Source organism: Gymnogyps californianus, chromosome 3 (genome assembly GCF_018139145.2).
Source record: "Gymnogyps californianus isolate 813 chromosome 3, ASM1813914v2, whole genome shotgun sequence".
NCBI lineage: Eukaryota > Metazoa > Chordata > Aves > Accipitriformes > Cathartidae > Gymnogyps > Gymnogyps californianus.
This window is the reverse complement of record NC_059473.1, coordinates 111,351,179-111,423,267: the sequence shown is the minus strand read 5'-3', so window position 1 is coordinate 111,423,267 and position 72,089 is coordinate 111,351,179. Positions and strand designations below refer to the sequence as shown.

The 72,089-nt window shown below is 45.0% G+C and overlaps 1 protein-coding gene across 4 annotated transcripts; it reads right to left on the bottom strand.

The window, feature by feature from the left end:
* Positions 1–61,061: 61,061 nt before the first annotated feature.
* Positions 61,062–67,721, bottom strand: RRM2 (ribonucleotide reductase regulatory subunit M2). Of its 4 annotated transcripts, none has more exons than XM_050894912.1 (10): positions 67,611–67,721; positions 67,434–67,535; positions 67,011–67,127; positions 66,710–66,826; positions 66,049–66,182; positions 64,833–64,927; positions 63,893–64,026; positions 63,338–63,442; positions 63,089–63,202; positions 61,062–62,692 (listed from the first exon to the last, which is right to left on the bottom strand). In XM_050894912.1, the coding sequence occupies exons 1-10, from the start codon at positions 67,719–67,721 to the stop codon at positions 62,540–62,542; spliced, it is 1,182 nt and encodes a 393-aa protein (XP_050750869.1). In that variant the 3' UTR covers positions 61,062–62,539. The 4 variants fall into 4 exon arrangements, with proteins under 4 accessions (XP_050750869.1, XP_050750867.1, XP_050750868.1 ...); XM_050894910.1 differs by having other exon boundaries at positions 67,011–67,180; positions 67,454–67,535; XM_050894911.1 differs by having other exon boundaries at positions 67,011–67,145; positions 67,458–67,535.
* Between the last annotated feature and the right edge of the window lie 4,368 nt (positions 67,722–72,089).

The following is a 72,089-nucleotide window of genomic DNA, read 5'->3' as shown; positions in this document are numbered from 1 at the left end:
CATGGTTGTTTTATGTGAGAGAAAGAAGTTGCTGTCACTTTCAAGAGGAAACACGAGCAACAAATTAAGCAAGCTTCTGTCTGGCTATCTAACTGTCACCTGGCATTTATTAATAAAGGACAAGTTTGTCATCTTACATGATTTTTCCCAGGGGTCTGGCCAGCTGGTTGGTAGCAGTTCCAGTTGCAGAATTGCCTTGCACTTGCCAGCTAGATTAGTTCCTTCCCAGCATTTCTGGGCAACCACACAAGTTTATCTGAGTGAGACCTTGACTACGTCAATGCAGATATTAACATTAGTTGGTGACGTGGTCAGGCAGCTCCACCAAGCACCCAGGCCCTGGGCGGCTGGCAGGACCTTGCTGGGGCCAGTGAAGGTCCTCACCTGCCAGCCATGGGGCAAGAGGGTGTTTCATAACCGTTCTTCTCCAGAAGATGCCACCCAAAGTGGAGCAGTGATGTGTCCATGCAGCGTGGTGGAAAGAGTCAGGCAGCACCGTCACATGAAACCTCGCCAAGAGGAGGTGTGTCTACAGGGGTAGGCAGTTTTGGGCTGTGGGGCACTCCAAGTGGTTGCTAAGGTGCTGGTTTTCCAAACTAACAAATTGCAGAGCTTTCTGCAGTGAGAGACAGAAGCCACTTCATCATGAGGATCAGTGTCCTGGAAACCGCGCTGTCCCAACCAGGCCATGAGAAATTCACTACTGAGATTCTCCCCTTGTGATACAGACCTGTCGACAGTAATATTCAGTTTTATCAAGTGGTGAAAGGCCTGAAATGCACAACAATACAACCCAGCTATTTCTGACTCCTTTGGCATCACCAAGATGTAAAACTGAGGATCTCTATGGAAACAGTGGGATTCATCATAGGAAATTCATTGGATGGGTCAGTCCTTTCAGGTAACTTGGTGTTAGAGAGATACCAGGTATTTGCTTGTCCACTTTTATTCAGAACGGAGGGGCAAGCTGCCCGAGGAGGAGCGGCCACCTCGCTGTACAACCTGCTGCTCCCTGGTGCCCCACAAGCTCCCAAAGAGCAGGTGAAGACAGTCGTTGTCATCAGCCACTCCAGGTCAGAGCCCTCGCCCTGTCTTGCATTCACATTCTGTTCTGCTGCAAGGACAAAGTAGCAGGGTCTGCCCCATACAGACCAAGGGCTTCTCCTCTTCTGGCCACCGGCAGGCCATTCCTGGAGTGAGATGCCCCACAGCATGGAGCAGGGGGACAGACCTGAACCCTACATGAGTATTGGATGGAGGCACAAGTGGGTTTACCCGTCAGACATTTGCTGATGCAACCTGTTTGCCGCCAGAGAGGCAAACAGACGTAATACCCACAAGACCACGTGGAGGAACTCAGCTGCCCAGACAGCAACACCTGAGAAGTTAGGGACGCAGGTTGCACCATGTCTCACCAAATAGCCTTCTGAGGATATTCACATGAGCAAGGTCCAACGGAGCCAGGACAGCTTTCGACACAGGGAGCTGTGACTGGAGGGTGTGCAGAGAATGTCAGCCCTCAACTCTCATTGACTTTCAACCTGATTTAGACACGTGAATGTCCTTCACACTGTCTGAAAGTCTCCCTTTTCCAGTATACTTAACAAATAATAGTTACTTAGTTTTGCTGAACTGTTCGGATCTGATTATGCCTTCTTATCAATAACAGAGAAATGAGTTGTGCATATTTTTATGTATACGCAGTAGAAAATATCATCAAACAGATGTAGGTGTATAGATGCTATTTGCGAGATGCACCAGCTGGCTCTGCTGCCCCTTAAATGCAAGGTACCTTGCAGTCTTCATAAAGGTTATGTATGTAACAGTCTGAAAGCAGAAATGTGATGTTTAAAGGTGAAAGTAGGCATGAAATAGTGGGATGGATTTTGAAACAGCATCTGAGTTAGGTTTTTTTGGACATGAGAAGGAAGATTAATTGGCTTAAAATATAGTTTAGTTTTTTAAAAGAAGAAACCTATTGAGAGACTTTTCATACTATGATGAGTTGGGACAAATTTTCAAAACCAGAGATGCCTGAGTTTCATCTTCAGAACATATCTATGGTTACAATTAAGAAAATTCATTTGCGTTGGAGCAGTAGGAACAACAGTACTAAATCTGCTTTCCTGTAAAGGCATTTCTGTGTGCGCTGACTTGGTTGACATGCATATTTTGCAGATAAATATAGGGGGCCTCTTCTTTAAACACTAAAGGCAGTATTTTCAACAACATATCTGTTATTTCAGCGCCTAAGGTCTGTTTTCAAAGGTGATCTAAACATCTCCAAGGCTAACTGAGGCTGAGTGATAATGAGTTGAACGCTGAACAGTCTGTTTCACCTTTCAAAGCAGGACTTGGGCACTTCCAAATATCCTGCTCTTAACCTCCATTGACTTGCATTGTTTCTGCTGCTCCATTCTGGGCAATGCGAGGCTTTTGTAGATACATGAGTCAGTCCCACAGAACTGAAAATGTGAGGCTTGTCTTCTGCAAGCTAGTAAACACAAAGGTTGTCTTATGCCCACACATCACACCCTAGATTTCAATGGAAACAACAGGAGGGTGCCAATGTTCCTCCAATAAATACTCTAGCAAGAGTAGGGCTTAAGATTCAGTGCCTTGGTTGTCACTATAGTTGGTGCATAATCCTTACACCCTTTGTATGGCTATGTAAATAACTACAGGGAAAAAAAACCAAGCAAACGAAGAACTACTGCTTCAGTGCCTCCCTGGCTGAGTGATAGAACAACTGATACTGAGAAATAAAAGATGTGACTGCTGATGATCAAAGGCATATTATAAATGTAGACTGCAATGGCGGGGGGGAGAATGAAAAGACCACCTCTTGTATAGGTGGAAATTATATAGTCAATCTATAAAGTAACAACTACTGTGTTTGTATAATTGTACATCTCTCATATGCAAGCTAGAGTGAGAGAAAAAACGTGGCATCCGACTCTGAGCTGAACGCTGCAGTACACAGAGGAGCCATCCAGGATGGACCTGAGCACTGCACACCACAGACGAACAAGAAAACTTTAACAAGGGTGGGTCAGATCTGTGAAGCAAGGGTTGCCAGTAATAAGTTCCCAGGAACTTCAAGCAATTTATCTCAGTTCAGTGACAGGTTTATTCATTTATAATGTGTTAGAAACAAGGTGGTGCTTGACAAATAACCAGAAAAATTCCTTTGTCTCTTAAGCTTTGCATATACATATCTCTCCTGTGCTGCTTTCAGAAAATAACCAAGACAGACATTTTATCTGGAGAATAACACATTTTCTTGCATGTGGAGGTATGTCAGGCTTCCATCTATCATAGTGTAAACAACACAGAAAACCCATTTGAAAGCCACTGCTTTCAGATGAGGATCTCTGCTATCTGCCAGATGGCAATTTAAAAAACATTAAAAACTGGCAGGTCTTATCACTGGTGAATATTGGACCAATATATTGGGGCTACTTTAAGGGTTTCTTTCTTATTTGTATTTCAAGTTTTGCACTTAAAGTAATCATTTCCCTGAAAGCATTTTTTATTTATCAGATGCAAGCAAATGCTCACAACTAAAATATCACAGAATCACTGAACAGTTGAGGTTGGCAGGGACCTCTTGAGATCATCTAGTCAAACTCCCCAGCTCAAGCAGGGTCAGCTAGAGCAGGTTTCCCAGGACTGTGTCCAGTTGGGTTTTGGGTATCTCCAAGGATGGAGACTCCACAACCTCTCTGCCCAGTGCCTCTTGTCCTGTCAGTGGGCACTGCTAAGAAGAGTCTGGCTCCGTCTTCTTCACTCCCTCCCATCAGGTATTTATGACCTCCTTGAGCCTTCTCTTCTCTAGGCTGAACAGTCCCAGCTCTCTCAGCCGTTCCTCATAGAAGAGATGCTCCAGTCTCTTTGTCATCTTCATGGCCCTGTGCTGGACTCGCTCCAGTATGTCCATGTCTCCTTTGTACTGGGGAGCCCAGAACTGGAACCAGCACTCCTGATGTGTCCTCACCGGTGCTAAGCAGAGGGGAAGGGTCCCCTCCCTCAACCTGCTGGCAACGCTCCTCCTAATGCAGCCCAGGAGGCTGTTGGCCTTTGCCACAATGGTGCATTGCTGGGTCATGGACAGCTTGTTGTCTACCAGGACCCCCAGGTCCTTCTCTGCAGAGCTGCTTTCCAGCTGGTCAACCCCCAGCATGTACTGGTGCACGGGGTTGTTCCTCCCCAGGTGCAAGACTTGGTGTTTCCCCTTGTTGAACTTCACAAGGTTCCTCTCTATGCAGTTCTTCAGCCTGTTGAGGTCCCTCTGGATGGCACCACAACAATCTGGTGTATCCTGCTAGTTTTGTACCATCTGTAAAGTTGCTGAGGGTGGACTCTGTCCCATTTGCCAGGTCATTAATAAAGATGTTATGCAGTACTTGCCCCAGTATTGAGCCTTGGGGTCCACCACTAGCAACTGGCCTCCAATTGAACTTTATGCAGCTGATCACTACTCTCTGGGCACAGTCTTTCAGCCAGATTTCAATCCGCCTCACTGCCCACTTGTCTAATCTGCACTTTGTCTGCTTGTCAGATGGGATGAGGATGTTACGGGAGACACAGTCAAAAGCCTTACCAAAGTCAAGATAAAGAGTATCCACTGCTCTCTCCTCATCCACCAGGCTAGTCATCTCATCGTAGAAGGCCGTCGGGTTGGTCACGCATGATTTCCCCTTTGTAAACTCATGCTCACTACTCCTGATAACCTTCTTGTCCTTCATGTGTTTGGAAATGGCTTCCAGGAGCATTTTCTCCTTCATCTTTACAAGGATTGAGGTGAGGCTGACTGTAGTTCCCTGGACCTTTCTTCTTGCCCTTCTTGAAGGTAGGAGTGACATTTGCTCTCTTCCAGTCTTCAGGGACCTCTCCCAATCACCATGGTGGCACTGCTGTGCCATATGGAAGTTAAAATCTGGACCTGTTGCCATCCTGATACCCCTGGATACACTGCACATCTCCCCAGGAAAGGAAGAGAAAGGGCTGCCTTTTCAGAAAATGGTGTCTATCCCATTCCTTAGACAGGGACTGAAGTTTATCGCCCTGGCTTGTTAGTTGTGGAAACGTACCATTTTGATTTGAAATATTTCAGGTTTTGATATTTCTCCCAGAAGTTGCAATTTTCTGTAGCAACAAAATCTTTTTTTGAAACCAACTGTATCACAAAAGCTAATCTGATAACAGAGAGATTCTACACTGTAGGGATGCTCTGATATCAGGAGAAAAATACATCAACACCAGTGGGACCACCAGCAATGACTAAAGTGCATTCATTGTTTTACTATTCACTCCTTCAATACCAACAGCCTGCTGGTAGCAGCAAGGTCCAGTGGAAGGCTAGCCTGCTGGCTCCATAAGATGTTTTCTTCTTCTGTGCTGTGTACAGTCAAAATACTGAAATCCTGTCCATTCCCTCTGATACTCTCACCTGTCCCGCACAAGGGTTGAGTGACCCTTTGAGACTGGTGGCAGCCAAGAAGGCACCCGACCTCCCCACGTCCATCAGGCTCTGGGGGCAGGGAAAGGCATGGGAAGCATGGGCAATTCTCTGCCATGGGACAAAGAGCAAGATCTACAAAAGCAGGCATAAATTATGTTTGTCACCGCTTTTCTACTGTGTGGAAAAGGCATGCAGACCTTAGAAAAAGCACTTTTAATATATACATTATTAATAGAAAGCCATCACACAGTAATAGCACTTTCTGCTACAACTGTTGTCTGCAGACAGATGAAAGAAGGCCACCAGAGAAGCACTAGCTCTAGATGAGAAGCATGAGTGATTATTATAAACTCATGAATAATTCTGGTTTTCATTTGAAAATTGCACTTGTACACACTCCTCTCCCAACACAGGCATTTTCAAAATGCACAAACTCACTGAGAATCCATGTCCGGATGCTTTTCCCATTGCTTTTATTTAAAAGACGTGTAGATGGGGCGCTTAGGGACATAGTTTATCGGTGGAGTCGGCAGTGTTAGGTTTATGGTTGGACTCAATGATCTTAAGGGTCTTTTCCAACCTAAATTATTCTATGATTCTAAAACCAAAGTGGAAATGGTAACTTTTCCATATACCAGCCCACCTAAACCTTCTGCCTATACAAACCTGCAACAACAGTATCACAAGAAAGTTTCTCTCCTGAATTTTAGTGCTTCCAGATGAGCCCAAGAAGAGCAGAGCACAGATGAACTAAAAGGATAAGGGAATTTCTTTTACATTATTTCTACTTGTTATGTCAATGACAGTTTAATCGATGGGGACTTAAAGAACAATTCTTATCCTACCCTAGCAAATTCCCAGATCCCAACATGAGCACTCAAGTGAAATAGCAGTTTTACTTAAGCAGTGTGCTTCACAGAGGAGAAGCTGGTCAAAAGCAGGTACAACAGTAGTAAGTGAAGAGCTACACGAGCTGATCAGCCATCTCAGCAAGCACTGTCCATGCTGGGAAGCTGCGGCACAGAGAGGGGTTGAGACCTGCCCCATACAAAGCTGGGAATAGGTCCTGCTTCAGGTTCCTACACTGACATACCAGTTACTGCCACTTCTTCCAGGCCAGGCTTTTTCTGTACAGACTCACCTGGCAATACAGCTTTCAGCTCTTTTGTTTGCTCTGCATCACCTGTTGTTTCTGCAGGTAGGGAACCACAAAGGCTGTTGTAACATGCAGCCGTGTCGCTGGTTTTGGGTGTGATTCACCAGAAACCAGTACGTTCCCTCTCCCTCTTGCACCACCTAATTCATGGTTCCACCATCTAGCTGCAAGGGCAAGGTGCTGCAGGATGAAACCTGGATTTAAGCTGTGAATGACACTTCTTGGAAGTATCCCCCAGAGAAACTCTGGCTAAATCAGGCTGTAGAAGAGCGAAGATTTTTTCTCACCAAGATCAAGGCTGTCCAAGGGAGCTCGTGGCTTGAGTCATTTGACTCAAATAGCCATTTGACTATTTTTGGTTTTGGTCATTAACTAAAAGAGCTGAAAAATCACCCAGTTCCCAAATCAACAGCTGTGCATCAGCCTTGCAGTCAAAGTGAATAGGCAAAAAACTATTTTGATTTGAATTTTTAGGTCAGGCTGTACCAGGACTTCATAAACTGCTCGCAGGTGCTGAATTTTTTATAGTGGTATTTTCAAGAGAATGGTCATTAGGTTGCACAGTGTTTGTTCTGGCAGATACTACTGTTTCCATGGCATGCAAGAGAGGAGAAGCTCATTGGAAACTTTTTTTTTTAAGTATAAGGGAGATAAGGCCATTGTAATAACAATCCCCCATCTGCTCATCACATGGCCTCTTCCTCCCCTTCTTGCACGTATTCAGAGCATCCCTTGCTGTATTAGCAATTCTTGATGTCTGGGAGGTATTTTCTTTGCAGAGGAATATTTATTTATTTATGGACCTATTCAAAGCTTTAGGCATGTACACAGCTTAATCTCTTAACATCTTGTCAAATGCAAGCGGAGGAAAGAATTCCAGGAGTTAGTTATAATGATGCCAAACTCTGCCCTCGTCGGATGCACTTTGCCACTCATGACGGCAATGGGAAGCGCTCCCACTCGTCTGATGGCAGAACGAGCCTCTCCCAGGCTTAGCTGCTCTGTTAACAAGGAAGGCAGCTGGCAACCTGCATGCCTTTCTGAGGCAAGAAAGAGCAAACGTCCCTCCTCGAGCCCGTCTCGTGGAGGGGCACATAGTGCAACAATGTGCTGCGCTTCCTTTGTTTGTTTTCTAGTTTCCATTTGCACATTGAGTCCCAATTTGTGTAACAACTGTTCAGGCTCAGATCTGTTTTGCAAATCGTTGTGAAGTGAGCAGCAGTGGCAGATTTGTCTCAGCTGTTTTTGTTGAGCGTAGCTGAATGCAAAACAGAGGGCTTTGGAAAGAAAACACAAAATGGGAGGGCCGTTTTGAGCTGCAAGTCCCTCGGCAGCGCTGCCAAACCCTGTACAAAGAGTAACTCTCACGGAAGTGCCTGGTTTATGGCTGCACCTATCTAAAAACGTTAGGAAACCAATTGTCGTGGTGGTATAAAATATTTCCTGCAAACATGGTCATTACAAATCAAACGCACTGACAGCCCACTATTAGCATCCAGAGCAGGAGCTGCTCCCAGCACCTGAAGCCAGGGCTCCTGTGGGACCTGAGCATCACTCAGGACCAAGTAACACCATGCAGCCTGCAAATGAGCAGCCCTCACCCCGGGACAGGGGGACAGGCCAGTTCCCCTCATCCCTCCTGGACACAATATCATGAAGTTCATGGAGCACAACACAAAAATGTGTTCCTCTTTCCTTTTTGTTTCTTAACACTTTTTTTGAGGCTTCCTGCTTGTAAAATCATGACCAAGTCCAATGCCTTCCCCTAGATATAACAGTGATTCTTTCATGATACCACAGCTGCAGGATACAAGGACCGGCAGACACAGCCCCTCTGAAGCAATGATCTCAGGACAAATAACAAAGACTTGCTCTCCAAAGTCTTCTGGCCGGAGCTAGGATTTCTTTGGGTTCAATTCCCAGAACAGCGAGAATCCCTCTCCCAAAATACAGCCAACAGAAACTGAGAGAGGCCACCTTTCCAATAAAAACACTTTCAAGGTCCCGCAATTAGTGAGCAGATAGTTATTCAAATGCCCCTGCGCTAATTTGGGCGCTGAATTGTGGTGCCTGAATGTGCCCTTACTCCTCCAAGGTTAGTAGATGAGGGCTGCTATAAAAAAGTCAGGAAATAAAGGGCCTTTCCAAGGACAGCAGGCATACAACGCCATTACAGCCCTCGCAATAACAGAGGTCTTGCATCCTTTCCCTTGCATTTCATTCACTGCTTGCAAGCACTGGTAAATGCCATCAAAACAAAATGATGAGAACAGCCTCGTATCCTCCCGCTTCTGTGGGGAGGGCACCCTCTTTGAAGCCACAGCTTCTGCGGTCACTGCTTGACTTGCATTATTGAACAACCTCGCAAATGACTGCCAGCCAATGCACGACCCTGCTGTGGTATCAAGCTGTTTCATCTGCATGGAGCGTATGCGTATTTACATAATAAATGAGACATACCAAAGCATAATATATTTATGCTATATCTCAAGCCACCTGCGTATTATCATTCCAGTAACATCTCCAGCAGGAAATGAATTCTACATCTCCACAGAGCGGAAATATGAAAATTAATTGATAAACTACAAATGGATCATTGGGAACCCAAATGCGTGGAGAATTTTTCAGCCAAAATTAAGCCTCATACCTCTGGAGAAAAGAGATTTATCATTTTAGGATCTTTCAGCCAGGTTTAGGGGTTTGTTAGTGATTGCTCCTTGATCAAGTAACTGAAAGAAAGACGTATTCCTCTGTGTGTGAGTGTAGAACTGCAAGTCAACCAAGATACTGTCCTGAGCTGTAGCTGTACATATGCATATATATGTATATTTGTGTGTATATGTGTGTGTTTGTAGAGATACATAGAGCAATGCCTAGAAATCACCCAGAGTGATAAAAAGGTTAAGTCAGAAATAGCCTTATGGAAATGTTGAACTCACAGAAGAGAGCTATTCTGTCTTCATCTCGTGTTCTCTTTGAAATGGCAGAACTGGCCTACCTTGACCTCTGTATATTATACATTCACTTTTTTGAATGTCAAGAACACAAGAGAAATAAATGCTGCATTAATATTAATATTAGTATCCTCCTTCTCGAGCCAGCCCAGGCAGCAAAGGAGCACCGTGCTAGTGCAGGGAGCATACTAACCCACCAGCTTGTTAATTCGGGAGCTCACGTTCAAAGCCAAAGCCAAAGGCTACGCTGCACCATGCACTGCTCTCTGGCTGATCCTCTCCAGAGATGACCCAGCTCCTGCAGTGCCCTGAGCCCATCCCCGGGGAGGGGGGCACACATCCGACAGCTGCGTGTGACCTGGCCAAGGCTGTCTGTGTCCAGGTCGGCAGCTGGGCAGCATCGCAGCAGCATCACCAGCACCTCTCCATCTCTGCCCTATGATCCCGCCACGTCGCTCAGCTGGAGGGCTGTTGAAAAGCCAGGGAAGATGAGACGGTTCGCCACACTTTTGATCAGAGTTTTTAAGTCATGTGTCAATGGAGTCCATCCCCTGCCCAGCAAACAGCTCTTGAAAGAATAAAAAATAGATCTTCACCCTCAGTGCAGAAAAATTATCCCCTTTATTACTTCTGAATTTGAGATTAAAACATAGCGATATCATAACAGCCAAGCAAGCCACTGACACTGCAGTATCTCCTGCTGATCAGGTGGTCCCTTATTTTTTAAATGATCACATTTGCTCAGCTAATCCCTTGTATAGCCAAAATGTTTTTCCCTTACCATCACCAGCGTCTGGGCTTTCAGGAATATTGATAAACAGCTGTTATGTACAGTCAAATCAATGAAATCCAATTATTTTCTCCAATGCCTGTCACTAACAAGTGTCCCGCCCTGCCACAGCCCTGTAAACCCCTCACGGAGAGGAAAGCTGCACCGGAGTTGACAAGAGCAAGGATTGCAGCCATCCAGCCCCCATCCAGCCCTTGTGTTTTCCATTTATTCCCCCACCACCACCACTAAAGCACAAGATGGAGGCTTAGGGTGTGTGGAGCCTGGGACCCAAATACTTGATAAATATCACAGTACGAGTGAGAACAGGGTGATTTCTGCTCCTTCCCCCAAAACAACTATGTCAGAAGTCCCAGGTGCCCTACTATCCCACTAAGAGGATCCCTACCTCAACCACATTTAAATGTTCAGCTAACTAGAATTGACCAAGTCTACAAAAACCTCTCTTTGTCCTTGTCTTGTCTATGGAGTAAAGCTTCAATTCCCATCTGCAGCCTTCATCCCCAGCCTGCTTTTGGGTGGCCACTGCTCCCGGCGTGGCCTTTGCCTCGGTAGATATCCATGCAAGCTCTGTACTGCACAGCACCAAGCACACTCTTGGTGCTTAACGAATGCTAATTAATGGGACGTGTAGAATGGCACAGCGATTAAAATGAGGTATTTTCTCTCACTGAAGAATGATTAATATCTTGGACAGATGTGAGTGTTGTGCTTTGTTAGCAGTATGTTGCGTGGCAGATAGGCACACACACAAACAGCATGCTGTCGGAATACTAATAAGTCCTTTTGAATGCAATTCATTAAAAAGACAATGTTCCAAATTCCACATGACTAATGTTACAATTAAAACACTTGAATAGCTCTCATTGTAAATTCCGTAGCCAAGTGCTCATCCATGCCTACACACTCAGAGAAAACAGAGCTGGAGATAAATCTACTTAAGATCTTTTAGATCTTTAGCTGAGAACCAAAGTGGGAGAACGAATGGAGGATCCACCTCCAAAGCAAGGAACATGCTGTGCCCAGTGGGACTGTGTGTTGATTGCATTGACTGTGTTTTCACCACTTTCATATTTGGTTCCCGAAGATGCAGGGCAGCAGCTGGTAGGATTTTCCAGTATCACATTGAGGTTAACTCCCATTAATGTCCAAGTCAGGCACTGAAGCACATACAGGAATCCCACCAGGTCCTGTTTGCTCTCTGTATAACTTTAAAATCCAGTTCTCAGTAAAAAACTGACTGCCTTCCCCCCCTGTAGTTGTGTTGGCTGACAAGACTACCACAAGTTGATGCTGGTCACCACTGCCACTAGAGCCTTTTCACTTGCTAGACCTACTGCTCAAATGACCGTCTTATTTTGTTGGCCACAGGCTGCAGGACAACCCCATGAGCTGCTCTGGCAGCCTGTCCAAAGCTGCAGAAATCTCCAGGAGAAGAGATGTGACGCCTCCAGGCTGCCCAGCCGCAGTCCAAAGAGGCCACAGACATAGCTACCACCTCCATGAGAGAGAGAGAGAGAGACGTCCCTCCCGAAACAGCCCACTCCCAAAGTGGGCACGCAGCAGAAAGCAACAACCCCAGGCCACATGGCTCTCCCTTTTCAAAGACATATCATCCAGCCGTATTTAACCAGGTTCATGAGATGGGTTAGCACAGAGTCCTTGGCTCTATTTAGGCTGTGAACACTTTGGGTAGAAAAATCCCCCTTTTGTTTAAAGGTAGATCTGGCTGCCTAGCACAGCAGTGCCACGTCCTGGTGGGGCCATCCTAGCAAAGCCCCAACACAGCGCCAGCAACCGATTCCAGGAGCAGCTGTGGACCTCGGCCGCAGGACAAGCCAATGTCACGGGGCAGAAGGAGAGACAAGGACGAGAAAAGTGCTGGCAGGGATGAGCAGCCGGGGAAGACACGACGTATTTTATCTGCTGCTGTTAAACTACGTGGGGGATGGCACTGTATAAAAAAGCGCTGTTTCCCAGGAAGAGCTCCCATTTGATATTTTCCATGGAAAAAAGTTTCTGAATAATTCAAAATCAAAATTCATTGCCTTGTTTCATCTCCAGCCACCCTTTTCTCTTCCCATTGCACTGATAATACTACAGAGCAGAACAGGACAAGGTAGAATATATTTTTCTCCTTATTAGATGAAAGTGCCTGACGTTCATGGCACAGTTTGACACCACTGAAATGCTGCATTTCAAGAAATCTGTCTGATGTTTCCCACCAGAAATATTTCAGCTTTTCTGTTCCACAAAACATTTCAAAATTCCAACTTTTCACCCCAATTAAGGACAGAGACAAATTTCACGATGCTGGAATGTCTCACAATACTTACCATTTCAGTGGGCTGCAGTTAAGCTGATGGGTTTGTGTAATACCGCGCCCAACTTCTAACTCCATTATTCTTATAATTGGAGAATTTCAATGAGAGGTTTAAATAAAAAAATCAAAACTGACTGCTGGCAAGTCTGAGCAGGGTTTTCTCTGGGGTTGTGAATTTCATGTGATGCTTCTAGAAATCAAAGACATATTGTATATCAAATTTATAAAACAAAAAAAACCAAACCGACAAAAGAAAGGCTATGCATTCAATACTCACCTTGCTCTAGTCATCACAAACTATTTCCAAACACACCAGTCATATGCCTTTCTCTACCCTGTTTAAAGGCATACTGCTTTGTCAATGCTAGTTTTACATTAATAGATATTAACGGCTTTTTCTCTCATTTTCAAATTGACCCAAGAACTTCAATATCTTGACAGGTTACTTGAAATGACTGTTCAAGTCAGCTCACATTTGTCACACATTTAAGTCGCAGGTATTGGACTTGTCAGCTGAATTTTTCAATTCGGTATCAGAGAAAACCAAATTGCTATTGACACACCACAGGAAACATCCTGCTCCAAGGACACAGAATGCCAAAGGTTACCGTAGGGGGCACCTGGGGGACTGGGGGGATAAAAAAGGGAGAAATGGGTTGTCATGAAGTTTGCAGGCAGTCCTGAGAAAAAAGAAAACAATCTGCTGCTGCTTTTTGATGTTCACACCAAGTATTTCCTTGGCTGAACCTTTGTTAGTCAAACACAATAGTGCTGCAGGTTTTCTTTAGTCCCACCACGTTTTGTATTACACTTAGAAGACTTAATTCTGGGCCTCAAGTCTGTGCTCCTTAGACATACCTAGTTTTGCATCTGTTTGGTCTATTTGTTGGCGAGTTAAGATGGTTGACAGTGGTCATTTAATTATAGTCAAAGTCTTAAAAAGAGAGAATAAATATTTAACCATTAGTCTAATAAGTAAAGTACACATGATAGTGGTTACTGTACATTTAAAAAACGACAGAACCTCCAGGGGGAAAAATGGTAAGAAGAGAGCTGAGCTTCATGCACAGCTTTTTAAATAAAATTGTTGGGTGTAAGACTTGTATATGCTTTTGTGTTCAGCTGCGCATTCATTTATTGAGCTGCCTCTTTGATGGATGGATGGCCACACAGAAGATGTGCAAAGCAATGTCAGAGTCTGTGCAATAATTTTTAAATCACATGGTGCCACAGGGAATGATCTCTAATAACAAAGGCTCCGTGCAAGATGATGACAGTCCTGAAGAGGATACTGTAATACTGAGCCTGTCATGAGCAACGCAGCTTCAGGTTTCTTCCTATCCTTTTTTCCTGCCAGTCACTTAACTGAAAGCACCAGCCGATGAAAACTGGCAGCAGTGTCCTAGGGAGAGCAGGATGATGACATAAATTCAATAACCAGGGATTGTCTCCAGAGATTAAATGAAAGTCCAGAAGACTTTCACACACACTGTTGGTCAGGTCAAGATTAGTCATTAGGCTTTCCTGTTGTCTTGGACTTTGAAGATCATATCCTTGCTGCTCTCCCAGCACAGTCAGTCAAAAGAAAATAGCTACCACACTGTGGCAGATCTTTAGGTTGCTCCAGGTATAGTCCCCCTCTATGTGACCTTCACCAAGACCCTTACAGAGCTCTGTTCCAGCCCCATCAGTGGGGAACAGGAGTAGTAACTCCACACAAGTCAGTAAATTAAACCTGGAATACAATGGCTGAGTCAGATGTGTACATTTCTTCATTGATATTGACTGCAGAAAACCTAAAGATAATGAGTAATAAATTCCAGGATCCCCTGGCAGCAATGGCTCGAGCGGCTGCCAGCCCCTGCCCTCCACGAGGCCTCTCCATGCCGAGCCAGCGCTCAACTGCTCCTGCTCAGCCTGAGCACCTCAGGACCGATTTGAAGCTGCACCGCTACATACATGGTTCTCTCCTGTTCTCTCCTGCTGCCTGACAGTGGGGACAGGGGAAAACCAGCTTGGGGGTAATCTCTGCTGCTCCCCAGGTTTCAGAGGCAACTTGGACATGAGAGCTAATGGTCACTGTTAAAAGGCAGAGAGTGAGGGGTAAGTGCTTCAGCTGCCACCGAAAACCCAGCCCTCGCTCCTCCACTTCTGAGCAGCAGTTTATTATTGTAAATACTTTTCCAAAAGATTTAGTTTCATGGTACCCCAAAGCGTAGCAGTATGGCGGGATGCCGTGGAGGGAGCCCGTGGGTGTGTGGCTGGATTGAATTCTCTCAAGGAGGGATTACGGCCAGCGTCTTTGATGAGGAGATTTATTCATGCACGGGATGCAGCCGGTTTCCTCAGCTTCCATCTATTTTCTTGCAATTACAGGGACATATGGTTGTGTTTCATAATTAATTTCCACAAATTAGGGGCATTCAGAGTTGGCTGCTTAGAACAAAACAATCAGGGTCTTATGTGAGTTTGCATTTCCATTCATTTATTTACAAATATTTGTAAGTTGGTTGTTCCAATAGCGACAAGAAGACTTTATACCTTCAAAACCCATTGTCACTGGGGACCCCAGGGCCCTCGGTGAATCTAAACAAAATGAATTTCCCAACACTGTTCCATGGCCAGAATATAATTTTTCTGCAGTTGGGGAGACTGAGACACAAAAAGTGAGTGTTTTCATTCAGCCTTGTAATAAGAACTCCAGCAGGGAAAATTTAGGTCAAAATGTTTTTGCCAAAAGAGGAGAAGAATCCACAAAAATTATAAAAATAAGATCAATACTTCAATTCATATGTTTAGAATTTCCCTTCTTAAATGGCAAAAATACTTTTCCTGCTAACATATTACTTAAACATAATAACATTGGGCTTTTTACTACAAAGAAGTACTGTATGCATAGTTATAACTACTTGGATTTATGGAGGATCAGTGATTAGAACTTCCCAAGTAACAGAAATCCTGGAAAAGCTTACAGATGTCTTAGGCCATGAAGATTTGCTTTGGTTTTGTTTTGGTTTTTCTTCAAGTATATGCCATTTAGGGGTATTAATGATTTAGTATGTGATACGTAGAAATAAATCTGGAAATAACAGGAAGGAATTAAAAGGTCCTGAAATTTCCCTGAATACCCAGAAGAATTCCTGGAGAATGAAGCAGTGGAATAATTTTCCAGGTAAGCAGTCTCCCATTACCTTCCAAATTTAATTACTGCCTTGGGTGTAGCACTGGAAAAACAAACAGTAGTGAAAAAACCCTGCCCTATCAATAAATTGTTTCTATTTCTGACTTGCAGGATTATTAGATAAGTTTTTCTTTTTGATATAGAGACTGAGTAAAAGAGCTCTACACATTGCTACTTTTCAGCGGCTCCCCACAGATCTCTTCAGTTTCAAACGGAATATTCTGCTTTCATGGCTCAGCATTCAAATATATTCTCAAATGACATTAAATGAAATAGTCCTGGGGGGGGGGGGGGGGGAAGATCTGCTCCAGGAAACCAACAAAACCTTATTTTAATTACTGTAGAATCCAAAGAAAATTCCAGATTTTTTAAAGATGTGGGGTTTTCCCCTCTCCATACAGCCAATCATTCAATACAATTAGCAGCCAAAAGAATTATTCAGGAAAAACAAAACAAAACAACACAACAATACTCTAGGAAGGTATTTAAATAAATATGTAAAGCAGATTGTCTTATTCTATTCATTTATTTAGAGGAAAAATCCAGTGGAATTTGTTTGGCATTTCCTGATGATTGTCCTTGCTAATACAAATATTAAACGGATAATTGCACTTAATATTCTCTGTCTGCAGAATCATGGAAAAATTCAAGCTGGAAGGGACTCCTAGAGGTCCCCAGTCCAACCTTCTGCTCAAAGCAGGACTAGCTTCAAAGTCCTTCATATTTAAGGTTTTATTGCCTTACGTATCAGCTCTGGACCAGTAACAGATGACTACATGGTGCTTAGCCTATAACATTTTGAGCAGAACCAGAGTGGCCAAAGATGCTTTTTTGGGGCAGTCTCCTCCATTACAGTCTGAAGGTAGATTGAATAAATCCATCCTAAGCATGAATTTTGCTCTTCCCTGGGCCCCGATCCTCCTCCAGTGGGACCCCCAGGCGATGCTTTCAGTGGGTGCAGTCTGAGCCTGCCCGTAGGCTCTGGAGACCCACCTTGACACTGTTGGATGGCTACGGGGCACATGAAGGCCACAAAGGGCCCATAGCTGCCCAAGCCACCACCAGCCCAAGCCACTGCCAGCTACCCTGAACCCAACTAACCCAAGGATGTGTCGAGCCCAACATACAGCCAAGATAACAGGCAGCAGCGAGCCAGGGGACCCAGCGTGCATGTGCCTGCTCCCAGACCGGCTCTTCACCCCTCTGTGGGAGCACAGCCATGGAACATGGGCCAGTGCTCCTCAAGGCAGAACTTCACCCTCACTGGCTGCCTGAATTACATCCAGGCCTATTAAATCCAAATTATTGTTCTTAATACTTCGGCGGAGTGAAACGATACAGGCAGTACTAGAGACGAGACTAACAGTGTTAGATATCCCAGTCTCCAGTGGGATTTATTACGGCCATTTACTCCAGTCTTTTTGAGCCCAGCTCTAATTCTCTCCTTTCTGCAGCTGAACAAACTGCACTCCCCCAGCACACGCAGAAACACATTTTCACAAGCAGTGAGTACCATGTAAGCCAAGCAATTCCAGCACTAACAGCAGAAAGGGATTATGCAGCTACACAGAAAACAGTGTAATAGAAATTTAATTCTGCTGGTTTAAGGATTTGCAAAGATCATTTGTCCGTGGAGAAAAAAAACATCAGAGAGTAAAAGCATGAGTGACTGAGTGCGATGGCTTATGCACGTCCCTCTCTTTTTCTCTAACAGATGTGACTTGGAAATTTCACACAGCTCTCCCCATGCGGCAGCTTTCTCCTGACTCCCAACAACGTTGTGCAGGTAAGCAAACACGGAGGAAATAATGACAAGGTGGAAAAGTAAATGAGGGAGAGAGGATCCCATGTTATGTAACATTGCATTTAGAGGATTAATTGGGACAGGCTGATAAGGATGAATTGAATGTGTGAGAGCTACAGTTGTTTTAATTGAGCAGCTTTTCTCCAGGGAAGAGAGATAAGTTTAAACCATCTGTCCAATTTCAGTGTCATTTGCCAAGGAAATGATTAAATATTTTAAGATTAAATCAAAACTCTGGGAATCAACACAGAAGCCCAGAAATAAATGATTTGGGGGCTTGCTTTACATGCAGTAATACGAAGTTGAAGGTTGGCAAATTTTAAATACCATTTCTCTCTCCTGCGTGAGTGTACACACACGCACACTTCTCCACAGCAGGTAAGTGAAAAATTGAGACACAGTGCACTTTGCAGCATCTGAGTCAGCCAAAGGCCAGTGTGCTACAAGGGACCAGAAAAAAACCCAGTGAGAAAGGCTGGGACAGCATCTGCCACGCAGGGAGAACCCAAAAAGGCACCTGGGGTGAGGGGTCCTCTCACGGGTGCTTTAATGACAGCCTCAGCAGGATAGTGAACATGACAGCACTGACTCCACAAAGTCATTTTCCAGGAGGATAAGAGCATTTCTGAAGTCTAATAAAGCATCTGAGTTACAGCTACTAATCACAAAGCTAGTTTGTGGGAAAACACAAGATTTCTTGCCCCAAGGCCACTGAGGAAATAAGGGATTTCAGATGATGGCTCGTACACAAAGCAACTGTTTCGCTGCCCCCACATGTTGTGCTTGCCCCGTGGTGTCCATCCACCCCTCGTGTCAAGGTGTGAGGTGTTGACCAAGGCAAGGGGGAGGTGAGGGCACAGCAGAACAGAGCTACGGTGCCTGCAAGTCCCCTAGCATCTGCTGGGGTAAGCAAGGTGGCCAGAGTTCATGCTTCCCTGCCTGTTCGGGCATAGTAGAAAGATTTTCCCTTTGCCACCTTACATCTGAAAAGCATCCAGCAGCCAGGACTGGAAGTAGGCTGGTTGAAAGGATTGCCTGCTCAGAGTGGAGAAAGATTTGTCTAGAAAGTCACTTAGCTACCCTGACAAATACAGCACATTTCATTTAAACACAGTAGTCGTACGTGCCCATCGCTGAACGATGCTGGTGAGAGCTTGGTTATGATTCAATTTCAGATTAAGAAGCCTAAATTTTAGATGGCTACATTTATGCTGAGTGTATAAACTACCATCATAGTCAGTGGAGTTTTAGGGATCGTTTTGGTTCTCTAATCAGAGTTGCTGAATGCCATTTGAGGGACCTCAGAGTGTCTGCAGAGGACTGGTGTGTACACCACGATGTCTGCAGAGAGACACCTGTGTTCTCCTAGAGACCCCCTGGGACCTCCTAGGACCTCTGAAATGGTGAAAGGCACCTGTGTTTAGGACACTGCATCCCACCCCTAGCCAATGTAGTCTACGTGGCCTAAGGAGTGATTCAGCCAAGTAGCCAGCTTACCCTGCTTTAGGGTGAGCAACATCATTCTCCAGGCTCCATTGACCTGATCTCTGTTGACTATAACGCAAGTTCAGATACCAAGTGCACATGTAGGCACCTAAATTCAGGGGTCTTACTCTTGACCTGAATCCCACACCTTAGATCTACTTTCTAGAGATCTTCCTTTTCAGTTTCAAAATACCTGTTGTATGACCCAAAAATCACTCCCAGCCCTCTGGTCCTAAATGCAGCTCCCTAACGATGGCCATGAGGAAAGCAGCTTGTCTCCCTGTATACTTGTCTTTGATGTTCTGGCCAGTTTTAGAGAAGGGAAAGGAGCAGACACTTCTTCACAACGGCACAGACTTCCCTGCTACACCTCTGAGCAATGGAGCAGGGCTCACAGAGCGCTGTTGCTCGGCTCAGCAGATGATGCAGCCAGGGTCCCAGCACCCTAACACCATTGCTGGCAGTAGAATGCCAGCCCACAGTGTCACCTTTTCCGTAGAGGACTTCATCCTGCTCCTGAACCGCTCCACCTTCAATACGTAAAGCCCTGTGCTCTCCCTTGTCGCACCAGGGTTGTACCAGCATAGACATTACAGCTAATAGAGACAGACTTTGTCTGTACCTCGGGCACCCTTAGGACACACTCACTGTGGGTGAACAGAGAGGCATTATGGTTGCATTGCAATGTAATCAGGGGCCACGTGACAGCAGAGATTTTTCCATAAAGCCTCAACTTGGAGCTCCAAGTGTTGAAGGGAGAATCCTTGCTTTTATTTCCTGTTATTATAAAGGATATTTCTATCCTTTCTCCCTATGGAAGAAACCTGGACAACATGAGCAAAGCAAAACAAAACAACGAACCCAAGGTGAACATCATTATTTTCCCCTAAAATCTGATGGCTTTTAACCCAAACTCACAACGGACCAAGAATTCTTGCTCCTGGCAAAGTTGTAGGAGGAGGATTAATCTCAGCTTTATCCAGCATTTGTCTAGCCTGTCACTGAGAGCTCCTTTCACCAGCAATGAGGAGAAACAGGCACCTTCAGAGGGAGACTCATCTCAGACAGGCGTCTAAGACATCATGTTCATGGATATAAAACTTGACTAACCCTGGGCCAAGAACAAATCATACGTTTGCCAACCACTGCTGCAAACTGATAATAGAAATTTTTTGGATGTGTCATTTAACCAGGTTTTAAGACATAAATGTTATTTGGGTAGGGCAGCCAACTCTTTAACCTCATTAGTTACAGATTTTTTTAATTTCTGTTTTTATCTTCCCTCAACAACTGGCTGCATTTCCTAATGTCCAGCTAATTACTTCCATCAGCTTCCCTTTCACCCTTATTAAATATTGATTCGTTTACAGAAGTTTTCACACCACCTCTTGATCAGAACTACTTTGTTATCAAACTCGTTTTTATCAATGAGCAAAATACTGTTTAACCACCCAAATAATCTTTTCACATTATTATTATTATTACTTCTTTGAAAAACAGCCACTTACCAAGTACCCAGAATATGCAACCACTTGTTGGACTTTCCTCCTGCTTGCACAAAATGTGTCTAACTGGGGCATGATCACTTGCACCCAGGAAAAAACTCAGTATCTGTTCAGTGGCGAGTTTCTCTACCCTTAAAACAACTCTGCTATTGACCTTCTCCATAGAACAAATAAAAGGCTGACTTTCCTCTATGGAAGGAGTATTTTTAACTTATCAAGGTATACTGTAAAATTTATAACGTATTGTAATTTTCAGGACTCCCAAGGCTATTTTATTACTAGCAGCATGAGTTCTTGAACATCTTGACTGGAATAATGAGGCATGAGAGAGTCCAGCCAAGATGATAACCAAATTCTTAGCATAACCAATTTGGTGAAAAAAATACATTTGCAAAAATACATTTGCAAATATAGGCATTTTTAATGTAAGAGTATCTAATATTTTTCCTTTCCTATAAAAAAAGGAGGTATTATTTTGTATGCTGGAAAACATTCTTCCTGATAGAGAAGTCCTTTAACCATTGAATTTTTCTTTACTTCTGACAATATTATTTATTTCTAGCCTGGACTTTCAATTTAATGACAGAAACAAAGGCTGTATTTCTTCCTGGTAAATTGATGAAAACAGTCTTCATAGAATTATAGATCATCTTTTCTTCTGCCATTGCAAAATGTGTTGAAAAATACAGTCTAAAATAACCCAGGCACAAACAGTCTGTGTGTCTGTTTTAAAACAGGATTATTGGATATTTTTTCCTCTTTGTTGGGTTATACTTTCTACTCAAAACAGTAGCTTGCGCAGGCTAAGATTAAATTTTTGCTAGCGCTATTTCAGGGGAAAACTATAGAAAAAGGAAGAAAGATACAACCGAACTAGATTTTGCACTTTTTTTTCCAGTAATTTCTATTTTATCTTTAGAGAACTTTGTTGTTGGAAGACAACCAAACAAGAGAAACTCTATGGCTGTGGGCAGACCACTCCAAACTGTTAGTCACTGGGAGCACTGACATGGAAACACAAACCCTGGTGCAGTCAATGAGGACCGAGAAGATGTCTGCAAGCTTTCCATCAGAGCGAGGGACAGGAACGTGTTCTTGATGGTGCGGTCTAGGGGGAACAGGAACCTCTTCCCAGCGCTTCCTCATTAGCCACAACCTTCACTTTTTGTACCAGTTCTGCTTAAATAATTACAGCCTGTTCCAGGCTGGACTGCTGCTGATGTGGGACTGGGGTAAGAGCATGTAGGAAGGCTACAGCAAGGGAAAATAAAAAGGAACTGAGAGCCCAGGACTCACTCACATCACAAAACCACCTTGCCAACCACTAAAAAGCTCCGTTTTACATACTTGGCTTGATTGATTGTTTTAATTCACTTTTCCAGCTCCAACTGCAAATAGCTTCAGGGCATAGTTGGTGGAAAACTTCTCAACCCCGCCAGACCTCCCTGGGACGTTGTGCTGGGCAGCCACACAAAGAAAACGGGGCTGTAGCTAGGGTTTGACAACACACCACCCATTGGCTGCTACATGAGATGCTGCCAAGAAAAAAACAAGGCCCTTTCATTTCTCCATGGTAGAAGAGATGCTGCCGGTCAGCAGAAACGAGACTGGGAAGCACGGGCTCAGGGCCCCAGCACAACAGCCCTGCACTATAAGCTGAGTTCACTAGTCCCGCGACACAGGGATTTTATTGAAATAGCCTTTTTGGATAGCCTTTAACAGCACTAAGAAGGTGAAGGAGTAACATTATCTCCTAGCAGCTCAACCAGAGAGCAGCTTCCCTTGCTCCTGCTGCAGCAGCTGGAGACCACGTGGCTGGAGGGACCTTCTGTGCGGCCACAGGCTGCAGACCCTGGGCCAGGCTTCACCAGCATCTCCAAGAAGGGTTTTGTCCAAGAGGCTCTGGCTGCAGCTTTCTGCTAAGCTCCATCTCCTTGGACTAACCCTCTGTCAACCAAAAGCCCGTATGTATCCTACAACATCCTCTCATTGCTTGTCAAGTTATACCACACAAGACCACAGACAAATCAGTCCTGGCATGGAAGGATCACAGATCACACAGGCCACCTAAATAAAGCTGATGCGCTGCCTGCTTTCACTTGCTAAAGTAGGTCAAGCATCTCTTCTCCCAAGGCGAGAGGGGATTCATGACTATGAAATCGGTGGTGTTGCTGGTGTTACAGTCTCTTGTCATATGCATGTGTGTCAAATAGGCAAAACTCCTCAGATCTTATTCTTCTGTAGTGCAAATATGTGGTTTTGTCATTTGTATGCATCGTTGTAGAACCGCAGGTTAAACAACTGAAGCAAACTCAAACTGAGGAGCTCTGAAACCGTGCTGCAGAAACATCTGCACCAGATGAGACACCTCACTGCACTCTGCGAGCTCACACCTCCGCTGGCACAAGCGTGCAGGGATCGCACTGTGGCTCGCCAAAATACCTACCCACCTTCCCCCTGCTGGTATGTGCCTCTGCATCACTGAACCAAGATCACTTTTGACCTGAGAATGCCATGGTCTATCCATTTCTATAAAACCCCCATTCACTTCAGCAGCTTTCAGGCAGGACATGTATTCTTCCAGCTTTTTAAGTCCCAACTGAAAATCATGAAAAGCTTTGCTAACCCGAGAAGCGGCAGGGAAAGGGATATGGAGAAGGGAAATGAATTTTAGTACAGAGAAGTTTAAGACAAAAAATGGCCAGGGAGATACATAAGACTGAAAAAGAGACACAACCAATGCAACAGTCTTGAAAGAAAAGCAGAAATGGAAGCAAAAACTTAGCATGAGTTGGGGAAGTTGTAAGTCTGGGAATTAGCAACTATGGCTGAATCTCAACACTGAGAGACACTTTTGCTGAAGAAACTGAGACAGAAATAAGTACTGTAACTTAATTTCAGTGTCCCAGAAAGCCAGTGGCAGAATCAGGACTAAATCTCCCTAGTCCCAACCCACTGCCTTTACAGTGAGCCTGCTACATTTGAAAGGGGAACCCTACCTCCTCATACTCCTGCCCAAAACAGAGAAGGATAAAACTACCTTCATTGAAATCAGGGAATATTTTATCACTAACTTCAGCAGGGACCCAACTCCATCCCTAGCACCTGCCTTGATGACAATAGATCCTTACTTGATCAGCTCATCATATCAAATTGTTGTGCCTGAGTTGAACATGCCATCAGAGGAGGACCTTCAAAATCTACATGGTGCAAGAACAGGTGTCTGCTGCCTCCCTCAAGTAGCTAACACATCTGCTATGGGGGATGTTTGAAAGGAAGGAGGTCTTCCCCCTCCAGGAAAGAAGTGGTATGACTGAGGTGCCTTGCTAAAGGTACAAAACACCCCCAAGGTTGTACCACAATGACGTTCTCATCCATGTATTCCAAAGACCTGCAAATGAAATGGCTTTCAAAGGGATCTGAAAATGATCCCCTCTTCCCCCAGTATTAGGAAGGAACATTGCTGCTGAGAACAACCTTTAGCAATACTACTTTCAATAAAAGGGATCAGGCAAATGGAAATTATAATGAAAAAATAATCAGTATATAATGCTCCCTTTTATGTACTTTTTTTTTTTTTTTTGAGTAAAGTGTTACGTGATGGATTTGAAACTAAATCTAGAGTGTCTCTCATGCATTAGACAGGCTAACTATAAGATACCAAGACACTTGAAAGTCAGAAATGTAGGTGATGTTGATGACATCTTCGTATAGTGCAATAATAGCGTTCAGTCACTCAAGGTCTTTCATTTTTGGAACTGCCCCATATGAGCGTGACATTCATTGGTTCAAACCTGTATCGTGCTACAGCAGTTTGAAAAAAGTCACTAGCAAAAGTATTAAAAATTGCATGAAGGAGTCTTTCCCTCGGGCATTTCTTTTCAAGGTCAGAAAGCCTCGCTCTTGTTTTTTCTGCTGACATGAAAACATTCGGAGAGATGACGTGACACGAAGACCCACACCTAATCCAGCTCTAATTTTGAAAAACCTTCATCTTCGCACAGTGTTTCAAATGTGACTTTGATCTCCGTGAAATTAAAAAAAAGTGCCATGTTCCCTGACATGCCTGCTGTAGGATGTACACAGAAAACTGCACAGGGATCAGTAGAGCCTCATGAATAAAAACTGCTCCAAACCTTCCTTCACCCAAACCAGAAGAAAATATTTATGACAGTTGAAAGGCATGATGAGGGTTGCGTCTCTCAGCTTTTCTCTTATTGTCCTCTTTGCTTGCAGCAAAGCAAGCAAAGCAAAATTCACTCGGTCTGCAGTGACTTTGTCCCCTCGGAGGTTCCCACACAGGACAGGATCCCAGGGAATGCGTGCTGCCTGGAGCAGGCGCGCCGCTCTCAACCCCAAATCCCCAGCCCCTGCTTCCCCCATCACCCAGCCCTTGGAGGCCCCAAACCAGCATTTCACAGCTTCCATTCTCAAAGATCATTGGCAACATCAAGAGGAGAAACACATCCATTTAGGTTCCTCTGTCGGATAAAGCATGGCTATTCCCAATGTGCCACAAGACTTTCAAAAGTCAAAACTTTCAAAATTCTGTGAAAATACGGTTTATAGAACTGTGCTGGGGCAATTGTATCAACATTAAAAACAGAGCTCATCAATATTTTGGCTTTCCCTTTCTCTCACCTCCAGTCTTTTTTGCAGAAAAAAAGGGCCTTTCTTATAGCTCAGATGTATTTTCTCATAAAAAGTTCAGTTTTCCAATGACTGAGTTTATCAAAATCACACAGCAACAAGGAATAAGATTTTGAAAATATCAGTGTGATTTAGGTACTTAAATCCTCTTCTGTAATTATCAGTGTGATTTAGGTACTTAAATCCTCTTCTGTAATAGTGATGAAGACCCTGCTCTGCCAATTCAGTAAATCTGGCTTTAGGGCTCCTATATGAACACAGAAGTCCCAGGAGCAAAATAACCCCATGAGTTTGGCACAAATTCACTCTACAAGTTTTAAGTTCCACAAAAAATTTTTGAGCGCTTTATACCTGCAGTTGTTAGACTGGAGTTGGGTACCACTTGCCCAAACCACCCTAAGTTTAGACCAGGAGTGATCTTTCCTGAAGCCAGCATAAAAGCCTGAAGCTGGTGTAGCCTCTGTGCCATGTGCTCTGGTTAGTTTGAGAGCACGACTGCATTCCCGGCATGCTCTGCTGGGTGACCTGCAATGCCCAGTGCCCTCTGCCATCCCCAGCTTCTCGTGTTTGCAGTTTCATATCCCCCTGGGTTGTGCAGATGCAAGTCTTCACAGGGCTACGATGGAGTCAGGATCACGGAAATTATCTTGGCTTCGCAAAAGAGAAAAGCTAAGGTTCTCCAAGAAGAAAAAGGGATATTTATTCTGGCTCATTAGAGTTGATGGCATAGCCCTACAAACAACAAGAGCAGCAAGGAGAGAGAAGCAAGTGACAGGAGTCTTTTCTGGGGGAAAAAAAATGGTACATGCCAATCCAACCTGAGCTTACTGAAAATCAGGAGGACGCAGGCTCCCCTCTAAGACTTCTGGCACCTCCATCAGGTGCACACCCTTCATTACCCCTGCTGCTGCCTGTGCCCAGAGCTCCAGCCCCACCACCCCTCCAAGGCAGGGCCAGCTCTTGCCTGCAGACTGCCCCCAGCACAGGCAGCCTGAGCTCAACCAGCGTTCAGCACACACTGTCACTGGCATTTTGACTTTTCTCATGTAGGGAAAAAAATACCACCAAAGCAAAGCCCCAAAACCAGTGGAGTTTTGTTTCTATGCTATGGCAGGATTCCCTCATGACTTAGCAACATGCAAGTTCAAACTGAAGCTTTCTGCAAGGTTGGGAAATTGATAACCACGTCCTTGTGCATGGACTCTTGGGTATCTAATAGGGCTGAGCTCTCAATGCAATCTTACCCTCATGGGAGCATATCAGAGTCACTCTCCCATGCCTACCCCTGCCAGGACATTACATCTTTGAGACCATTGCCCCTCTGTAAAATTTTGCTGGAACTGGCTTTTGCATGCATGCAGGGCTGCTTCTCTCCAAGCAGGAAGACAGATGCCCCCACACGACTGCAACTCTAAGCTTCATTTCCATAGGAAGCCAGCCTAAAATCTTGTGTAGAACCATCCAACCATGCACAGAAAGGAGATATACAGCCACAGTTATTGCAGTGGACAGCTGGGCAGCCAGGATCAGCCCAAGGAGCTCCTCCCCATCTTCCCATAAAGTTCATCCAGGAGGGTCCTGACACTTCAGAGCCAAGGCAAATCATAGCTGCATCCAGGCTCAGCAGTCCCCAAGGATCATGAGCAAGACCAAAAGGAGCCTCCTCTAAAGTGAGATCAATTGCCATGGCTGAGTTAGCCAATGGACATGAGCACACGCCCCAAGCTGCTGCACGCAAACCACGTGGACCCTGGGCAGCTCAGAGCCCGTGAGGACTCGGGCAAGTCCCCATACGTGCTGCACATGAGGAGGATGGACACGCAGGGGCGGCAGATGAAGAGCAGCCCAACAGCACATGATGCCATGCCCCAGGATAGCTTGGCACTGCTCAGATGCAAGTCTCAGCTTTACTGTTTTACTGAGTGCAGTCCAGAAAATCCATTTACTCCCATGCTAATGCTCATTTTTTCACCCTCTAATTTTACAAGAGCTTTCTAACACAGAAAGCCTCTGTACTGTGTATATAGAAGGCTTCAGTGTTGACCTTTAAAGCTAACAGCTCTGTCTACATTTGAGATGTTTGCACTTGTACACTTAAAGTCAGATCTTGGGCTGATAAGCACCGTGAACAAAACTGCTGGCCCTCCACCCAGGCCAACCAGAGGTCCAGAGCCATACATGTGCAGTGGGTCTGCCGTGGGGACGGATCAAGGAAGTCGTCCTGCCCTGGGTTCAGAACGCTTCTCACAGTTCAGTAGAGAAAGATGCTGCTGCTAGTCTTTGGGCAGCAGCAGCATCTTTCCAGCTACAGTGGCAACATCTGGAAGGCAAAAGGACCAAAGGATCTGCACTGGCTCAGTGCTCACAGCCAGTTTCATTTCCTTCCTCATAACACCCAGGCAAGATGCTGAAATAAACAGCTCAGCTGCCCGAGTGATGCTTTCCTGTCAAGAATATATTTCAGTGATGCAAAGCCTTCTTGGGATAAGGTACCGTAACACTGAGGTTACTGTCATTGACACTATCAGCCTAATCTCCCGTGGCAGTTCATCATACACTCTCACCTGTTATGTTTTCATGTCCCAGTATAGTCTAGAAGCACTGTGAGCACTGTCTGCTGAACACAAGTAACTGGTGCTCCAGGGAACTTCTTCAACCTAGAAAGAATACACAAGAGAGGAAATTAACATTAAATGACTGTCCTGTCCACAGTCAGCCTGGCTTCTGAGCACGGTGCTCAGCATCAAGTTATGACGAGGTGTTAACATTATCTGTACACGTGCCTTGCAGAATAGCACAGTCTTACAAAAGCCAATGTATTAGATTTCTTCATACTTTAATAATCTTACTAGTAAGATATGAGTGCTAATACCCTCTGCTAGACCAACACAACCTTGGGCATTAGGTGACTGCATACCTGAAGGTAAATGGGAACTTTCACTACCTGAAAGGAAGGAGATTAATGTTCCTGATGCAGAAATGTTTATTTCAAAGTCCTGAAATGACAAAAGCAGAATTTTGGCATTACAATTATGTATTTTTCACCAGACCTTCATGCAGATGGAAGTCTTCATACAGCATAAAGCTGTGTCAGAGACCAGCACAGAACAGAAAGCACTTTAAATCTGCACAGCAAGACTTAGAAGCAACAAATACCTGGTCAAAGGGGGAAAAAAAAAAAAAAAAAGATACATTTTCCCTCACCTCGGACTAGAACAGCTAGGATCCCAAAAGCCATTTTCAAGTAATTTCATGGAAATTTTTGTTGCCTCTGGTAAAGTATTTGCAGACAGTGCAACCTGGAATGGCTAATATGCACTTGTCCACAATCTGCATCTAAGGAGTTGCCTATTATTAGTTAATGAGTAGACAGCAATAAGGAGTTCTTATTTTAGCACCAACACATGCCAGCAACTGGAAACAAAAAGTAGCAAACAGAAACAGGCCAGGGCTGAATAAAAAAAAGAAGGTTCTGCTGCCTTTTCAGCAGTTGTAGAAACTGGCCCACCCACTGCATCTCTAACACCAGTTTAGTCTCCAGACAGCAGCAGTCATACCATGGTGCAGTATAGAAACATAGGCATGGCAGCCACCCCAGAGAGCAGCTAGTCTGTATCTCTCTCCCTCCTCAAGGCAGGCTCAGGTCTCCTCTAGCAGGTCCTGATCCATCTCTAAGCTGTGCAAAAGCAATGTTGCTAGTAGAGGTTCCCCAGAGCTGGGGCCATGTTTTCAAGTATCTCTTCCTCTGCTAGACTAGGATATCCTCCAAGAGCAAAAGACTGCACTGGCAGGCCGGGAGACCCAACAACACAGTCCTAGTGAGATTGACAGGTCTGCTGTGAAGAAACAGTGGCTTTTTGGCTCAAAACCAACTGCAGGCTTAGTGCTGCAAGGACTTTATGCACCCAGCAGGGAACAAGGACCCAGCAGTGTTAGTCATGGTCAAGCCCCTACAAATACGTAAAGGAGGTCTTAAACACTGAATCATAATAGTACAGCTTTGACTCCTCAACGAGCTTGGCAAACATCCACCCATCTTCCACTTCACAGCTCCCCATCAAACAGAATCATAGAATCATTTAGGTTGGAAAAGACCTTTAAGATCATCAAGTCCAACCGTTAACCTAGCACTGCCAAGTCCACCACTAAACCATGTCCCTAAGTGCCACATCTACATGGCTTTTAAATACCTCCAAGGATGGTGACTCAACCACTTCCCTGGGCAGCCTGTTCCAATACAGGCCCTTAACTGGGTGTTCAGAACAAGTGTCCCTTGTGCAAATGAAAGCTGAGCATGGCACTGTGACATTGCAACGTTACACTTAGCCGGCAGGCAATTATTTTCCTTGTTTAATTGTATCTGATGACTGACACACACAGGCCCCATGCTGTTTAAAATTTGACGTATCTTTTTTTTATCTTAGCAGCTTCTACAGTTCTACAAATGGGTGACACACAATCCATTATCATTTTGGAAGCATTATTATTCATGCAAACATGTGCCAGAACCTTGGACTTTTTTTTAATTCCTTTTTTTTTTCCCACATTCCTTTTAAATTCAGATTGCAAATTCCCTATCTTGCCAATGAGATTTCCTCCTCCTCACCAACCCAAAATAAATTAGAGAACAAGCTGCTATCTCTAAAAGCTTTATAAATAAAACATACAGCACATATACTCACAAAGGCTACAATTTTACAGTACTTTTGTATCCTGGATGGATTTAGAGATGTCATTGCAAATGCACAGATGCTGTCAGTCGCGGGAACCTAACAAGTGCTATGCAGTTTGACATCCCATCAGATTGCGGCCCTTTGTGGAAGTTGAGGCTTGCCAGGGCAGAAAGTAACATGCCAATTGCTTCTATCAAGGAGAAAAAAATAATGGTAACCACACCGGCAGATTCATCAAGGGACAGAACTAAAATTACTCTTTCCTGGCTCAACTAAATAAAGTTATGACAGTTCAAAAGAATGCTAAAAGTTTTCTGGAAGTGTCTAAATCACACCATTCAAAGTAGTTAGTGGAAACATTTGCTTTTTTCTTTACTTCAAGAAGGAAATATTTTTCCTTAAAAAAACAATTTGAGTTTTGTTTTATTTTCTTCTCTTTTCCAACAGAAACATGCAAAATACGAAGAGAGGACAAGAAAAAAAGAAAGTAGTTCCAGAGCTAAGAAAGACTGTTTTTTCCACAAAATCATGCTGATTTTTAACTCAATTAACACAAAGCTGCTGTTCAGGCATTGCCCATCTGTCAGAGATGCCCGCAGGGGACGGCTGCTGGAGGTGGCCTGGTACAGGGACAGGCTGCAGCAAGGTTTCCCACAGTGTCTAACACAGCCCAAACACCAACTCAAAGCTTTCCATGGCTTCCAGCCCTCTGCATGCTTGGAGACTAAAAAGGCAGAAAAGATGAAGGAAAAGAAAGAAAATCGGAGCAGGAGAAAAAGACTCTGTTCCAAACTGAACAGCCTGAAACTTTTTACATTAATCCATGTTTTGAAAAAATAAGATTTCATCCGTCAAAAGCAGTCATGTGTCCTCCTATGCCACCAGCACCCACTGCGGGTGAGGAGGCGGCCAGCTTGCTCCCTGCCTGCCCAGGGATCCCAGGGAGCGGCCAGAGGATGCTCTGTCTGATCCCAGCACAGAGCAGGGCAGGAAGCGCACGGTTCCTCCGACTGACCCTGAACATCTCTAGGAAGGGAGGTCCCCCTGCACCAAGCCTGAGGCGAGGGGTCCGGGGCTGCAGAAACCTCTGTCTGTCCATCTAGCTCACAAAATAAGTGTCCAAATAATCGCCTTGCTTCTTTAAGGGCTTAAAAGGGCCCTGAGGGATCAAACTGCTGGATTCAACAGCCAAAACAGGTTCTGCGGACCAGTGCCCGTCACAAACGCTGTTGTCCTGAGCTAGGTCACAGATGTGGTTAGCTTCAAGTGCCATGGTGGCCACTAAAAAGCTGATATGGAAAAAGAGCCTTGCTCTAAATTTTAAAAGGAGTGATGCATTTTAAACATTTTTGAGGTCAGGTTCGCCCTGCAGGACTCGAGTGGCTCTGCACCTACAGAAAGCTCTCTATTAGACTTTCACACAACCAGGTAACACAGCCTAAAGCATTAACCTGACTCTCAGCAGTGAAGCAAACTCAGAAACCCTGTGTGTCTCTGCCCACCCAGGGTGGTGCCTGACCCCCCACAGCAGCTTGCCAAGGTGGGACGGGCTGGGAGGCTGTTTGGAAAGCCCCAGCCCTGACTAACCCTCTGCAGAGGGAAGCATCTGGCCTCACTGGTGTTTCCTATGAAACAGGACATACACAAACTTCATATCATCTTTGTCTGCCCTGACACAGGGGATTTCATCACCCATGTGTGTGTCTGGTTTTTTGGACAATGCTAAGCTCCTGGCCTCAGTGAAGGCCCACAGTAAACAGAGCTAGCAAACATCTCCTTCCACACCTGTTAGATTCATTAACCTCTGTTTTCACTGCATTTTCCCTGTTCTTGGGTTAGGAGGAAGAGTAAAGGACACTGAGCTGACCTTCGGCACCACCACGCAGTATCTCCACACCACTTTCCCAGCTTGTTTTGCTCAGCTCCTTTGCAAACCAGACAGCCCCAGCCTCCCTTCACGCAAACCCTCCTGTGGTGTCAGCCACAGGGGCTTATCCCACCTTATGGCTGTCATGCTTTTTGGTAACAGGGGCCTGAATCCACCCCAGCTGACGCCAGGCACCTACCTGGGGCACCTGCATTAAGAGCCCAGCCTTAACTAGATGGGCGGCCTCGTGCTTGTACTCCCACCCCGCAGAGACAGCCCATGCACGGGCTCATCCTGCACCTCCAACTCCAGTGCATGAGCTGAGCCCATGCCCGAGCTCCCCACTGCACAGTGTAGCACTGCCACCGAGCCCTCCTCCCCAAACAAGCCCGAGCATCCATCCAGGGCAGCCACGAGGACATGGGAGGCTCAAACTAAGGGAGCAGCAGCAAGATGAAGTCCCCATATGGGACAGAGCGCTCACGCTGTTGCTACCAGGTGGTTTAAGGAGCTGCCTCTCACTGCCTCTCCAAAGCCACTTTTTCCTACCTGTTGTTTACTGCTGCTCAGCAGAGTCTCACTGGGACAGAGCTGAGGCCGGGCTCACGTCAGACAGGCAAGGCTGTCATGTACATGCAGACAGCTGCAGCACTACGGCTTAAAGCCAGAGTCCAAGGGAGGGTGGCAACAGGCAAGGGACAAAGGAGAAAATCAAGCTGCCATCTAAACGTGATTTCAGCGATTCAAAGGAGTCATCTTAGTCAATCTACCGGCTAATAAGTTAGTGGCACTGGCACAAGGTCAAATCACAAATGGGTAAGAGCATTTCTCCAGTGCAATCATTTATTTCTCCATTTCCAGTCCTCCATTTCAACTTGAAGAGCAGCACTAAAAAGGAGAGAGAAATCAGCTTTCCATCTAAAAAAGACTTGTAAGAAACCACAAGTGCCAAGAATGCCTCCTCTCCACCCTTGTCTCTTTTCATACCAGCCCAGTTCCCAAATCTGCTACAGCTGCCAGTTCTTTAGCAGTGAGAAATATTTGTAATGGGCATTGCTGAATGTTACAGAAACACTGAAGAGCAACTGGAGATAATTAAACAGCCTTATCCCTAAGCAGCAATAAAATGAAATGCAGGAAAGGCGAGCGATAACCAGCAATGGGTCAATGCAATGCACCAGCTTCATTAAAATTGATCTATCTATAAAAAAAAATCCTGAGGTACAGCTAGGGTTTCATCTTATTTGCATGTGATCTTCAGCATCAGCTGGTGGTAAGATAACTAGATGAAGGCGACAGAAAAACATGGTATTAATTATGTAAACTCCTCAGTTCTAGGTACTAAAGTACATCAAAATCTTCACACCTTCAGAGTTCAGGAGAATTCAAAGTAAGCTTTCTGGCTCCTGTCCCTCCCTCCCTCTCAGAGGACAGGAGACAGCAACTGAAGCAGTACTCTGATCAGTCCCTCTGGCCCTGTGACCATGCTGCCCTAGAGGGGTCATCCTTCACTTCAAAATCTTCTTTAGCCATCTCTCTCCCTTCAGACAGAATTTAGTTTATTAAAAGACATAGCAGAGGGAGACCGAAATGGCCATAAGACAGGAAGAAAGTGTGGAGGAGCCCAGATATCATTCTTAGCTTTGACAAGTCTGTGGGAACATCTCTAGGCGGGACTCTGAAGTAGACAAAGCAGCAGATGGTGATGGCAGCAGATGAGAGACTTCTCATCACTGCCCTCTCCACATCTGGAGGAGGCATTTAGTGAGCATCCATCCCAGCCACCTTGGATATTATTTCTACATGACCTCCCAGCTGTTCCCATCAAACCTGAATCTCTCAAGTATTTTATATATTTTGCTGAGACTGGGGCAGCTGCTTTCAAAAGCAAACAGGACAGACTGTATCCTCTGTCAAAACCATCTCACTGATGCTGTTGTAGCCGTCCTAATTTACTGATCTTCACTCTACTAGAGGTACCCTAAGAAGGGTTGGGACCAGAAATAGGACTACATCTGTAATGAGGTAAGACAACACACTACACCTGAGGGTTTTTTGACCCTGGAGGTAGTTTCAATCCAGGACAGAATTTCACAGATTTACTTTCCCACACAACCTTTTCCAGTTTCCAAGAGAAACAGTTCTCCTTCATGTTGCCTTTTATTATAATTTTTGGTGAGATGAAACTGAACAAGGCTGAGTGATTGGGACATATGACATGACAAAAAAATAAAGACCATTTCAGATGAGCATTTTTCATTTATACTGCTCTGTCTTATTACACTAAGACTGTTGACCTTATTAAGAATATCAGTTTAACAGCCCACTTCACAAAGATCTACATATGCACCTGAGTGTTAAACTGAGTGCTTGAAAGACATATTAAAATCAAATAAAGATTAACAGCTTGCTGTTTCTATCCTACCAGTCAGTCAAGCACTGCTTACTTCAGCATCTACATGAAATATAGAAGACTGACAAGGGTGTACCTCATGGCCTTTGTATCTCTCCAAAGCACACCTATCTTTACATAGATACCTTTGTTGCAAGGCCGTCTTTTTATTCTTTGCTTACACAGCATCTAGCACAATGATGCTCTAGCTTATGACAACGCTCCAAGGCACTGCCACAAAGAAAAAAAAACACACATAGTGTATAGTAATAGCCATACAAATGGTCTTTAACACGTATCAGGATTTTACTAACATCCATTAACTGATTCTTAGAAATCTTGGAATTTCTTTCCAGTCTAAAGGCTGTGGCAGTATGACTTGTGCACCGTCTAATGCAAGCCATAAGCAAACCTGGGCTTGAACTCAGTCCTTCCTACTTGGCAGAGGTTACAACACTCAAATCAGACCCACCACTTGGCCTAGGAATCAAGGTTGAAAGAGGAGCCAGGACCTGAGAGGCAGAAGCTCTGAACTATGTACCTATCAAGGACAATGTGGATTTATTTTCCATAGCATGCCCAGTCACAGCCCAGTTAGAGGGTTTACGTGTGGGATCCCCCCAGAAATCCCTTCCCACTATGCCACGTGGTCTGCAACGTCATGGAAGTGAAAGGAGCCTAAAGACACTCTACTCTTCCACCTCTGTGCGCCCCTGGTGAACCAGGGGCAACAGCTTGGAGCAGGCTTTACCAAGACAGACATGCATTTTACTGCATCAGTAGTCAAAAGATCACCTAAACCTCAGCTGATTACAGGAGGAAAGAAGATATTAGTTACAGCTTACTCTATTAGTAGCTGAATCAGTCACTGAAAAGGTCCTAAAAAAATCATCTAAGTGATCCCACCAAGACAGAGAAGCAAAGGATCCTAGCCTCTCCCTGGCACACATTCATGTAGCTTGTTCCTGAAAACACTGGTGATGATGGTTTATAACCTTCCCAGGTGATCTATCCGTGCTTTCCTGCTTTTCTAGTTAAAAGGCTTTTCCTTCACCCACTGTAAAAATTACCACCACCCAAGCTGAGGTGTTCACAGACAACACCCGAAGCAACTGCTAAGGGAAGCAGTAGTTTCACTATGACCTGGTGGCTGCTGGCTTCACTAATACTATCTTCCCTCATTCACTCCAGAAATTTTCTGAATGCCTTACTATGGCAGCCTCATTCTCCATCTGGCACCTACCTGATGGATCCTTTCTTCCAACATGTTATATCAAAAGCATAAATTTGACATCCCTTTTTTAAGCTTTTCTTTGCCTGTTCTGCTTCTCCCGTACTACCTCTTAGACAAGGACAGAGTTCCCAGTAAAACCTTGAAGACCCTACATTACCCTTTCCTTGAAAGTCTCCTGTGCTCCAGGGCAGAGGGATTGTCCTGGCAGGGATCTGGCAGCTGGTGTTAATTAAATAGCATCACTCGTGCCTTGCACCCTTCTCTTGTTGCACCCACCTGCCATATCTCATCTTAAAGCAGGCATTAGGGTCATGATCCAATTGCTGTGCTTGACAAGCCTCCTCCAGGCCCCAGCTGTGGGCACTCTAAGCCTCTGGGACATGTGAGTCAATTAGACTTCACATGTCCCTCTAAACTAAGCTGAATTAGCCCATGTTTGCCATGGCTAAAAGCAAATACATGGACAGGCACCAGAGGATAAGGAGCAGCAACTTGTTATGTAGTAGTCACTTGAGTCTGAGCCCTTGATCATGGACAAGAGAGGTCACAAGCTCTTTCTCCCATTTTTATGTAGCACCTCACAAACGGGATCCAGCTCCCTCAAGGCAACTGCAATTAAACAGTACTCAGGAGGAGCAGATTTCCTCTGACAAAGTATTTCTGTGTTCCTCTATATTATTTCTTATCCATGAATAAATGCAGCAGGCTTATCTCTGCTACTCTGTGTTTGCTTTAATAACTAGCATGAAGCCTGTATTTATTACCCAAATCCTGTTTTAAATTTCACTCCTAGATAAAGCAGTAATGACACGGCTGCTCTGCTCAGATAACCCCACAGCTCTTCTTCCTTTCATGAGGAAAAAAACTACCTCCACCATGCGCCAACAGACCTGCTGCCATTCTGCCATCTAATGTTGTTGCCAGAAATGTCCTGGGTTGTCCTGAGTTTCCATCCTTCCTTGGACATCAACACAAAGATCGCAGCAACTGTCCAAAGCAGATGCACATTGGGCATGTCTATATTCACTCAAAGAGTGGAAACGACTGCAGTTCATCCCCCAAAAATGGCAAAGCAGCATCTGGATTCTCACGGAGAGAGACACTTGAAAGTAACAGAAAGCAGTCTCACAGTAGGTGCGTGAGGGTTTCATTAAGAGAGGCGCTCAGGTTTGCGTATGCTCTGAATGTCTTAAGTAGAATAAAGAGTCTGGGAATCACAGCAGAATAAGCTCAAGACTTTCCTTTGCCGGGAAACTACTTGGCTCAGGGAGTGATGCTCTCCCAGCGATGCTCCTGCGCTTCCTTCCAAACCCCAGAAGAGCAGCAGTGCTGTCTATAAACAAGAGACATTTTGCTCAAGGAAAGACATAGGGAAGTTGTTGAGGCGAGGAAGGAAAGGTTAGAAAGTGAAAAATACATAAAAAGGGAGAGAAGCAGGGAGGTTTTCAATAGGTAGAGCCTCAAATGGCTTTTAAAGCAATTCAAAATTGTCCTCTGCTGGCTCTAATGGCCCTGGCAGCAGAGATTACAGTTCCCAGCTGCTCACCAGATTACTTCTACTTCCTCAGCAAGCAGAGCAGTCCAAAAGGAAGGTCAAAATCTGCTTCAGACAACAACCACCTGGTTATGTCAGATTGAGGGACCTGGCCAACCTCAGCAGCAACACACAGCTGCCAGAGCAGTAGAGCTGTCCCCAGTGCTCATCCACCCAAAGCCACAGACTGCTGCAGCAGCAGTGCTGGTGGGTGCACACCTCAAAGGGAACTGGGTCGTAGATCCAGTCCACTGTCATGGCTGGCCCAGGGAGAGCATCTCACCAGGTCCCCAGTGCTGCGCTCAGTCTATCAGTGGGGCCACAGCCACCTCCGGTGAACATCACTCAACCCCATCCCTTACCCCCTCTGAAGATGACCATTCCCTCCAATCCACCTGCATAAGAGCTCATGTAATCAGTCCCTAAACCTCTTTAGTCAAGTGATCTGGATTAGCTTTAAAAAAAAAAAAATTGTTCTGGCTTGGTTTAGGTTTTTCCCCCCCTAACCCAGTGCATTTTGACCACCCAAAGGCTGTTGGACAATCATACATGCAATGAGACAGGCAGGTCCGGGACACCTGGGAACTTCTGGAGGAGACCAGGGATGCAAAAGGAGCCCAGTGACAGCTGGAAGCATGTCAGCCCCTGCCAGAGCAAGGCTCGGGGCCACAGCAGTCTCGGATGCAACACACCAAAGCAGTTGTGTTGGAAGCTGTTAATTAAACACAGTTTATTTTGGCTTTCATTGATTTACGCTAAAAGAGATTTAAAGCCAGACTGGATTAAAGCAGTGGGATTGCACTTTGCAATAGCTGTGCCACCCGTGTTGCTGTGTTTAATTACAAGCAACACCAAAGAAGCTCTTTTCCCCTATCAGTTTTCTCATCAGTGCTACTTCAGGTAAGAATATTTACTGAAAAACAACTGCATTATGAGAAAGAGTTTTTGTGGGGATTTTCAGACAAAATGCTTGGATGCTTCTAGAGGCCCAGCTTGGTACCAATTGTAAAAACTGGGCAGTGTGACCTAGAGACTGCAAGTAAATGACATCACCTACTGTGAGCTCCTGGGCAGCAGCTCCATGTGCTAAAATTAGAGGAGCAGGAATCTTTGTTTTCAAATATGCCAGATTATCAGCTTTTAAGTAAATGCTCAGATGTTTCAACCTAGTTCGTACTATATTAGGAAAACCTAACAATTTTTGTGTAGGTGGTTCTGACAGAACCTGGCACATGCTGAATTTTCCAGATAAGGTATTTTGTTGAATAAGTGATGAAAACAATTTTTAAGAAGTCAAACCATGGGACCTGCAAGTTCAAAACTTTACTGAAATCAGGTCACTCTGTGGACAGGAACTCACAGTCTGCATTCTCAGCTACTATCCATTTTGTGCCAATAACACAATGGGCACCATCTGAGACAACAAAAAGACAATCTCTCCCCTAAGAAACCTAAACCCCAGCAGATGACATGTTCTGGAGGCCTTTTAGGTGATCAGCTTTGTGCATTAGTAGATTCACTGCAGTTCACAAGAAAAACTGAAGTATTTGAAAGGGAGAGGAAGTCAAAGCTTTGGTCTCTTGGATAATTTTACATCGGCCCAGATTAAATCTTCAAACCAGGAGTTGTTATACAGCAAATCCCTGCAGGCTGTGGAGGCATCCAGCTTCCGCTCTAAGCTCCTACGATCCTGCAGGAGAGCTACCAGCTGCCTTCAGCAGAGCGTGCCTGTGAATGTTACACATCACATCTAACACGTAATACTCTAGATTTTAACTGAGAACTAGTTCTTTAGGATGATCTAGAAACCACATACAAAGGACAAATTGCTGCAGAATTTAGATAATGTCTTTTAATTTCACCATTACTTTCATCCGTATTGAATCCAGCCAGACTTTTTCATGAAGGATATAAAACCCTGGAGTTCATTTATTCAGCTAACATCCCCTTACCTGCGAGCCTTTCTCTCATACTGCGAAGTCATTTGCAAAGGGCATCACTTCATAGCACACGCCTTCATATCCGTGTGACAGTCCATGGACAAACACATGGGGACAATTTATAGGTCTAATCCTACCAGATGACTGATTGTTGTGTTGTAAGCAAAATTCAATTAGGAGAGCTTGCAAGATCGGCCTCTGTGCTTGTTAGCATCCAGCACAGGGCAGCTATGTTTTGGCTGCCTATTGACTGAGCAATCGAAAGACAATTGCTGCATCCAGCCAGGGAAATGTCTGAAGAGCTGTACAGTTCAGGAATGGGGGAGGTTTCTAAATAAAATCAGCCTGAAGGGGCTTGATCCACAAGATGATTACAAGGTTCCAAGTTTGCCAATAAAACTTCAGCATTATCCTTATAAGAAATCTTTCATACATGACATTTTGTTTGCCTGCCTCTAACAATAAACAACTTAACCATCAATATTGGCAGCTCTCTCACCTGTAGACTCTGCAGATCAGAATCTGGCTTCCATGATTGTGTCTAAGTAAAGAGCTCCTGATACAAACCATCTACACCAAAATGTCCGGGAGAAGCCTCAGAAGTACCACACACAAGTCACCAAAAAACCTTATGGACTTATGCATATCCCCGGTCCTCTGCTCCCCAAACCATCAGCTCTTTCCCCAAAAGTTCCTTACTTTACAAGAGAGGGGTCTAATAATCAAAGGCTCTTCCAGAGGGGGATTTATTAGAGATGTCTAAGACAGGCGGATGAACCTGAAGGTGCGTCCCTTGTTCTGCCTCCCCACTGTCTGCAGCAAGTGTTTAAACTAAGTCTCATTTTTAGATTGATTGGAGTTGGGTAATTTTCTTCCAAATAACTAGGACCTGTCACAACTCCTAAATGACTTAACATCATATAAGCCCCAGGAGAGTCTGGGGATGGGCCTAACCCAGAGGGGAACACTTTGGTTAGTCAAACAGCAGAGTCCAGGACAAGACTTTTGAATTTTTCCCCTCTGAGCGCCAACACACAGTTCCCTGGCCAAGAGCAATCCTGGGAGCAGTGACCTGGCATGTCCAGGCCTGATCCGGGCAAGATTATTCAGCACAGAGTTTTAATATATACAGTCCTGACTTACACCAACCTTCCCATCTATTGCATGGAGGCTTTTATGAAAGCCACTAAGATCTGACACAGCTCAGATGCACAAGTTTACAGTAAATCTTGGTGCCACATTGCCAGATAACTTGAAAACATAAATAATTACTGAAATAGTCCCAAACCAGTTTGTGACTATTGTGAAGGACTGATGGGTTACAGGGAAAGGAGCAGAAAGTACAAGGCAGAAAACTGAAGCATTGTAGCCAGAAACTTCCTGGAGTCTTCTCCAGGCCCAGGTTTTGCTACTCCCAGCCCTCGGTTTCTCTGCATGCAGGAGCCAGCAAATTAAGACTTAAGCCATTATAAAAATTTGCATCACGTCAGAAGCATTTGGTACTCTGAGGATGATGTATTCAGCACAGTCTGACAGCCAGCACTAAATGATGGCAGCAATTTCTAGTGGGACCAGAGTCTGGACACAACATAAGATGCAGAGGCACCACCGAGAAGACAGCCTCAACGCTGGCTGCTTTGGAGTCCTGCATTTTAGCCAGCAAATAGAAACTTTCCTTGGCACTTACAAGAGATAATCAGAGCAGGAGAAGTAATCAGACTAAACAGGCACTGTCCAACCACTGCAACTAATACACTATAGCTGCACTTTGGACTGATGCTACACGGCTACTTTCCTTAGAAAATTAAAGGATTTACATGTTTATGGAGCCTTGCAGCTTCTGAATAGTTAAGCAATCATCACTGTTTTCATCTTCTGCAAGGGGGAACTGAGGAATGATTCCCAGTCACGGAGGGGCTGGACAAGCAATGATGCACACACAAGTCCCAACTCCATATCCACAGGAGAAAGTTTATCCTCCCCCAGGCTTCTGACTTGCCTAACAAAACCAAATAAACATCAGCTGCTCACAATTGTCTACAGATAATGGAGTTATTTACCAACTAAACTGCTCCATGAATGATATTCAACCACTTGTTTCTCTCCATCTGCTTCACTGTTTTATCCAATGTGATGAACAGGTAAGGTTGCTTCCTCATTTTTTTGTTCATTTCCTTCTTATAATTAGCCATATCAGCTTTTTCCAGCAGCATGAGAAACACCTCATTCCCTGTTGAAACTGTCAGTAGATTCAGCAACAAAAAATCACCATATCCTGCTGGAATTACACCATCTCTAGCGAGATGGTCTGGATAAAACGTCTTTCTCTGATACCCTCTGTTACAGCTTAACTTTTTGGGACGGGTCAAAGATACAAGATGAAAATATACAGCATCTTTTTCACCTTCTATCCATTCAAAAAAGAAAAGAAAGAATACAATCAGCAAACACAAAGTACTTCTCTGTGGGTCGATAGCTGGTAAAACAATCTGCAAAGAGTCCCTGACCTCAATTGAACGACCTCTGAAATGATGCATGATCCCAAGATCTGCCATTTGACCAGGCACGCAGTCAAGAGCACACCCCAAAAAAAGCCATCACTAGCAACCACAACCAGAATTGGATTTGAAATCAGAGGCAAGGAGCTAGACTTTATTGATCTCATCTGGAATTCAATGACTCAGTGGGGAGCCCAGAAACCTGAAATTATGGGCTGACTATAAAATTCTCCTCTCCTGTTATTTCCAGGCAGTGTCCCTTACAAAAAACCAACCTACTACTTTTAATTTGGTGTCTGGCTCTGCAGCTTTAGAAAGCTTCACATGAATGATTAACTAGTAAAGATAAAATTAAATTTGAATCATTACTGTTCCAATTATTGAAATAACCTGTATTTGTTAGAATATTATTCTTTTACTCACACTCATCAATGGTATCTAAATGTCAAGCAAAAAGCATCTTTGTGTCTATGTTCATCTTACTGTCCAAATTTATTCACTGAGCAAAGGTCAGAAATTTGCTGAATTACAAATGCAATTGTTTAGAGCAACTTAGTACAACTTAGTGAATGCTGCACTCAATTTGTTCAGCCCAGCATCCTGGAAGTTCCCACAGAAAAATATTGTGCCAGATGTATTAAGTGCAAATTGCATTATAAATTCATTTCTAATTAAAACTGCCATTTCTGTGCCTCCTGCCAGACCCCACGTCCTGCTGAACAGACACATCGCTCTAACCCTTGCTGTTTCTGTATTGGTTTTAATCTTCATAACATTTAAGTCTCTCCACATCCCTGGGAAATGCACGTGCTCGAGAAACTGAGGCAGGAGTTAAGCAGCATTTCCACAACCCTGAAAGGATCGGAGCAGGAGCACAGGAGCTGCCACCTTTCCATCCACTGCATCTCTCCCCTCCCGAGGCTGTGCTAAGCACACTGGCCTCAAAAGCAGACGTGGGGTGTCTCTGGATTGTTGCTCAGAAGACTCTGCCTGTCTCACTCCACTGATGATATAGGAGACACCAGGGATTCAGTCCCCTCTGCTAAATGCCTAGAGACATCAAAGAAGGAGCCACCAAGGACACCCAGCTCCTTGCACTGCTCAGTGCCCATCTCTTCATGCGCTTCTGCTGCTGTCCTCTCCTGCAAGAGACATCCATACCTGCCTTAGTGCCCTCCCTGGGACAATGAGGCCCCAGTCAAAATGGTTTCATCTCCAAAAATCCCCCAGCAGCTTGTCTGCTGCCCCTCACCTTGCTGGCAGTGGTACCACAGCCCCTTGGCAAGTCTGTACACTGCACAGCATGGACACTGGCATATGGGCTGTGCAGCCCGCTGGTCCGTACCTTTCTCTGCTCCTACACATTTATGTGGCAAACAGCTCATTATGGGCTGTGGTAGCCCAAATCATCACATCAGCACACGTAAATCATTAAAAAAAAAAAAAGAACATCTACCAAAGCAGAAAAGCAGGAAAGTATGGCACGTGCTATAAACCACTGCATCACTGGGAAGACACCTCTGATGCTTAGCTCAGCTCCCTAGTGAGACAGGTATTTATCACCACAGAAATTCAAGCACAGACGCAGGAGTCTGCAGAGCCAACACTTCTCCCTCAGCATGATACATAGCCCAAGGTTGATCCGTGCATGCTGAGCATCCCTTTACTTATCTCCCCCACCGGAGCAGTATTTATGGCACATGCCCCACAGGGCAGCGCTGGTCCCAGTATCACTACATCACAGTAGCACCCCACCTGGGATCCTGCCAGGCCAGGACACAGGGGTAAGCTTTCCTTGTGAATTTTCAGTTTAAAGCAAGGTTATGGTACCCTTGGTTAAAAGGGCAATAGAAGTGCAACTTAATTAACCAGTATTATAACACAACTATTCTGAGAGGCTGCAGAAGGAAATTGGCACCATTCTGATAGAACATTCCACGTGGTTAACAGCAATTTCATGCAGCCTCAGAGAAGACAGGCAGTTATCTAGATCTGTTGAAAGGTAAGAGTGACACGCAAAGTGTTATTCTTTCCTTACATAAAGTATAACCATATATTTTCAGGCTATATAGCTTATATTTTTAGATGAGAAGAAAGCAAAGCAAGAAAAAAAAACTAAAGTCAAGCTGAAAGCAAATTGGATGCAATTCAAAAGGACGGTGGAAAAATACACGATGAGAAGGAGATGGTAAAGCAACAAGTTAATAGAAAAGGATCAGGGCATCACCACAAATCACAAGTCAGCAATGCCCCGCAAGCATTGTATGCATCCACGCCACGCAGAATGAACAAACATCCTACAACATCTGGAAGGGCTGGCGGTAAGTACCACCCAGGAATCAACAGCTCTAAGATCTCATCAGGAAAACCAAGTGTAGCCTTGGGCATGTGTTTCAGATGTGTACCAACTGAAGAGACACCCCAGGAGACCAACCTTGATAATTCCCTTTAAAGATATAAAAAGTAGCTACCAAGCAGAAAAGACTAGTTGTCCTTTCTGGCAGCAAAACCAAAAGGTTTAAATCAGAAGGAGACTTAGGGTAGACAAGAGGAAGGGTTTTTTTAACGGTAAGGATAGTGAAGATCTGGAGCAGGTTGCCTGGGGGTAGGTGTAATGTCTTTAGTGAATGTAAGTAAAGGTAAGGTAATTCAGGCAAAGTCTACTCTGCCTTGGGACAAGGGATGGCCTGACTTCTGCAGGTCCCTTTGGAGGCCTGGCCTCTCTGGCTGCATCCAGGTCGAGAATGGGGCCCTGGCCCCCAGGTCTGGAGGAAAACAAACCCATGCCTGCTTTGAATCACCCTCTCCATTAGGATATCCAAAGACTGAGCAGCTCTCATTATGCTCTGAAACGTACTCAGGACCACATGAGGATGGGCTTTGCCCTGCTGACCAGGACTGTGACGCACACACTTGGGAAGAACATCCAAGGGACCTGGAAGAGATGCTCCTTTTGCCTGTTAGGCTGCAGGTTGTTAAGGAGAGCCACTGGCCAGTTTCTCAACACCAGCTGTGACCAAACCAACCTGACCTTGCTAGCACACTCACTTACTTATTCATTGAGAAATTAAACCACCTGAAAAAGGAATATGAGCAGAAAGAAGCCAACAGCACTGGAGGGAAAGCTCAGCTTGACTAAGTGCCATCATGGCAGCATGTGAAGCTCTGAGCTGCAGACGTCCCAGAGGGTGGGCAGCAGGCAGTCTCCGTGGGAGGCTCCAGCTACTTGTGCTGTGCTTGGTCCACAAACCCTTTTACCTTGTTGAACCCCCAAAAACATCTCAAATATCTATCTGACAGCTCTTGTCAATATTAATTCTTCCCCAAGTGGCTTGCTATTCACAGCAAGATAGCTAAAGCAGCACTCTAATTAGTGAAGGAGACCAAAAAATACAACCAGAGCTAGCAAAACAGTCACTGTTATTTTATTTGAAATGCCTACCATGGGCCTAAACCAAAAATGCCTAACCTCTGCCGTAGAATTTGTAAGCACTCTTCTGCATATGCTGTCTACACGATGCAATTTCTTTCCTGCTGAAGATAGTTGCACCGAAGCAGAAAATACACTTCTAAAATTTTCCAGGACAGACACGTCCAGAAAGACATTTTGTAACTGGTACTATGAAATTCAAGGCTACACTAAAGCAAATGATACAGGTGCAATGTCTCCAAAGAGACCAAGAACCAGAAAGCCCACCAGTTTCTTCAGCACTCTACTATAGCAGTAGCTTATGTCTGGACTTCCATTCAAAATTATGATTTAGCACAGAGAAAATATGCTTTCCTTGGCTTTCTCTTTACAAGTATGCTTTCCTAGGCTTTTTCTTTACAATCAGTCATGCAACATCCCCTTGCCAGCAATGAAAATTGGTCAAGTGCTTAACCTCTTTCCTCGATGAGTCTAGCTCCAAGAAGGAAAGCAGGAGGTAGACGTGGCGGATTACATCCCAGCAACTGTGAAACCCTGGGAGCACGCCTGTCTGTGCAAGGTTCTGCCGCAGCAGTGAAAGACCCAATTATGCTCATCATTTTTTAATTAGGAAATTACATGTGATTTACAAGCCTTAGTGCAATGTGGTATTTGAACTGCCAGGAGTGACATTTCAGAACAGCATTAGAGTAACTGTTTCTTCCCCTGCCCTGCCAAGTCATTCGAGCAAGTCATTCAAACAAAGAGCAAAAGTCCTTTGGCTGGGTTTTAATCCAAACTAGTGGAGTTGTGTATGTGTTCTTTTCATTCTTTTTTTCATCTTTTTTTTCCCTCTTTTTATTTATCAAGGATATGGTTTCTTCCCTGCAGCCAGCAGTGACAACTCTGAGTGTACCTGTCTGAATTCCAGCATACATAATCAGGATCTGAGTTTCTCTTGAAAGCAAAGGAAGTTCATAAAGCCTGGAAGAGGAGAATTATGCACCCACCAGTCCAGCCATGTCAGAGACCTTGTCTGCATGAAGGGCTGTGGCTGGCACGGACCCAGCATCCCCCACCAGCAGCACAATCCTGCAGCCCACTCCTCAGCCACATCCACCATTCACTGCTGGTCAGAGCCATGTCCAACACGTGAGGTCCCAGAGTGATGGGGAGGTGAGGATGGCACCAATACACAGTGTATGAGCAAAAAACCTCCCAGAGAAATTATGTGGAAGGAGCTCACTCTCAGCACACAAAGCTTGATGGGTCTGAAGAGGAGGAAGCTTTACTCATATTTCCTGCTGCTGCAGAAACCACAGCACTTCAGTTACACAGCTTACAGGTAAATATCTGATCACCTGGTATGTCCCCTGACCAGAGCCGCAACAAGGAGAGGCACCTGGTCTCCCCAGATCAGGTCAGACTTTTAATTTAAGTCATCATCAACCATGGAAAGGCCAGAAGAAGGTCATGGCATCTTTAGAAACTCACTCTCCAGATATCCAACCAGGCTATGGGGGGGTCACAGCCCCATGGTGTACACATCCCAGTGGCAGCTCAGAGGACTGTGTGGTGCACACTCAGCACTGGTGGTGGGTACTCTGAAAGCAGCCTAGAGCATGCGAAACTAAAACGATGAAACGGTAACTGGCTGTTTGGGATGTAGCTGCGGCCTGCCACTTCTTATAGAGTTGTTACTACAAAAGTCCCTGCCACGCAGATGAGTCCTAAGCGTAATGCAGACTCTCCAGAAGAAACACATCTGCTCACTGGTACACACGGGCACAAGGGTTTTAAGGAAGACTGTGAGAAAGACTAATAGCAGCCACCAAAACCACAGGTGGAAACTTCGCTAGCGAGAACAGTACAGTCTCAAAAACAAGAGGACTGAAAGATTAATACTACCCTTGCCTGCTGGGAGGAATACAGGAGGAGAAAGGCTGGCATAGAGTGTTTCAGACTCAGAGGCATAAGTCAAAGCATGACTTTAGGTGGATAGTGGAGACGTTTCTCCATCAGCAAAGTTGTAAGTGGATACAACCAGGCTAGGAATCAAAAGAGCCATTCTAGCTGCACCACACCATTACGCATGAAAGCTCACGTGTCTGAATAGGCTAGCAGGAGCTTGGCCACCAGTTTCAGCTGGAAGGCAATCAATTCCTCCAGCACACCACCTCCATGTGAAGAAGTGAGTAAAAACCTAAGAGCGATATATGGACATGAACCATGCTACTGTGTTCCTTGATCAAGTGCAACATGAGGAACTCCCCGGATCATCACAAAGCCTCGATGAATTTAGCAAGCCCTGGAGCATTACACAGGGAAGTAAGTGAGCGTCCGAAGGAAAAATGCTGGAATGAAAAGCAATCATTAAGAGGTAGCTGCTAAAATTGAAATTGCATTGCTAGAAACCATACTTCAACAAAATCATCATATTTATATACTTAAACAAAAAACTTTTCTTACTGTTAAGGCTTTATCAGACCACTCACACTTGAAGTAACTGCTAAACCTTACACATTCAAAAACAATTTTTTTTTTTTTCAATCTACGTCTTTCCATAATGACCAAAATATTTAGGTTTCCCCACCTTAGGATTTGACCTTATGTTGATGAAGATGACTTGGATAATCTGAATTAAATTACCCCTGCAACACAGTTAAAAAATACTTCCTGTGGACTGCAAGAGCTTAAGTATCATTAAATGATGATACAGCATTAAATTACACCATCCTTGGAATCTGCAGCTCCCAGGTTCAGATTCAGAATCCAAGCCCGTGTAATTTAAATCTTGTCTCTCCTTAAACTGAATAAAACATGACCTGTGTTTGTTTATATTCTGCATATTTCATTTGCTGTAGCTCTCTTCCATGCAAGTCTCAAAGGCAAACTCAGTAAAATATAGAGGAAGATCATGAGATATTTGTCTTCCAGGCTGACTTGCCTTTCAGCTCTTAATTTCACTGTTAATCTCATTACTAAAGCACCCCAGAACAACTCAGTATTTTTAGTAATTCTTCAGTTTTGTTTGGTTTTTATCGACTGCTCCACCTAATTCCAGGTGTTTCTGTTCATTTCAATAACCACAACAGAATTGGCACAGTCATATAATTAATTCAGCTTTTGTTTTCTCTCCCACTGCAGTGTCAGATGGGCTTTGCAAGGGGGTCACCTGCTGGGGTGAGGAGGCAGGACGAGCAGCAAGACTTAGCTACAAGAGAGCTGGGAAGAGTTGCTGTAATGTAAAATATGTTGTATGTCCTACCTGAGCATGGTTTTCCAAAGATAGTGCCACTAGTGGTATAACGAAGCACTGACTGAACACACATGGAAGGCTCTAAATAAGACAGGCACTGGGCAAGAGGACACAGACCTTAAGTATTCCCACCTTTCCCAGCCAGAGGTGAGGGAAGAAGAGTCTCTTATGCAGTAGTAGCTGCAAGCTTCATTGGAAACACAGGAAAGTCAGCTCCAATTCCTTCAGCTGCCTCAGGGACTTGAGCTGGCATCTGAATTTGGTTGCTTAAATTAACCCAAGGTTCCATGGTCCCTCGGGGCTGGGCTCACTCAATCACTTCCCTGCTCCAGTCACCTGGTGACCTCCACCAGGCTCTTAACAACTCACCAGGAGCAGCTGGCTTCCCTCACTCTAAAAAACTTCTGCTTCCAGGTAGCCAAGCCACAAAATAGACATCACATGCCTTAGAAAGCCAAAGAGCAGGGATGAGAGGGGGCACCAGCTCCTGAAGGCCACGGCGCTCAGTTGCTGGAAGCAGCTGAGCAAAGCCATGCTGCCTTCAGGGGATTCGGCAGCTCCAGCATCAGCAGCCCCCACTCTCCCCACACACTCAAATTGCTTGCAAGCTGCAAGCCGGCCACCCTCGCACTAAAGTATGGATGCATATTGAGAGGCTCTTCCCTGACCCAGCAAACACCCGATTATTGAACCTAAGAGGGAAAAAGTTTGACAGGCATAGAACAAAATCCCTGGGGAGCACATCACCTGCACCCCATGATGAGAGCTGTCAGCGGGAGCACCTCATGCAGGGACCAGCAGAGCCAGGGACCAGCTGCTCACTGCTGTTGCAACCAGCCCTGCAAGCCTAGAGGAAATCTGGCTGGTAGGAAGGATGGATACCCTGGGATTTTAGGCTCAGGCTAAGGGCCAGCTCCAGCAGGGGTTAGCCTCTGGCTGCTTTGTAGCAGATGGATAAAACATGGGTGATGGGAAGTCATTTCTAGCCCCTTTTGCTGATTACAAACAGCTTTTTCAGCAGACTGAACTGAGCAGGAAGGGTTTTCCCTTACACCAGGCACTCTGATGTTGCCAAGCAGCTATAGCAGAACACAGCCAGGCCAGCTTGGTCCTTTAATCTGAGGGAAGCACATAATTTTGCAAGACAGAAAAGATGTGCTTGATTGGTTTTCTAACTCCCACCCTAGGGAAGGCTGTGCATCACCATTCTGTTTCTTCACAGATCTAATCAACTGCTTCATCTCTTCACCCTGCAAAAATGTTGTTGCAAGGAACAGCCTGATAATAAATTTGCTGCATCTTACATTTTAGATCCTCAACATTGTCAGCAAATTGCTGCTCTCTCCACACATCAGGCTGCCCAGAACAACATTTCCCAAACAGCCCAGGCTCCACCTGCAACACTCCTTGGAAGATGCTGTCCCACAGCCCCGGGCAAGCCTGGGCATCTCTGCAAACACAGAGCTGGCTAATGAATGGTCCCCAGTTGTCTCAGGTCTAACTCTGAAGTGCAGCAGAAAGGAAGCCCGTTTTGGAAGAGGGTGTATCTCTGAGGAGCAGATGGGATCAGAGGGGCAGTCTTTGTCCTCATCACTGGTCCTATCAGTGGAAGGAAAAAAAAAAATATCACAAGTTTCAGAATTTCTTTCCTCCAAGGACCTGTCAAATACATTAACAGCCAAGGAACAGAGGGAATTCTCCGTTTGAGGTCTTGTCATAGGAGTGAAGAATAAAAAAACAACAAAAGCAGAGAATGATAGTACATCATCGTTAGTGCAGGAAAGCACAAAAAATACATTTTTTTGTAAGCAGCAGGCCACTGTTAGACTGCACGAATATTTATATGAAGGTTCTGTTCAGAGTCTTCACATAAAGGTTTAATAATGAACACAAATACATAGATGTTTATGTATGTCATAAATACATAAGCTAACATGTAAACAAATTATTTATGACTATCCATAATACCTAGTGCTTTCATATGATTTTATTACATGCTCCTCACATCCATGATATACTTAGGAAGATCCATTCAACAAGTTAATCTTTGATACAGATTAAGCATGACCTAAATTTTGGTCTGCCTCATATGCTCTTGCAGGAGAAAGGTTTTTCTTCAGAGCACTATAGTTCCTATAGGTGGTTTCTGTGCTGAAAGGGCCTGCTGCACAGCTCAGGTACCAGCCCACATGAATGCAGACACAGCTTGAGGATCAGCTCCATGCGAGCTCAGGACTGCCTGCACCCACTTGGGCAGAGATGCTCCAACACCCCTTTCTTCTCATCTTTCAGCCACACTTCGCAGGCGCAAGCATCAAAAAAAAATCAACATGAACAGCACACTGCTTGCACTCTTCATTTCAGCTGCCTTGATGCCACGTCAAGCAGAACATCAGGGCAAGGTAGGAGGGAGCAAGCGCAGGGGAGAGACAGAAGGAAAACAGGTCACACAATGAGGAAATAAAAACACAAAACAAAAAGCATAACAGATGAGATCAGCAACAAAAGAGGAAAATTCAGGAGACAGGCACTCATGAACTTGACAGGTGAAGCGATGCGAGGAGCCTGTATATGACTGTGGGTTTCAGTAGGTATTATGATGCTCTTGTTCCTATTCAAATGGCTGTCGCATGAATGCTTTTCTCTATGCTTCTCTATTTACCCTTGCTGAAACCAGGCTGCAGCAGCTCCCAGCCCAGGACAACAGGCAGCCTTTCAAAACTCAACGATAGCCTGCAAGCAGGAGAGCCGCTCTGACAGATGGGCAGAGCTGGATTTGGCTGTAGGGGCTTGCACTGTTCCTGCCTGCCGCTCACCGTCCAGCGTATTAGTGTAAGCCGCCGTCCTTGGGTTCACTCTTTAGCAATCACATAACCCCGGGGATTAAGCAGCAAACAGAGTGCCCGCTCAGCAAAGGTCTGGAAAAGGTTGCGTGAGGCACAAAAGAGGAAACAGGAGGACAGGCTGGACCCCAGCATGATGCGAGCGACCAGCAGCCAGGCAGCACTGAGAATCCCATTTACAAAGCCCACAAGCTTCAGATGCATCAGGGACATGATGTGATTCTAGCTCTGTAAAGCTGGAATTCATCTGACCAGATGTAAATGCCAAAACAGGAGTTAATCACCAAGACTGCCTGTGCCATTCATGGAAAGAAACAAGCACTTGTCAGGCACCTTCCGTCCCTCTGGAAGCTGGTGTCTGACATGGGTCAGATGAGTTGCCCCTTCCCCTTCATCAACTCTAATGGGAGCCTGGAGTTAGCAGCCCAGATACAAATTTCTCTGCCATAGGCATGGAAACTTAGATGAAACTAATCACAGGACAACTCACATGTGGCACTTGCTTGTCATGCTGCCACATGCCTGCTCCATGCCAGCAGCTCTTTGCCAGAGATGAATAAATATCCCTTCGACAGTCTAGTATTTAAAAATACACATCTTCTGTACCATGTCAATGAAGACTGAGGGCAGCAGCTTTATGTGATAATTAACAACTGTCTGGAGAAATTATTCATTAAGCTTTAAGGGCAACGTTATTTGTCATATACTTGTCCTTATTAAGATCAACACCAAGGAAATGTGGCTGCCTTGTGGGAAATGACTCTTCCTGCAGACAGTACGGGAAGCCTTAGCAACAAGTGCCTGATTTTGAGAAAAGGTCTAGAAGATACCAGGGGGGTGGGAGGGTTTCTTATGGGCTTCCAAGAAAGAACAACAATCCACCCTTTCAGGAATCTGTACCCGAAGTATCATACAGCGAGGCTGTAGTCACACTGAAACCCCAGCTAAGGACACATACCACCATACACACACTTCAGCACTGACCTGCTGCTTCCAAACCTCAAGTCCTATACACCAAGGCATCAGCACCACTAGCAGAACTAATGACAAAACCAAGCGTTAGCAACCTTCAATTCTGTGGCGGGAGCCACAGCCCTGTAATGCAAGACAAGGCTAATAATATCTTTCGGGCACATGGGTCTGGGTACCACAAATGACATGATGGTGATTCAGTTTAATTATAAACTTCCTGTTAGAAATATCAAGGTTCCTCCGATGGCACTGGCAATTGTTCTTCTGACTCATCCAGCTGTTGCCGTAACTAGGCAAAACAAAACCTTCTTTGATCCTTAAGGTATAAATAATTAAAGAAACCATTATTTTGAAAGAGTACCTGGCATTTCATAGTTACTGAAACACCATCAAAATAAATAGCGACACACAGAGAGAAATACGGTATCCTGCTTAGGGACAGTGGCTTTTATTACAATCTCCACTCCCTGAAAGACAGCAATAAAACATCCATCCATCCCTCATGTGGAAGAGGCAGATTAACTCCCCACCCATATGTGCTTCCAGCAAGGTTATCCTACATGGCCAGAAAGATCATTGCTAGTCAAGTGTCAATCAGAAGCCCATACCCTCCAGGCCACTCTTACAGGGTCAGTAGTTTAGGAAGTCTTGCTCGTTTGACACATAGGCTCGAATTTTCCTGCAAGTTAGTACTATCTCAAAGCATAGATCTAGAGGCCCAGACCAAGAGCAAAGGAGCTCCCTAGCTAGTGCTAGGGTTGCAAAACACCCCACAAAACATACTATTTGCCATCCTCCACAGTGAATCCCATGTCCCACACCACTGCTGTCCCTGTTCCCCCAGCTATCCGAGAAGAGCCTCCTGCAGACAAGGGGGATGATCTCCAGCCCCACACAGGTGACCTGCATGTGCAGAGCAGGCCATGTAATGTGCCTGGCCAGGTGGGACACACATCTGAAGGTGGAGCAACTCCACACACCTTCAGCCCAGCACATGGGACTGACTGCTGGTGCACACTGCTGCATCTCCCAAACATGCATCCCACACCCATCCAGGCAGATGCCCTCGAGCCTTAATTGCCTGAAGTTCACTCACCACTCACTTGGCTCCTGGCTCTGAGGAACTGAAGTTTTCACCCCCAGTAGAAAAATTTAAGGGTGCTACACCCCTTTCCAGCTCAAAGCCTGGCCCTTCCCCATGAGAACAGCACCCTTGTTCCCAGGCACAGGGGGAAAAGATATTCATGGCAAACAGACAGGAGGACAGATTGGCCCACATCAGCCCACAGCAAAATGATGCTGAGACTCTCCTCTGCCTCAGCAGAGCCTCCAGCACAAAGCAAGAAGCAGCCTCCTTACCACAAGGCTCTCAGGGCTCCCAAAGCAAAAAAAGGCTTTTTTAATTTTTTAAATCCATGTTTTTAACTCACCTCTCAAGAGGTCTCGAACAGGATTTGCAAAGCCTTAGGACCAAGTGGGCTCCCGCAGCACACAACAGAGCATCACCCCGAGCTCCTGGGAAACATTAGGGCAGCAGTTAGTTAATTAGGGTAGGGTTTGCAAGAGCCTCACAGCCTGCTCTCACCCTTATTACAGACAATACCAAGTTGTGCCATTCACTTCAGCAAGGGCAGGATCAAGTCATTTGTACTTCACAGTAGCCCACTTGTTCCTCCTGATAAGTCTCTTGTCTCTTTGGCACAAACAACTTGAAAAGCCTGTGAACCTAGTTCCTGAGTCATACACAACGATAAGACATCCTTTCCAATCTCCCTTCAGTGAACTGTAAGATGAAGCATGGGGCATAACAGCCCCCATAATAGTACCCTTGCTAGTATGACTTCAAGGTCTATTTTTTTCCAATCATTCTGTCTTCTATTTTATTTAAGAACTTGGTTTTTGGAGGCACAAAAGGCCTGATTTGCAAAGATGCTGTGATTGAATTGGGGAGAAAGACACAGATGTACCGCTCTTCTGAAAATCACATCTCACACTGTGAAACCGAAGAACAAAAATTACCAGCAAGAGCTCTATTTTTAGCAATCCTGTGTCATAATATTCACCATTCCTGAGCAAATTTTCTGGCAAATATTTAGTGAGACTCACAACCTCATGCTTTGTCAACAAAGCACAGCAACTACCTAGGGCAGCTGTAGGCACAGCACCTGCAGCACTGCAGACTGTACTCCTTCAGCCTGTTACCATGGCACTTTTAGCTGGATTTTGCCTGTTTGCATGTGTAGGACACAAGATAAACCTTTAATGTTTTTAATATGTGATGAGCAGGGCACACCCGACCCCAAATAAAATGGTTTAGAGGGCTCACCTAAGCCAGGGGAAACTGAGTTTTCAGAGCCAGGCATTTGTGGCAGCTCTGAACCACACTTGCTGGCTGCTGGAGAGCTTTTCCTGGATGGGTGTAGGTACAAGCCACATTCAGAGGCAGCTGCTGCTGTGCCCAGGTGTGCTGGGCTGCAGCAGGAAGAGCTGAGGCTGGGCTCCACGCTGCAGCTGGCTCCATCCCCTGCTAGCAGCCACATCTCCAGCATCACCCTGTGCCGGCACCTGTATGAACACAGGCTTGGTCCTCAAAGCCACCTGGGTAACCACACCATAGGGAACCCCTGTAGTTGTTCAGAAGATAGGACATCGCAGTTTATAGCACAGTCCATTTTAAATGAAATACCAGCACAGCAATACACAGTTCTCTCAGCAAGTCAGGTGCACTCTTCAAGTGAAGCTACTGGAAATGAGAACCGCCTTTCACCTGGGTTAAATATCCCCTAGTGCTTTGTTCAGCAGCAGAGGGAGGGCATGCACCAATATTCAGACCTACTAAACCCATCTTTAACACCTCATCCTCAATTCACTGTGTGATTGCATCTAATATAAGTTATTCCTGGACTGATACCACCCTGAGCTGAGAACCAACCCCAATTAGAGGATTTGCAGGACAAAATGAAGAGCCCCTTTCTGCTCTCTTCTCATCACACCCTCCCATACACCCCATTAAATCCACCTTTCTATTTGGATTGTTTTTATCTGCTGAAGGCTAGAAGGAGACACATGACCCTGATTCCTGAGGGAAGTAGTCAAGATTAACAGACATTAGGATCTCTCCCTGCTGAGGGCACTTGTGGTTGTATGCTGAGAAGTCCTTCTCTACAGAAGCTATACTGCTTGTTTGCTACAGCCCCAGCATCCCAAAAGAGCTCAGCACAGTCCAGAAAGGTCACCCAGAGTGGTGGGTGCAAGAGAGCACTAACAGAGTTCTGGCATTCACTAAAACACATGGCACATCTACTAGAAAACTATTCTCATGCTCAGCTGTCATGTTGCATGGTGAATTAAGCACATATGATGCACTTCCATGTAGTCCCATGGTTACAAGAGGTTACATGAGAAGCACCCATGCTGCAGAACAGGCAGCTCACCCCAAAACCCAGCAGCCCGTACCACATTGAAGGAGAAAGTCTGCTATGAAATCTTGTGCAGAGCAGGATTTGCACATGTAATCTCTTGCCCTGCACTCAGTAAGCAAACAAATACAGACCATCCTTATATTCACATAGGGAGGGAAAGCCCCAGCAGCCCAGCTTTCCCCCCAGATGTGACAGTCACCTGCACTTCATAAACAGCCAGTGCTTGGCACTGTCACCTGAACAGCTGGACCAGCTGTTGCTTTCTTTACCACAGAGCCCCTCTGGTGACAGCCAGATGTAGTGCTTGCAATAGGTAACACACAATCTGGCACAAATTACTCCAAAACAAGCTTTTAGATTAACTGCTGTGGCAGGGGCCTAACTCAAAGAGAAATAACATTTGGGCTCGCAGAGAAATGGTATGTGTACAGGCAAGGGGAGGGGATGGCAGGTCATGGGAGCACCAGTCTGCCTGGAGTTCTCCTCCAGAACCAGATGTGCCACCCCAAGGGGCACAGCAGCACCCTGTCAACCAGCCCCTGCCTGCTCACCTCAACACGACCACCGGGACCAGTCACGTGAAGATCGTTTTTGGAAAGCCCATTCCTAAATGGCTCCTTCAAGCAAAATTACTCCATCATGGTGAACAACTTTCCCTAAGCAGCACAAAGTTTACTCCCCCAGGGAACCTGAGGAGCTATGCTTGAGTAGGCATAATTATATGTGTCTCAATCTGGTTTTGTGTGTGTTATTCGGGGATATTAGTGGTGAAATCGCATCTGTTTCTTGAATATCTACACAGCAATAATTAACATTTTATTTGAAACATTTTTGCTTTAATTTAAATGCAACCCAGCCATCCTACTATTTCACATATAATCCCAGGGATGTAGTAGTGGGAAATGCAGTACCACAGTTAAATAATGGAAAGGTGGCAAGATTAAAAACTTATCATAAAATTAGCCTACTTAGCATAGTAAACAGCTTTTCAATTTGACAAGGGATAACCATTTTATGGAAATGTGTATTAAAAAATAATCCTGTTAGGTTGCCCAATGTTTGCCAGTCTTAGTTCACACACAGCAATAAACCCAGATTGGAATAACTTTTCCAAAGTCTGTATATCTGTACATATTTACAGTATTATCAAGAGCAACTGTAATAATTATATCAATAGAATGAGACAATTTTCAGAAGCAGTAATTGAAATAGCAAAGTTATTGCTAAGCGTTCAATAAATTGACAGTGCTTTCTGCTTAAAGTTATTACAGAATCCAATATACAATTAATATTTCTATTCCTTTTATGATTGAATTACATTTTAGTCCTCCTTATAGCTGAGATTGCATTTAAGTGGCATTGCAGAAATTTACAGCCAGAACAGACACTGAACGCTTGGCGCAGCTAACGTGTCTATTATGAAATGCTCATTTCTAATATACTCTCTGCCTTGAAGCCCTGCTTCTCACATTCATCTAATAGACTGCTCATTGCTCCACAGCTTCCCTGCCAAGTCACTGCTGTCTGCTGAATGTTAACTTTTAAAGCAGAGAAATTTAGGGGGGTTGGTTTTTCTTTGGGGGGGGTGTCACCCTGAAAATAAATTCAAAGAAGAGATAAATCATTCAGTTAAATACCAAGGAGCGACAGATGTGTACGGAAATCCAGCTATCAGCATATTCTCTGCTACTTACAGAACCGAAGTTAAACTAACACAGGTGGCAACTCGAGACTGCTATTTATTTGTGTCCTAATTGGGAAAACACATTTCAATGTCTCCCAGAGCAGAGATCCAGGGCTGGGAGGATGGAGATCCATTCTGAAGCACTGACACAAACACACTTACTGAAAGCTCCTGGATCACATCAAAACAAAATCATTACATAAAAGAGCGCAAAGGAAGTGATAAAGTCACCACAAGAAACACTGCTGAAGCCAAATGCTTCATCTTGACTTTGAATCACATCAGGATTTTGCCAGTTGAGTATTTCAGAGAAATTCTGAAAAAATATTTTCATTTTAATGAGACAGCATTAGCATTAATGACACTGCTAGGCCTGATCCAGGGGGAACAAAGACTGCCCAAACCATCCTGGATTATATCAGCAGCACTCCACAATATGAGAGGCTGTAACAGGAGTAGCAGCACCCCCTAACCCCAAAGAGAAGAACAGAAACACACAGCTCAACTTTTTTGGAAGCTCAGCACTCCCGAGGTTTGGACACCTAAGAACTACAAACTCCCCCCTACTTTAAACAAAATCCTACAATACTTGGAAAATACAAATTACTTACTGGTGACTGGTAGCAGAAACTGGCCTGGGATGCTTTTTTCCCCAGTCTGCATCTCAGAAGCACCAGTGTGTATCCAACACCAGAGTCTTCACCCTTAGGCCAAAAGAAAAACCTCAGCACAAGTGTTCAGCATCAGGCAAATGCTCCCAAGTGCTGTATTGCTTAAGCATCTCCTAGTAATTCACTGTCATCTTCATCTGATGAACAAAGCAACATTGCCTGTGGCACAAACTACACACTGTATTATAACCAGGGAAAAAGCAGAAGAGGGATTTGGTTATTGGAAACAATTGCAAAGCCATTCCACTAAGGTATTTTTCTCTACATATTTGAAGTTTAAAAAAATTACTAACAGCAAGGGGAAGAAGAGGTATTCATTTTCAATTCCTTCACCCCTGATGCATCTCAGAATTTGTACTTGCAGAAAGAGGATAAGCATCCACAGCAGGGAGGGCTTTAACACAACCCATTCTTCTGGAGCACGAAGCGCTCACCTTCAAACTCTTTTCTCCAGCAGATTCAGAAGCACAATGTGGTGTGGGAGAAACCTAAAGTCAGGAGCCAAAGCCACAGCTCTGGTGGCCAGTCAGTGCCCTGGGATTTGCTGTTCGCTTCGCCTTACCTCTGGATCATGATGGCAACACAGGTTTCTCAGCTGATATCCAGCAGAGCACCAGTAACACCCAGATGTGGGAATGAAAACTGGTATTCCTTCTTCATCCCACAGCTATCTCCAAGAGCAGATGCCCAAACACCACCGCTTTTCTGCTGATAATGATGTCAGTAAGATGTCATCATTGAAGTCTGCGATACACTCTAAAGGGATAAAAAGTTTTCCCCTATTTCTCTGCAGGCTCAGGAAGTAGCAATATCATCATTATTTCAAAGATTAGCTGGACATAACTTTAAAAGTAAAACCACTATCTGACACAACAATCTGACACATATTAGACTTTTTCTCCTGTTAGCTTAATCTTTCAGCCATTCTTCATGCAAAGACTTTTACCACAGAAACCAAATGACTGTCTGTGCTGTGCGGATCATAGGATCTCAGTTAACACTCCCAAGGGATGAATTCCTAACAAAAAACTAGCTGTCCATCACCAAACAGGACATGAGACTTAGCTCTCTGTAACTCTCAAATCCTTCCTGACGAAAGCATTTACTTCTCATAATTCATTATGCACAAAAAGAGAGGCCAAAGCACCAAGAGGTAATCAACAGCTTAAAATAAAATAAGCCGTGGCCAACTGTGAAAAGCAGGCTTTGAATGAGTGCAACTCCATTCATTTACTGCTTTCTGCCAGGCAAAGTTTCTGATTGACTGCTGCGGAGGAAGCGGTTACCCTTCAGGGATCACACCAGACTGTTAATATGCCTTCAGATTTGCAGGCTGGCTGTGCCCTGCTGCAGGCATGAGCAGCTGCAACTGTTCTCTGACCTCTTCTGGGCACAAATTGCTGTAATCACTCCAGGAAATTTGAGAAATCTGCGGATTTTCTTTTTGTCATTACACTCTAATGTTGCAGTTGCTTCCTGAGGACAAGGCTGACATTAGGTTGCTGCTCTTACTCCTCCACATCACCTAAGGTATTCAATGTTTGACATGTAACCTGAAGTGAAAATGTGTCAATTGAGTTCTGGAAGCTTTCTTACCTGAACCCATGCAATTTTATTTTTTAACAAATTACAGTAGGAAATAAATATAACAAGAGAAACTATGCTTGAGGTTACTGTTCTTCCATTTTATCTGCTGCTATTAAAAGCCATTAATTTTAACAGCAATAAAAAACACAGGGGATAGCTAGGGATCAGTTCTGCAGAAATTAATGACAGCCATTAAAGTATTGCATCACCAAATATATCCGGTTTTACTTATCCCTCAGTATTTTTCCTCTACTAGCCTAATCGCTTTTCACTTGCAGCAATTGCTGTGCCAGAAGCCCTACTAGACAGCTGTTCCGATTCATACATGGATAAAAAAATCAGCACTTTCATCACTTTGCTTCAAATCCCTCCTGGTTCTCCAAACCCCATTCCAAAACATATTCCAAAGGGTCAGTTAAGTTTTTACTGAAACTTTTTTTTGGAGTATTAGTTTATTTTTTGGAAAGAAATAAAAGACTTATCTCCTTAATGCCTAAGGGGATCAAGTATCAAAACAACTGGCATCTCGGTCAAATTGGAAAGCAATCCGTTTTCAGTAAACAAGTATTTTATCAAGACTTGGACATGATCTTTGCAAACTAAGCAACAGCAAGACATTTAAATCTTTGTGGGAACTGAGAACTAAAATAGGTGGGACCAGATGCATAGCTTTTCTCCAGACTGTACATTAAAAACTGATTTGCATTATGGCAAGTACATAAACCAAGTAGGCATTTAGACATCAGTGGCACCAGGATAAGATTAATACTGGCCACAGCAAGTATTATTCTCTTGTTGAATCACTTCTAATTCGTATCTAATTATCTCTAATGCATCCATGTCTACAGTATCTATTACACTGTAAGAGCAATGCTTGGCTAAAAGGGACATTTTTCCTACCTGCCATTACAAATGATTGCTTGGCCATCACACATCCATTCCAAGCAGTCCTTCTATATTATGTTGAACTACAGTTCCAGTTCAGCTCTCCCAGAATTAAAGATAACAAAGTAAGCTTTCCACCCTAATCATCTCCATGTATTGACCCTTGGCACATACTAAGAATCAAGTGGGAAGATAGCTATAATATGGCTAGACCCTACTCAGATTAGAGAAGTCTTACCCTCATTCTACATTACTAAAGTATATAAACAGGTTTGAATGTAAACTGAATGCTGCTAAATTATACTTGGGTCCAAACTGATCTCAGTACATTATTAGTTTCATTTATGCTCTAAACAACATAGCCCTACACCATGCATTCTGATGCTTTGTATGACTTAATTTGATCAAAGCTTTGACTGCTAGAAGCCAAGAAAAAGCACAAAGCCCAATTTGCTGAGAACAAAATGTTGATATTTAGCCAGAAACCTGCTTAACTATTAAAAAAGCATCAAGTTTCAGTGCTTCAAAATAATGTGTTCTGGCTATCCAACTTAACACGTCCCTATTCCAGTTCATAATATATTCTTCTCAGACCAGTGCAATCACTGACCTGTTACCAACATCAGCACTGCAGGGGCATTAGAGAGCCATCTGTTAACAGTCTTGTATCTTCTGCTTTGTATTCCAGACTTTGGGGCTTGGGATTTTTTAATTATTTATGTTTTTTCTCCCTAGGATGGCCTTGGAAACATACACATCCTGCTAGCTTCACAGACCCAGGGGAAGAACAGTCACACACCATCACCTTCAGCACAATCAAGAACAAAGGAAGAAAGACCAGCAAGTCAGTTAATTTTATACCAAGGCAGCATCGTTCAAAGAAGCACCATATATATTATACTTCAAAAGAGGGAGCACTTTAGCAGAAAAGCAAACTCCAGCATTCTTTCCTTTCAAGGAAATGCTTTAAGATCTGTAAAGTTTATTTTCCGTATCAACTACACTTGAGGAAGGCAGACTTGCAGGACAGTCCCTGTTAGGTGTTAGATTAGATCATGGAATAAACTCCTTTTTGTACATCAAGGCAGTAGCTACTTTCAGTCTATCCCATTGTTATTTAATCTCACTGCAAATCATTTGCAGGAACTCTTGAGACCATAGGGAACTCCTTCACAACCACATGCCGTTACCAAAGTTATATTAAGCATACTCATTCCTGTGTTAGTATAAACTTCTCCATGTTTAGTGTGGAGTAACAATGTTGTAGCACATACTTTGTTTTCACTACTGTTATGTATTAAAACCAAAACTTAACTGCATGATGCAGAAGCTAAGAATACTGCTCCAGCCTGAATTAGCTGAATTTACCCTGAAACATCATCCGTTTAGTGCAGTTGATCTGAAAGTCAGAGCTAAGCGTAACAGTTTCACTTGACATCTACCAACTACATGACTAAGCAGCTATTTCCTGCAGAACTTGCACTTCCTCGAAAGTCTGCAATTCAGAAGGAAATTAACACATAGCTTTGCCCGTTAGAGCACTGAAGCCAGTACAAGACAATCCAACCAGCTCTTTATTGCTATTATATGAAATACTGTTCCCAGATATTAAAGAATAAGCAATTACATCCAGAAGCCAGCTGCATGTTACTTTTCAGTACCCAGAATATCCAACTTAAGTTCTTCACCTTCCATACCAAGTTTCTTCCTGTTCTTCGATAGATTTCAAAATCAACGGTTAGATTCACAGCACCATTTAAGTTACATACCCAGAAAGAAGCACAAGTCATGACAGGTTAGGTTGCAAAAGTCTAAAGATTTAGACTTGCATTTTACCACTGCCAATTATTACAAGACAGTTCTTTATTTTAAACATTAAAGTGCCATGTTTATGTACAAACTATTAAAACAATAGTAAAAAAGATAAACTTAAAACCTGCTAAGAAAGCAGTGAGGTCATGTAGTTGCCTCCGGAGTTTTCTGCAGAGTATTCAGCAAATTTAAGACTAGAATTTCTCAACTGCTCCTTTGTTTATGGGGAGACCAGCAGAAGCTAGTGGTCACTGCCCATAACCTCCTGTCTTGCAGAAGGAAGGTGCCCATATCTTCCACAAAATGGAGTAGCATATGTTGTAAGAGATACATCTAAACATTCTATGAATTAACACCATTGGCAAAGTCTAATAAAAAGCGATTTTACTGCTGGAGCTACACTAGCCTCCTGAAGAGTACCAATATCACCACACTTTTCAAGAGTGGGATTTTAGTACAGGAATCAAGTCACACTGACTCAATATATTTAACGTTTCCCTGTAAACAGGGGAGCGTACACACTAACTCATATGGTCTCAGTTCATTTAAAATTCCGCATCCAGGGTGAAAGAGTTGTCTGTGGGCTTCGACATGACTCCCATCCTCTGATATTCACCTACTCGCTTCTCAAAGAAATTGGTCTTGCCTTCCAGAGAGATGTTTTCCATGAAGTCAAAAGGATTCTCCGCTTTGTATATCTGAAATGCAAAGGCAATTCTATAGTCACTACAGGTGCTCACGTCTTGAATATGTGAGACCATTAGAGATCAGCTGGAAGGAGTCTAATGACAACATCAGCAGGCTTACTATGTAGTGAACAAAAATCTCTGCCCCAAGCTTTCTCTACTGTATTTGTTCCTGTCTTTTACCTGCAGTAGACAGAAGCACAGCAACTCTTATATAGCTGTTTCCCCATAGCATCCTTTTCCTTTTCCTTCTGTGGGTCTCCAAACAGGATCTAGCAGCAGGACTGCTAAATGGGTTTACAAGTTATACCAATATTGCTACAGCCATTTTAGGATTTGGGTTTCTGGAGGAAATTAAACTTGATATTATCTTTTCCCCATGAAAGATTCAGTGTATTGGAGCCTTACCTTGTTAAATCCCAGTTCCAACATAAGCCGGTCTGCTACAAACTCTATGTACTGTTTCATTAAAGTGCAGTTCATGCCAATCAGCTTTACAGGCAATGCCTCCGTCAAGAATTCCTGCAGATAATAGAAGCACTTTATGTACAGAAACTGGTATTCACTCTGTACCATCTAGGTTAATTTTATACCCAACAGCTCCCCAGCTTTCTGCTTAATTGCGATCAAGTTCCTAAACAAGGAGCAGACAATTACCTGTTCTATGAGAACAGCATTCGTGATGATTTCCTTTACTCTCTCCTCTGATGGTTTGTGTATCAAGTGCTTGAACATGAGGCAGGCAAAATCACAGTGCAAGCCCTGGAAAGAAGTTTCAGAAAATTATTTCAGGGACACTGATTTTAAAAAGCCACTCAAATCAGTAGCACAGAATAAATAGCCCAATATCTAGGCACCATCTTTGCACTTGCCACATTATTTAGTGTTACCTACAGACAACTTTCTGCCTAACCAGAAGGAGGCATAAGCGAGTTCAGCCAGTACCAGCTGCACTTGCTCCAAGTGACAAGGTATACGAAATGCAATAGTTGGTCAGAACCCTTAAACTACTTTAGAGGAAGTAAAATGCTAAGTTCATTCATTCTCTGCTGTTAAGATCCACAATAACACATGTTTACACACTTTAGTGAGCTTTATAGACTGCCTGTTTCTAAACATACTCCTATTTTAAAATATAGGCTCCAAGTGAATATCATTACTTTCAGCTACTGTGGCACATTACCATCTTAACTGCTAGAATTTGATTCATACCTCATCTCTACTGATGAGTTCGTTAGAAAAAGTGAGTCCAGGCATTAATCCTCTTTTCTTCAGCCAAAAAATTGATGCAAAAGAGCCAGAAAAGAAAATTCCTTCCACTGCTGCAAAAGCTACTACGCGTTCTCCTGTTAAGAAAAGATTGATAGTAATATCACACAGAAAACTTAACAGGCTTAATACCCAGAAGTTGCAAACAGACCAGTGAACTGCATCCTCCAAGGAGGATGGAGAATTTTCTGCTCAAGTGTGCTATAGCCTGTCCTTAAAAACTATTACAGTAAAGGCTTCTGGTCATTAAGCAAAACTTTTAAACATGAGAGGAAGTAAAAACTAATTGAGTAGCTACTATGTAGCTGAAGCCAAGGGTCCTTCCCCCAGGTTAACCATCAATACTGTCCTTTTTCAAAGATTGCACCCTGAAAAAGAGCAGTCATTTTAGCAGCTGATTTAAGTCAGTGTCTGCTCATCTTTGATTAAGTGAGGAACTTTGGCCACAAAGAATGCTTTAGTACTAGTGAAATAATGACCTGTACCATCTCATCTCACCTTTGAAGCGAGACATCAAGAATCAGTAAGGCAAGAGCTACAGCCTCCAACTGTATGCGTGTGCTGGAGATAGATGGCCGTACAGTTCTGGACGTGTGACAGCAATTTACAATTTGATCATATAGCCAGGGATCTGAAGATTGCCACATGAGCTACAATTATTTAAAATGCCAGCAATTTTACAAAGATGCATGTCAGTAGCTCATTTGCAAGACAAAAATTATTTTCTTCATCTCCAGAATTATACCAGTATTTTATACCAGAGAGCAGTTACTCTCCCTGTGACAACAATAATCCCTGCTGAATTGTGAAGTCTAGAGAAATGGTGGTTCCTCTATCTTTTTTAGGGAAGGAATTTCACTTTGCTTCCAATAGATGTACTCACCATATGTTGCTTTCTTGTCCCCAATCCAGCGCATGGCCCAGTCAGCCTTCTTTTTAACACATGGTAATGTTTCAATAGCATTAAAAAGAAATTCCCTGAGAGGGATAGAACTCATTAGGATCCAACATCAGCACAACTAGTACAATAAGCATTCACTGCTATAGATGGCCTTGTTCACTTATAAGTGCTCTGCACCTTCACCCTGATAATTAAGTCTCCTTCCTCATCTTATTTTGCACCAATCTAACTCTATTTGTACCTGTCAACTACCTTTTTATCACCTACCCATCACACCAACACCAGTTCACGTGAATTCCCATGACAATATCAAGGGGAGTACTGTTTCATCAAGTGTTGTGCTTAACAAGGCTTTCAAAACTACAGATCAACCAGCCTCCACTTTCTGGTGGCAAGGCACCAGAGCTCTCATGTAAGCAGATGTTTCTTAAACATTTACTGGAATTAAGCATCTCAGAGTAGAAATGACATGATCAGCTTTCTATGAAGTAGCAGCAATTAAATATATCTAGACTGCAAATAGCATTGCAATACAACATGACATTTCACTCAACAGTGTGTTGGTCTGACAAGACAACATCAGAATAATTCAGTCTGGACTGCTCAAAGTTCTGCGTTTAGTTTTAAGATACCATTCTTGAATTGATTCATCTTGTTATGAGAATTCTACGTTTTAGTTTTATTTTTAATTAAAACCAAAAGCCACTTTTCAGCAAATGCGACATGCTTTTTCCCCCCCCAAGCAAAATAGTCAAGTGAGTAAGGGCAGCACATGCTATGTAAAAGTGCTAGCTATTAACTAAGTGCACTGGGTTTTAGAGATGACATTTTAATGAAAGTGATAATTCTCAGAGAAACTTTCCTACATAGCTTTCTACTAGGTGCAGGGGTCCTCCATATGAGCGCTTACTGTAATTTAATATACTCCCCTTATTTGACTGCTCCATCTTTTACATACTTTCATTCCTCTATTTCAGTATTAAGTGGTTTCAGTTTCACTCTTAATCTAAGCGAGTTCTTGCTCATACATTTCAGAGAAGGTATTCTGAAGTAAAGCTGCTCTTAAACAACAGTAGTATTTTATATAAATCTAGTTTAAATCCTAAAATTAGCTTGAAGTCAGAGAGTGACTGATATGATTCATTTAAATCTCAACACTTAAAGAGTTTTGTACCTTTCATCATCAAGCAATACAAACCTCTCTTTAGAATCTTTAATGTAGGTGTCAATAAGAAGACTGTACATTTCTGAATGTATATTTTCCATGGCAATCTGGAAGCCATAGAAACAACGAGCTTCTGTGATTTGTACTTCTTGACTGAACCGCTCCACCTAGAGGAAACAGATGAGTGTTTGCAAAAGCATTTATAACTTAAGTTGCAGGTTAGAGGCATTGATGCTGTCTGTAACAGCTCTTACTCAGCCCACAGAATCCTCTTCAGATTAATTCCAGACATGTGGATTATTAACAGTAATACGAAGAGCAGCAGCCCCTCAGAGCTCCAAGTCATGAGTTATTCTTTGGTCCCAAGACAAATGGGAAAACTTCTTGGTTTTACTTATCCCCTATCAGGGAGGGAGCACTGAGAGGGTAGAAGCAGAACAAGGGCCCTGAACCAGTCAAGTGTTACTGTAATGCAGTGCTCAGTGCCCCATGGGGAGTGGGCAAACTTGTGTATTACAAAAGCAACCCCAATTTGCTAGTTAGCATAAGACAGCATTACATGTCGTAATGCTGTAACACTACATGATTTAGCAAACAAGCCAGATCAGCCAGCAAGCACGTCAAACGTGTAGTTATCAGGTCATCTTCACTTCACAAAGTGACATTTCTGTCAGGACTGTTCCGACACACTTACCAAGTTTTCATTGACGATGCCATCGCTAGCAGCAAAGAAGGCGAGGACGTGAGAAATGAAGTACTTCTCCTCGGGCTTCAGGGACTCCCAGTGCTGAATGTCTTTGGAAAGGTCCACCTAAAACATCGCAAAAAGAAGCGATGAAATAAATGAAGAGACGGGGGCTGCAGGTACGAGGCCCGTACCGGGCCCCGGGGCTGCCCCCAGGCCCCGCCCGAGGGCTGCGGGCGGGAGCGGCCGGCAGGGAGGGCCGTGCCGGGCGGGCGCTGCCGGGGGAGCCGGGGCCCGCCCGCCCCCTCACCTCCTCCGCCGTCCAGAAGGAGGCCTCGGCCTTCTTGTACATCTGCCAGATGTCGTGGTACTGGATGGGGAAAATGACGAAGCGGCGGGGGTTGTCCCGCAGCAGCGGCTCCTCCTCCTCCGCACCCCGCGGCACCTGGAGCAGCGGAGAGCGGCTCGGGCTCGGCTCGCCTCAGCGGCCGGGCCGGCTGAGGCGACGCCGGGCTTTGGCGGGAAGCCGAGGGGCGGCAGCTGGCCCGGCGGGGGAGGGGAAGGGAGAACCCCCACCCCCCCCCCGTGAGGGAGAGGGGCTCGGGGGCAGCAGCCGGCGGGGGACGGGCGGCCCCCGCGCTCACCGCGGGGGAGAAAGGAGAGACCGCCCGGGGGAGAGGACAGCGGAGCGAGGGTTACACGAGCCGCCGGGGAAAGGGAGAAGGGAGGGCGCGGTGCCCGGGTGTTCCGCACTCACCGGCTTCCCGTCGCCCTCCTGGAAGATCTTGCGGGCCGCCTTGGTGGCCAGGACGCGGGCGCTGCTGAGCGCGGGGGGCTGCGGGGAGAGAGGGACAGGGTGAGAGCGCTGCGGCGCTCCCGGCGGGGAGCGGGAGGGAGGGCGGAGGCTCACCGTGTTCTCCTTGTCGCCCAGCGCCAGGCCCTTCATGGGCGACAGGCTCTTCATGGGCGACATGCGGGGCTGGTCGTGGCGGACGGCGAGCGGGACGCGGGCGGACAGCATGGCAGCAAGACGAGCGGCACTGGGCGGCGGGAGCACGGAGCCCCCGCGCCGCCCCTTTATATCCCCTTCGAACTTGGCGCCAGAACGCCCGGCTGGCCACTCACAGCCCGCGCTGCGCCCGCCCCTGCCCGCCCCCGCGCTCCCATTGGCTGGCGCGCCGGCCGGGGCCCCGCCTCCCATTGTGGCGGCGGCGGCGGGAGGGAAAGCCCTGCCCTTTGCTTTGGCGCCGGCGGAGCGGGGGAAAAGGCGGGAGAGGGCGAAGGCCCCGCCCCGCGCGGAGGCCCCGCCCCCGCCGGCCGCCGCGTACCGCGGCCTGGCGCGGAATTCAATGCGGGGCACAGCGGTGCTGCACAGCCCGGTACCGGGGAAAGACAAGGGGGAAAACACAAACGCAGCCTAGGTCACTCGCAGCGTGCGCCGTTTCTTGTAAAGAGAGGTTTAGCCGCGGGCCCTGCGTGTTATACCTGTTTTTGAAAGATTCGGGATGCAATGGTAGAGTAGAAAATTTGTTTCCAAATATGAGAATGGCCATAATCTGGGTTTAAGGCAGAGATCTGGAAATGCCATGTTGCCTCCACTCCTGTCTTGCTCTTCCCCTCTCTTTTCTGGTTCACAAGAAAGGGACAACACAGGTATGAAGAAGAAGAGGTGAATATTCATCTTCTTTAGAAAGTCAGCATTTATTTTATATTAATTAAATTGCCTTTATTTGAACAACATCATTTCCCTCTTCCAGCTCCACAAAGGATCTGCTCCTGTCAACCAAAATGTTTTCCCTGACGCACTTTTAATGAAACCAGGAGCTCAATGAGACTTGGAGGCTCTTCTGCCATGTGGGATGCACAAGGTCCTTGAATGACACTAAGTGGTTACTGTCATCTGAGCACGTGCTCCCGGGAACCAGGACGATGAGTTGCACCGCCCAGCACTGTACTGTGCTTGGCAGGAAGAGAAATTATAGTATGTTAAATTTACTGCTGTAATGAGTGGATTTGGAAGAAAAACAAGAGTACTGCCCTCTGGCATCACCTCTGACACTGTAAATTCAAGTTGATTATTCATTTCAGCAGGTCAGTGTCAAGGTCACAAATTTGGGTCTGAGCTCTCCTCAGCTGGGACGTATCAGAAATGGCCAGCAGGGAGATTAGGCTTGTGGTATTTATTGGTCCTATTCAGGACATCGGCCTGATGCAGGCACCCACCCAGGAGATGTTCTGTGGGACCTTCTGTGCTATATATACATCCCAATATACAAATCTAAATATACATCTCCATCCCAGGAAAGCAAGCACCACAAACCCCCATCCTAGTAGGCAGCCTGCACAGGCATGGGCATGCTCCTGCTCTGTCCCAGGAAAGTGGGTCCCAGGGGCAGGAGTGCCAGGCAGCTCCCAAGAGGCTTGCAGTGCCCACATACCACCCTGCTATCTCCTGCCACCTCTACAGCCGCTGGGGGGGTTGGCAGAGAGCTACAGCAGCACCCTCCCCGCCCCAGCCAAATTCATTTACCCTCCCACCCCAAATAAAGGACCCCAAAGCCACCAGACCACAAGCCCAGGGCTGCCGCCAAGGGCCGTCATGATGCAACAGCCGTGCTACCACTGCAGCTCAGCCGCTCTTCTTGGAAGCCCCTGGCAGCGGATCAAAGCCCTGCCCTGGGGACGATGGCTCTGCAGGGAGAGAAAACGCCAGGGAGAGTACAGAGAGGGCCTGCAAGAAGCACATTGCACCTCTGTGCTGCTGTATCTGCAGCAAAATGGTATTTGGGAATGAGTGTCCGCACTGAAATTTCCTATTACAGGAGTTTAACCCAATTACATTTGCTCCTCGAGGCACATCCCCAAGGTTTACACGCTGTGCACAGTACTTAGCTGTGTGCCTACTAGTGGTGTCACGGAGGAAAGCAAGCATGAGGAGCCCTCTCCCCTTCACGTACATCCTCCTGCACGATACAGCTGCATTTTGGGACAAGGACTTTCAAGCCAGCTCCTTTGCCAGAGCTGGGTTCAAGGCAGCAAGCTGCTGCCCTGCTTTGAGGTGCCAGCGCTCAGCATCGCACCGGGGGATGTCAGCTGGCTCGCGCCCTCTCTTTGGGTGTGTGAAAGGATGCTCTGCTCTTCTGACTTCTGGCCCGGCGTGGAGTACTGCGTGTTTAAAAAAAAAACACCCCAAAACTTGAATTAGTTTCACGCCTTCTTTGTTTACAGGAATTAGACATTCAGAAAGGTGGAAGTAAGAGCAGCCCGGGGCGGCTGGGCGAGGCGGGTGTGGGGTGTTGTGTAACCACGCTGTTCGCACAGGTCCCCCTCCAGACTGCCCACCCTGGGGTCCCAGCCAGAGGAGTGACCCCAGCACCCACCTCCACCCAGGTCCTGGCATCTCTCACCAGCTGCAGGTGGAGGTCAGCAACAGCCTCTGCCCCAGCCACTGCTGTTATGGTACCCTCAGTGCCAGCACGGCAAAGCCCCTTCCCACCAGGCACAGCTTAAGGCCCCAAACCTCATGTCCCTGTCACACGTCTGCTTCATCATGATGGGTACGGCCTTGGCTCTCAGCTGACCTACCTGGTGGCATTGGGTAACGCTCAGGGCACGGTCTTCCTTGCTCAGAGGATTGGTTTTCTTCCATTTTAATGCCAATTGCCCACAGGACAGATAGACAGTGACTCCAGGTTGCTGACTGCCTCCCACCACTGCAGCAATTAGTCTAACTGATGAAAGTTGGTGAGGACAACTCCATGGGAGACACGGGCTGACTCATCACTAGCTGAGGACACAGCGTTTGCTGTCGGTTTTCCCCTGATTTGGGGAAGGGGATTTCTTTGCATGGCCTCATCCAGCCACATTCATCCATGCCAAATCCTGAAATCACCCATTGCTCAGCCTGGCAGGGCTGATATTTATGTAGAGCATCGTGCTGAAGGGTCCCTGCTTAGGCCTGTGAATCCCAAAGCCTGAGTTCCACATGCAGCAAAAAGGAATCTAAATACTCTAAATATAAGCTGAGACAGGGTAGGTGAGCAGGAGGAGGCCATCAGCCAATACTGCTAAGACGACATGTGGTGGTCTCAATGGCCACCAGTTTCTCCAGCAGGTTCGGAGGTAGCCCTCAGCATTTCCTCGCACACTCACCCAGCTGTGCTGAGGAGAAGGATGCTCCACATCTCCCCAGACTGATCTGAGCCATAAGGACTTAGACCAAAACTTCAATGGTTTGAAGGAAAAAATTGTCGAAATAGCTTGCCTCCCTGTTTAGAGGTGTTGCCCTCCACTCACTGCAGGGTTTATAACTTGAGGGAGGACTCTGCAAAAACTGAGCTGCAGGGCTCTGCTTGTTAACCCAAGGCACTTTAACAGACTGTTTCACTGAGAAATCTAAAGCAGAACAGAACAAGTCTTTATTATCTGGATTCTAGCTGGATATCCCATTTGCCAATGCAGCCCATTAATTTGCGGGTCTGAGAGCACCAGCATTAGCCACCTGCTTACCTGATGACGAGCCTCTCTGGAGGTAATGAGCAGCTGTTGAAAAGCAAAGCCCTCACATGCTTAGCATCCCCACTGTCTTTAATTTTTTAAACCCATGTTTCTCGCCTATTCAAGGTCCTTACCTGACATTTACAACTCTCAGGACAAAGTCTGCAGGTAATATATGACCACACATGGGGTTATAATGGCGTAACTGGACATGTTGTTTCTTTGCTGTTCGTGAAGCTGGGCACAGTGCTGCAGACGCAGTCCCACAAGTGCCAGGTAGAGGAACGAGCGTTAAAAGACTTTCAAGAGCTGGAAAAATGAAGCTTTCCAATCAGCTGCACTTGCTGGTCATCGGCGGTCAGTAATATGCAAGAGCACCGCTGATTTTGGTGCCTTCCTCAGGATCTATGAGCACATTGTAGAGCTGGAGTAGCGAGACCCGGCACTGCATTCATACATGTGCTCAAGAAGGTTGTCACTCTTCCTTTCTGGTAGCACCACCTTCTTGTTTCCTGCAGCAGAAGGCGGCAATGGCACCAGCAGAAGACTTTTGGCCCACCGTTGACTTGCCTCAAGCACGTTTTGGTCTCAGCTCCTGTGCTCTGATCATGGAGACTGTGGCTGATCTCTTGCCACACATGGAAAATTACAGGTCATTCCTGCTCTAGCAGCCTGTCACTCACCATGGAGGAATGGCGAACTTTCCTGAGGGTTACATTCCTCAGCACTTACTCATCCGAAACTGCGTATGTATGCGAGAAAGGCAGCCCCAGGTCCCTCATTTCTGGGCAGGATCATGTTGTTTACGTTGAGCAGGGCTCTTGCACAGCAGTGTTTCTGATGTATCTCACTTGTTGCTACTGCACACGCCAAGCGGTCTGAGCTACCCTTT

Excerpts from the sequence above, each read along its gene's own strand:
- RRM2 (XM_050894910.1), bottom strand. The coding sequence starts at position 67,721 with ATGCTGTCCGCCCGCGTCCCGCTCGCCGTCCGCCACGACCAGCCCCGC. Across the intron at positions 63,203-63,337 it reads ATGCTGTTCTCATAGAACAG|GAATTCTTGACGGAGGCATT; the intron begins GTAATTGTCTGC and ends TATTATCTGCAG. Across the intron at positions 62,693-63,088 it reads TGGAACTGGGATTTAACAAG|ATATACAAAGCGGAGAATCC; the intron begins GTAAGGCTCCAA and ends TTTGCATTTCAG.